Source organism: Sorex araneus, chromosome 1 (assembly GCF_027595985.1).
Source record: "Sorex araneus isolate mSorAra2 chromosome 1, mSorAra2.pri, whole genome shotgun sequence".
NCBI lineage: Eukaryota > Metazoa > Chordata > Mammalia > Eulipotyphla > Soricidae > Sorex > Sorex araneus.
In genome coordinates this window covers 358,445,734-358,517,822 of record NC_073302.1, presented here as the reverse complement: position 1 = coordinate 358,517,822, position 72,089 = coordinate 358,445,734, and the positions used below count along the sequence as shown (strand labels likewise).

General features: G+C 38.3%; 1 non-coding gene and 1 pseudogene across 1 annotated transcript; one reads left to right on the top strand and one right to left on the bottom strand.

Annotated features, from left to right (window-relative positions):
• Positions 1-14,904: 14,904 nt before the first annotated feature.
• Positions 14,905-15,609, top strand: LOC101537108 (14-3-3 protein theta-like; annotated as a pseudogene).
• A 23,372-nt stretch (positions 15,610-38,981) lies between these two features.
• LOC129401225 (U6 spliceosomal RNA) lies at positions 38,982-39,088 on the bottom strand. The gene has a single exon (XR_008628157.1). It is a non-coding gene; the product is annotated as a U6 spliceosomal RNA (small nuclear RNA).
• Positions 39,089-72,089: the final 33,001 nt, after the last annotated feature.

The following is a 72,089-nucleotide window of genomic DNA, read 5'->3' as shown; positions in this document are numbered from 1 at the left end:
ACCACCAGATATATTAGGACCTGTGGACTCAAACTGGAGTGAGGAATTGCTCTTTTTAAAAAAGAAATGTCAGTCCGAATCTTACCCTGGTCTTGTACACATTCTCTCACAGGAAAGAATTTCAGGAGGAAAATAATGAAGTTCACTGGGAGAAGTAAAGGGAGGAAAGGAGAGAGATAGATTAAGATACATGGTAAAGAAAGAACACAGGCTTCTTTAAAACAGAGAGAGCCAGAACACATGCCACAGTTAAAGGATGAAGTTGCACATCTCAGTGCACCTCTTCCACTTCCCAGTGAGTTTGCATACAGTTTTCCTAAACTGCACCATCCGTACCAGTCAGACAGACAGGCATACAGACATTAACCACCCCCCCCCCACACACACACTCACAATTCTGGCTGCTAGAATGTTGCCCAAGGAGAGCTTGGAACAGCTGATGGTGCTCCCAGGGGTTCCAGCTACCTCCCTAGTCCGCATCCACCCCTACTTGGGCCCAGAACTCTGCATTTCAGTCCTTTCAGGGCACCTGAGATAGGTCCTTTGTCTCACAGGCCTTCATGTCTTGGTTTTAGTTTTCAATTTCCATGTTTCAGTCTTAGACACAGTTTTCACCAACTTACATTACCAGGTTCTAGGTTCAACCATCTGTAACAAGAGTCTTGAAGTCAGGCTGATTGGTAAACAGTGTATTGAGGGTGTAGGAAATTCACTTGCCACTCGTTGAAATAGGGTTGACTGGTACAAATTTAGGCATTTATCCTGACTACTTAAATTGTTCTTAAACAACAATGCATAAGACTCTCCTGAGGGCAATTGTTGCAAGCATTCTGCCTAACCCGGGGACAAGTATGCTTCCACAATCACCTCTTGTTACCCAAGTGGTTCATATTTTGTTAAGATATTCTAATGTTGAAATAGACTCCTTTGATAAAGTGCAGAGATTTTCTTCAGATAGTTTAGAACAAAATTAAGTAAAATGTATTTTTATTTATTTATTTCACATTTATTTATGAATATTTATTTACATATTTATTTTATTTCTATTCATGCCATCCTGAGAAAAAACTTTATGTATCTCTCCTGTGGACTCAGAACACAGGAAAGAGGTTCACTCTCTTTCTTGAAGTCTATTATGGGCTACAAAAATTCAGCATGTGTTAGGAACTTAAGAACAAAATTCTATATTACGAGCTATCCAATTGGTTTAACTTCTTCGTGATCTGAATGCAACTTTTCTAAGTGATGATATACAGGGCTAAGTTCTTAGCTACTTTGATAAAAATAAATAATAAAAGGCACATCAGCCTTTACAGAATCTAAGAAAGATGCCCTTTTGATTAAAAAGAAAGTTAAGATGTTTATAAGAAGCTATGTAAATCTGGATACTATTAACATTAAACATCAATAAAAAAGGCATTACACATTCTAGTTTTCAACAAAATATTTAACTTTGTACTGGAGTGATAGCGGTAGACGTTCCTGGTGCCCGCTCGAGCAAACCAATGAACAGTGGGATGACAGTGCTACAGTGCTACTTATCATGTTCTTCACTGGCACTTAAGATTAAAGGGACCATAACTGAGTAATTGAAATGAAAGTTGTCAGCATAAAAGAAGGCATTGTGGAAAGAAACAGAGTGGGGGATTCCTGGGAAGGTTGTGGACTCAAGCTGCTCAGTCAGGAGTTTAGGGATTTTAGGAAATAGCCTTAGCAACAAAGAACCAGGGCCTCTGAAAATATTTTATGTTTTAAAAAGATAAAAGAAGAATAAGCAAGTAGATAAAATTTATGTGTATATCTTATATTTATTTGCTTCAGTTCTAATATTTATTTAAAAAATCATATTTTGACAGGAGAAAATGCCTCAACTCTAGAAGCCAATGGACAAATTGTTATAATAAGCAAATAAGAAAATGCCACCACACTCCAAGATGCTTTTCCAGATGTTCGGGCCGAGCCTCACGCATAAGTGAAGTTCCACAGAACCAGGTAATATGGAACTTTGTGACCTTGGACTCTAGGCTCAAAAGGTGTAGTAGAAATGAAAACTACACTTGTATGTTCATTGCAGCACAGTTTACAATAGCCCAAATCCGGAAAAAAACGGAGTGCTCAAAAACAGATGACTGGTTAAAGAAACTATGGTACATCTGCACAATGGAATATTATGCAGCTGTTAGAAAAGATGAATTCGTGAAATTTGCATATAAGTGGGTCAACATGGAAAGTATCATGTTGAATGAAATGAGTCAGAAAGAAAGAGACAGACATAGATAGATTGTACTCATCTGCGGAATATAAAGCTGCAGAATGGGAGACTAACACCCAAGAGTAGTAGCGATAAATACCAGGAGATCTGCTCCACAGCTTGGAAATTGGCCTCACATGCTGGGGGAAAAGGCAGCTGAGATAGAGAAGGGAACACCTAGTAGAGAATGTTGGGAGGATCCACTCGGGTTGAAAGCTGTGTGCCAAAAGTAGACTAAAGACCGAACATGATGGCCACTCAATACCTCTATTGGAAACTACAACATCCACAGGAGAGAGAACAAAAGAGAATGCCTGCTGCAGAGGCAGGGTTGGGTGGTGGGGATTGGGGTGGAAGTGGTGGGAGGGATACTGGGAACATTGGTGGAGGAAAATGGGCACTGGTGGAGGGATGTAAATGAAATGCAAACATGAAAGGTCATAAGTTTGTAACTGTACCTCATGGTGATTCACTCATAAAAATTAAATTAAAAAAAAAAAGAACCTGGAAACAGAGATCCTCTGCCTCCTTCCACCAATCTCTGGTGACCCAGGGGTCAAAGACATAAGATCCACCCTGCAGGTGCCAGATAAATTCCTCTGGGGTCAACCTCCAAAACACAACTGCCACTATGCTCCAGGATGCTTTTCCAGGCAGGGCAGCCACACAACACATTATAAACACTTCCTACCCATTTTCCATCATTACCGCACCATATTTGACTGGGTTTAAATATGGTGTGAATCATCAGAACACCTATAATGGTGATTGGAGGCCGCTGTAAAATCTTTCATCCATCCTGGAGAGCCCAGCAAGCTACTGAGAGTATCCCGACCATGCGGCAGAGCCTGGCAAGTTATCCATGGAGTATTATATATGCCAAAAACAGTAACAACAGTGGATCTCATCCCCCTGACCCTGGGAGAGCCCCTAATACGTCAGCATTGAGAAGGATGAATAAGGAGAGGCTGATAAAATCTCATGGCCAAAATAGCCTGCCAAAATGAAGGACTAAAATGACATTTGCATTTTAATGCACGTATGCTGGCATTGGAAGCATCCATTGAGGACCTGATGGTCCAAGTCAGAAGATCAAATACGGCATCATTCAATTGACCGAGACAAGATGGCATCAAATACATCATGCTGTTTTCGACACTGGAGAACTCTTCCTTGGAACATGTGACAGTAGAGGCATCAGTGGTGTTGGTGTCCTTGTCAACACGAACTTACATGAGCATTGATTCATTCAAATGCCTAACAACCCGAATCTGGTGCTTACAGTTCAATAGATATGGCTTGTTGCCAGAAGTTTCTATCTTCATCAACTATGCACCAACACCCATCTACGATGAACAAAAAATTGAGAAGTTCTACATTGAGCTGGAGAAGTTCTATAAAGAACACCACACATTCTACAAGTCATTGTGGGTAATTTTAACACCAAGGTAGGACCTCGAAGGTCACCCGAAGAACTACATTGGGACCCAGGAACAGGGTGAGAGACTGAATTCATCATGTTGACCAAGACCATCCATGGTAACTCGCAGTTCCAGAAGTTCGAATTTAAATGCTGGACATGGAAGTCCCCCGGTGGACAGTTCCACAATGAAATTGACCACTTCATATTCAATCGATGATTTTGCCTGAGCGATGTCGCTGTTGTCCCAAAATTCCAAATGGGATCAGACAACCGTCTCCTTCCTGCGAAATTCTACTTCACGGAACAGGGAGAAAGGGCTGTAAAGTTTAAGAAGAGAACTCCCAGAATGACCACAAACTGGGAGCTCTTTGACACTACTACAGTAATATGGGAAGATGCCATCATTGACAACATCAATGAGGAATAAGATTGATTGTTTCAGCACCTCCATAATTGTGCAAGGGATGCAGAGAGAAAGAAATCCACAGAGTCGCCTGTCTTAGGAACTTCTTGAGCTCATTCACCAACGTGGTCTGGCACAAGCCTCCTCAGGCAATCACAAGCTAATGTACAAGCTCGCAAAGCTGTAGAGATGTGATAAAGGAAGACCTCAAAGAGAGAAGAGCAGCAGTGTTGGCCAAAGCGGCAAAAGCAAATCGATGAGCAATGGAATGACAGTGACAGTGACAGAGACATTTTTCCTATACATGTCTGTATAATCTCCGAGGTGGCCAGGGGAGGCCCCTAAGGCTCTCCCCCTCACCACCGGGGGTTCAGGTGGTCTCAGGCTGCTCACCCAGCCGGGGTGGCCCATGATACATGGGGCAGACGAAGGAGAAAATGAGATCCAAGCCGGTTGGTTGATCAGTTGCCTTTTATTCCATTCTCCGCACGCACCTGTTCCAGTCTCTCTGAGCCCCCCATTCTAGTCTCACACTGCCCCTCATTCCCATCTCCTCCTGTCTCTCCCGCTCATCTCTTCATGCTACATCTTGCTCCCTGCTCTCTCTACCAATTTCTCCAACTCTCTCGTCTCTCCCCAACTCGTCTCTCCACCCCTAGCACTCTGGGATGATCCTACACCCAGTCTGGTAGGGTAGCAAAATCAACATAAGAAAGCCCTTCCTGACTGCCCATCAGGCTCAAGGGTGGAAATACCACCTAGGGGTGTTCCTCTTCTCAGTAGTCCAATAACTTAATTAACATCTTAATTAACATCTTAGTATTAGTTATTTTTGTATGAACACAGCAAGAGATAATTTAGGCTTGTAGGGCAGCTCTCCTGGAAACATCTTGCCACAGACTTAGACTACAGTGCTCAGGCCAGACTAATCATTCCTAAACCCTAGCAGGTTTAGGAATTGCTTAAACTTTTTGGATCATGACAGAATTTGTCTATGACCATGCTCTTAACTTATAGTTAAGCATTATGGCACTTTAGCCAGGCCCATCTCGATGCCAGGGTAACACATAGCTCCCTGCTTGCTCTCGGTCCATCCAGCCCCCCGTTTTTTTTGGACCCTGCTTTTGGAGGTGCTAGGGAGCTACAGAAATTGAGGCCCAAATGGAGATAACAGATTGCCAAAAGGAATATATCATTTGGAGCCATATAAGTTTCATGTTACAAAAGCATATCATTAACTGTCTTCTTGTGCCCATACAAAGAGGACATTGCTCTGAATTAACAATGCAGAGGACTTAAGGAGAAGAGAAAAACAATATTTACAAGTTAACAGAGCACAAAGAAAGAAGTTACAAATAAACATAGAGGAATGGGAGCACTGTGATGGGAGTAGCCCAATAAACCTAAGCTTCCTGTGGCAAGACAGAAAGGACAAAACTGTGTTATCCTACACATGTCTCTGTGATTCTCAAAACAACAGCACTTCAAAAGCTCAGAACTTCAAATACCACATTTCTTCTGATTCTAGTATTCAGCATCTTTCAGTTTCTTTCCAGACTTTCATCTCTCCAGAGACTCTAATCTCAAAATCTCCAACTCTGCATCAATTTTAAACATGCTATCTCCACTTTTGCCTTGGAACTCAGCACAATTGTTCAGTCTAGCACAAGTAGTGTGCTGAGGTTGCAGTCATGGTTGTAATGTATTTCTCATGAAACTGTGAACAAAATTCCTTGATCACCCAATATCCACCCTTTCAAGAAAATAACAGAAAAGGAACAGAAAAGGTATCATCATCTGTTGCCTTTCCATGTTGAAATTTGTATGTAATCACATCAATCCTTAATCCTGCCTGAATCTAATAGGATGAAGTAGCTTCCTTCACCTTTGATTTTAATTAATTCTCTTCAAGTCCCTTGGTTTATGATATTTAATGACTGTAAAATGTAACATGTTCAATCTTCCTCAGATTCTGTTAGAGATCTTTAAATCTGCAATGGATCTGTAAAATTCTATTAGTGCCTATAGGTGCCTTATTTTCTACACTGCTCCAGAATTCCTTCATGTTTATCTGCCTCCTGTCTGAATCTTCAACTACATGCTCTCGCTATTCAGTTGTTCATTATGCATACTTTTAGTTGATGCATTTTTAGACAAATTGTCATTGATCTTACCTTGTATTTCACCTAGAGACTCTTTATAGAACTTATTCTACTTATAGCAACCTCAGAAATCTGTCAATTGTCTGACCTCTTGAGAACTGACCTAACTAGAAGCTTACTTGAAGTTAAGAAAGAATGCAAGAAGACCTCTCTTTGAAGACTATACCATTGTGTAAAAATTTTAGAACAGATGATTAAACTCATTTCACTATTTAATAAAATTTACATCTAGAATATGTACACTTTGCATGTGAATATAACAAAATTTTCTTATTGGTATAGATAGGTGATGAATAAAGATATGAATACAAAAATAACAAAGAAATAGCAATTTTAGAAATAATAGTCAGATTCAAAGACTTGATGTAGAGACTCTTATTTACCACTCCTACCTTATAAGTACATAAGGTAGAATAAAAAAGGGAAATTTCAGAAAAAAAACATTTACCAATTATATCTTATAAGGTAATGAGATAAGACAAGCATGTATTTATCTCCTGGAGAAATAAACTTGACAAATAAAAGAAAATGTATACTTTGCTTAAAGGACATTTAGAGTAAAATTCCCATCTTGTGCATTGGACATATGATTTATTATATAACTTTTAAATGCAACCATCTTTCATCTTATAAGAAAAACCCTGGGTTGCTTCATCTCCAACATATCTTCAATACCCAAATCTTTATTATCTTTATTATCTGTGTTACTCTTGGCAAACATAGGAGCAGCAATTTAGAAATATTTGCCTATTTAGTGGTGGCTAAACACTCCCAAACACCTCCAACATAAAAATTCCTAGTCACTTAAATTGAGTACAACTACTATTGAACAGTGAAAGAAATACACTGACTATTATTCAGAATCACTCTAGTCTGGCACACAGTATCCCCCAGTACTTGTCACAGAAACTCCTGTTTATAACAAGATCTATGTTACACTGGCACATGGCCAGGTAGACTCTCTATTATAATCCAGCAATCCCATTCTAGTTATCTATACAAGTCACACAAAAACATCAAATTAAAATGTATGCAGACTTATGTTCATGGTGGCACTATTTACTGAACATACAAACAGTTCATGTGCCCAATAACAGATGAGCAGATAAAAATATGCAGTATACTTAGTACACTACTCAACCATAGGACAAAATAAAATTCTGCTTTTGCAAAAGTCTGGAACTTGAGGGGGTCATGCTAAATGAAATATGTCAAAAGGAGAAATACCAGTAACTGATGTTTTCACTCATCAAAAGGATAAAGAGAGTCATGGTTCTGGACAGACAAAGCCAATGGAAACAAACCTGTGAACTTGTGTTGCCAGAACTGTTATTACTGAAGAGAACGAGAAGGTGACAGCAAATAGAAAGCCAATGGGATGTGGAGGAGAGATAATGGTATTCTGGTGGTTATTTGGTGGTTATGATAGACATATACTGTGAAGAGGTATCCATTACAATTACATACACAAATGTTATCTCAATGAAAGTAAACCAACAGAAGGTATAAAAATATTTTGTGTATATTTTTGCTTTGGTGCTATAAGAAAGTAGTTAGTACACAGATATGACTGTGTTTATGCTGATACATTTATTAAGATATAATCTGGTATAAAAATCATGACCAAGATAAAAAATTTAAAATATAAAAATAGCAATTTTAATCAAGAATATCTAAGTTTTAAAATAAAATATCACTTATTATTTTGAGTATGAAACAGACAATAAATTATATTTATTTTATGCCTGTTTTCAAATATCTAAGAACAGAGAGATCACTCAATGGGCTGGAGCACAAGCTTTGATTGTGTGGAAATCTGGGTTAAGTCCTGCTTCCTTTAGGCTTGTTGATAGTTGTTTTAGGTATTTTGATGATCCATCATTTGGTGCATAAACCAAGGTTCCTGGTACAGAATTGAGACAGTAAGTGGGCGAGAACATGACAATTCAACAATACAGTTCTTACCCTCTGCGAGTATAGTCTATAGAACTTTCTGACTCAGAATAGTCAATTTTTTTCAAGTATGTTAAAATACCATACAATTTATTTTGCACAGCGGTAGGGCGTTCGCCTTTCACACGGCCGACCTGTGTTGGATTCCTTCACTCCTCTCGGAGAGCCCGGCAAGCTACCGAGATTATCATGCCTGCATGGCAGAGCCTGGCAAGCTACCCGTGGTATGCCAAAAACAGTAACAATAAGTTTCTCAATGAGAGACGTTACTGGTGCCTGCTCGAACTAATTGATGAGCAATGGGATGACAGTGACAGTGATGTTGTTAAAATATTCTGATTGTTTTACATTATCTTCTCTCTATATATCTACTTCCCTTGGAATATGGAAATATGGTGTGGTGAATGAAACCTCTGAGGTAAAGATAATAAAAAGTCTGAGTTCAGTAGTTCAGGAGACTTGCTGATTCCATGTCTGTTGGGAGTCCTTGTTGTCTTAGACTCTTGATCTTGTGGGAGAGATGGGTATAATCAACAGCCTTTCTCATAGCTCTTCTGATGCATTACTTTTGGAAACTGTGTGTGTATTTTTGTGTGTGCGTGTGTTTTAATTTAGTGGAATTAGGCCAAAAAGACAGTACAGGGCTCGAGGCCTTGCATGCAGCTGACCACTGTTTGATTCCCATCATGACATGATCCTCTGAGCACCATTGTGAGTGACACTTATGTAGGCCCAAGTCCCTATTATTTCCGTAAAAGCTTTTAATGAACTGATAATTCTGATCTTTTCATGTTTTATTTATTTATTTTTCACAATACCTCAAATATGTCTCCAGAGAACTAAGTCCAGGTTCTCTACTTTTCTAAAGATTTTTTTTCCATTTGAGGGTATAGCTTGTACTAATGTCATCATTTTCATCTTATATCACAGAACAATATCCACAACTGAATTGGGAAACCCAACATAAACTCTGCATCATACTTATTTTTATCACTGAGCCTTAAAAAAAGTCACACATTGGCATAAGTGTATGAAACATTTTGGATCGAATGGTTTGGAAAAGACACCAAGGTAAAGAATATACATTCATTTGTTCAAATTTTTACCATTGCTCTTCTATTAGTGAACTCCACAAACAGATAAGATCACTATTTTAAAACCTTTGCATGTTTCACATATCCTGCCATGTCACATTTTTTGTGTCTTTTTGTTTTATACTTATTAGGAGTACATGACACTTTCAGGGTCTCTTCACTTCTGTGAAGTGGTGTCAACTTATTTTCTGCCTTTTTTTTTTAAATGCAGGAGTAATGCTATTTATTCAGCCATTGATTAAGCTGATTGAATTGGGCATGAGCTCCACATTATGTATTTTAATCATCGTGAGAAACAGTTACAAAGCTTTTTATAAAGGTTTTCACAATAACTGATTACATTCAATTTTCAGCACCAATCCCACCACCATTACATCTTCCCATCACCATTATTTTGAAGTTCCACATCACTGCTCAAGTCTGCCCACATGCAGATGCTAGATAATTTATTCTGTATTGCTTATTATGAATAGTATAAGATGTCTGTAAGGGTCTATCTTATAGTGATTCAACAGAAAAGCAAAACAATCATGATCACGATCATGAAATTCCGTTGATCATCGAGTTGCTCGAGTGGTCTCAGTAACCTCTACATTCCTCCTATCCCTGAGATTTTAGAAGCCTCTATCTACTCGGCCTTCCAAACAATGCCCCATTGGAGGCTCTTTCAGGGTCAGAGGAATGAGATTCAGCTGGTTACAGGCTTTTTGGCATATGGATACACCAAGAAAAGCTTGCGAGGCTGTCCCATATGGGCAGGAAGCTCTCAGTTGCTTGCTACTTTCTCCCAGAGAGAAAAGTAGGTTATAAGATATTGCTTCTGGAGCTTGCTTTTAAGTCTCTGGATGTTGGCTGTTGATGGGATTACACACACCTGGTTTCCTTCATGCGTGAGGTTTGTTGAAGGTGTGAAGAGGGGCCTTGAGCATTGCTGTGGCTAGGTTCTGGTGGTCTTCAGTTGCCGGGAGCACTGCTTGGGGCGGGGAGGGAAGCTGGAGCTCATATCCTCTGAGGGGCCCCGGGAAAGACAGCCAGGCGTGAGGGCAAGAAACTCTCTGCCAAGCAAAGAGTGTTTTGTTTTGAAAAGCAAAACAATAGTAATAATAATAATAATAATAATAATAATAATAATAATAATAATAATTTGAGATATCGTACAGCCACAAAAATGGCTGCACGCTCATGGGATCATAAAAATTTAAATAATTGGTGTCCAGAGTCATCCCTGCAGCAAACACCTCAGTTCCAAGATTCATTTGTGAGTCTCTGGATTATGTCTATTAATGCATTTAAATAGTAGCCTGAGTCAGTTCGTGGGTGTGACAGCCAGGACCTTGGAAGGGTGGGCCTAGTAGACCTATAAAGGGCTTTACACCACACAAAAAAAGAGTACACATTCTTTTCAGTGAACATGGAACATTTTCCAAAATAGACCATGTACTGGACCACAAAACAAACCTCGATAGAATCGAAAAAAAAGAAATTGTATCAACTACCTTCTCAGACCATGATGCACTGAAGATAGAAGCTAACCACACACAGACACAGAGAGTCAAAGCAAACACCTGGAAATTAAACAGCTAAGTGTTGAACAGTGAGTGAGTCAGGAAGGAAATCAAGGAAGAAATAAAGAGATACCTCGAAAAGAAATGAAAATGAAGACACGAGCTACCAAAACCTATGGGACGCAGCTAAAGCTATGTTAAGGGGAAAATTTATACCTCTGCAAGCATTCCTTAGGAAGGAAGAAAGGCCCTACTCAGATAGCTTGACTTCACAGCTCAAGGCCTTAGAAAAGGACCAGAAAAAGGAACCCAAACCAGACTGAAGGAAGGAAATAACAAAAATTAGAGCAGAAATTAACGACCTGGAATCCCAGAAAACAATCCATAAGGTCAATGAAAGCAAGAGCTGGTTCTTTGAAAAAATAAACAAGATTGATAAACCGCTAGCAAGACTCACAAAGAAAGAGAGAGAGAGACCCCTAATTGAATCAGGAATGAAAAGGGGGACATCACAACAGTAACCAATGAAATTCAAAAGATCATCAGAGACTATTTTGAAAGTCTATATGCCATGAAACAAGAGAACCTAAAATAAATGGATGAATTCCTGACTCCTACAATCTCCCAAGACTGAACCAAGAAGACTTGAAATACCTGAATAGACCCATTAATATCAAGGAAATTGAAACTGCAATCAAAAGTCTCCTCGTAAACAAAAGTCCAGGTCCAGATGGATTCACTGGCGAATTCTTCCAAACATTTAAAGAAGATCTGTTGCCAGTTCTCCTCAAGCTTTTCCAGGAAATTGTAAAAAACAGGAACTCTCGCAAATAGTTGCTATGAGGCACATATCTCCCTAATACCAAAAGCAAACAAAGCCACCACTAAGAAAGAAAACTACAGGCCAATATCCCTGATGAACACCGATGTGAAGATCCTCAAAAAAATATTAGTAAATAGGATCCAACAACTCATCAAAAAGATCATACACCATGACCAAGTGGGATTCATCCCGGGGATGCAAGAATGGTTTAAAATTCAGAAATCAATCAACATCATATCGACAAAATTAAAGATAAAAACCATATGATCATAGAAATTGATGCAGAGAAAGTATTTGACAATATCCAACATTCGTTCATGATGAAAACCCTCACCAAAATCGGTTTGGGAGGAACTTTCCTCAACATAGTCGAAGCCATCTACCACAAACCTATGGCAAGCATTATCCTCAATGGGGAAAAACTAAGGATCTTTCCTCTAAGATCAGGCACAAGACAAGGATGCCCACTCTCACCACTTATGTTCAATATAGTACTGGAAGTACTTGCGATAGCTGTTAGGCAAGAAAAAGATATCAAGGGCATCCAGAGAGGAAAGGAAGAAATCAAACTCTCACTATTTGCAGATGATATGTTACTATATCTAGAGAAGCCTACATCCTCTACTAAGAAACTCTTAGAAACAATAGACTTGTACAGTAAAGTTGCAGGCTATAAAATCAATACCCAAAAATCCATGGCTTTCCTATATGCAAACAATGAGACAGAGGAAAGGGACATGAAAAAAGCACTCCTATTCACAATTGTGCCCCAGAAAATCAAGTACCTCGAAATCAGCTTAACTAAAGAAGTAAAAGACCTCTACAAAGAAAACTACAAGATGCTACTCCATGAAATAAAAGAGGACATGAGGAAATGGAAACATATCCCCTGCTCATGGACAGGGAGAATCAATATTGTCAAAATGGCAATACTCCCCAAAGCATTATACAGATTCAATGCGATCCCTATAAGGATACCCATGACATTCTTCAAAGAAATGGATCAAGCAATCCTGAAATTCATATGATACAACAAACGCCCATGGATTGCTAAAGCAATTCTTGGGAAAAAGACGATGTGAGACATCACCCTCCCCAACCTCAAACTTTACTACAAGGCGGTAATAATCAAAACAGCATGGAACTGGAACAAAGGCAGAGCCTCAGACCAATGGAACTGGGTGGAATATCCCTACACACAACCCTAAATGTATGACCATCTAATCTTTGATAAGGTAATAAGAAATGTGAAGTGAAGCAAGGAAAGCCTCTTTAACAAATGGTGCTGGCACAACTCGACCTGACAACATGCAGAAAAATCAGATCAAAATTGATTAAAGACCTCAATATCAGACCACAAACCATAAGGTACATTGAAGACAAGGTCGGCAAAACCTCCCACGATATTGCAACTAATGGTTTCTTCAAGGATTAAGAACTGACCAGCTGACATGCAACTGACATGCAACTGATCAACCAAGAGGAACAGAGATAAACAAATGGGACTATGTTAAACTAAGAAGCTTCTGCACTGCAAAAGATACAGTGACCAGAATACAAAGACAGTCTATGGAGTTGGAAAGGATATTAACCCAATACCCATCAGATAAGGGATTGATATCTAGAGTATATAAGGCACTGGTTGAACTCTACAAGAAGAAAACATCCAACCCCATAAGAAAATGGGCCGAAGAAATGAACAGAAACATTCCCAAGGAAGAGATACAAATGGTCAAAAGGCACATGGAAAAGTGCTCTACATCACTAGTCATCAGGGAGATGCAGATCAAAACAACCATGAAATACCACCTCACACCACAGAGACTGGCACACATCCAAAAGAACTAAAGCAACCGCTGTTGGAAAGGATGTGGGGAGAAAGGGATCCTTCTACACTCCTGGTCAGAATGCCGACTGGTTCAGCCCTTCTGGAAAACAATATGGATGCTTCTCAAAAAATTAGAAATTGAGCTCCCATTTGACCCAGCATTACCACTACTGGGAAATGACATCTGCACTTATATGTTCATTGCAACACTGTTTACAATAGCCAGAATCTGGAAAAAACCCAAGTGCCCGAGAACAGATGACTGGTTAAAGAAACTCTGGTACATCTATACAATGGAATACTATGCAGCTGTTAGAAAAAATGAAGTCATGAACTTTGCATATAAGTGCATCAACATGGAAAGTATCATGCTAAGTGAAATGAGTCAGAAAGAGATAGATAGACATAGAAAGATCGCACTCATCTGTGGAATATAAAATAACAGAATAGGAGACTAATATCCAAGAATAGTAGAAATAAGTACCAGTATGTTGGCTCCATGGCTTAGAAGCTGGTCTCACATGCTGGGGAAAGTGGCAGCTCAGATAGAGAAGGGAATACCAAGTAAAATGTGGTTGGAGATCCCGAGAGGGAAGGGAGAATCTTGCTGAAAGTAGACTAGAGACTGAACACAATGGTCACTCAGTACCCCTATTGCAAGCCACAACACCCAATTGGAGATAGAGAGATCAAAAGGGAATGCTCTGCCACAGATGCAGGGTGGGGTATGGGGAGATGGGATTGGTTGTTGGGAGGGATACTGGGTTTATTGGTGGTGGAGAATGGGCACTGGAGGAGGGATGTGCTTGCGAACATTGTATGAGGGAAAATCAAGCTCAAAAATATATGAATTTGTATCTGTACCTGCATGATGATTCAGTAATTAAAGAATAAAATAAATTAAACAAAAACAAAAAATTACAACTCTATTTTGGTTAGACCAGAAACCATAAAACACATTGAATAAAATATGATCATACCTCTCTAGTATACAGACCTCAGAGTTGTCTTTATTTTTTTTTTATCTTTTTTTAAATTTTTTAAAGAAATTTAATCTTTTTCTTAGAAGTGTCTTTAAAGATTCACCTACATTGGCAAAAGCAACAATAATAAACAAATGGAATGCCATCCAATGAAAATATTTCTGTATGGCAAAATCAATTCCAGACAAAATAAAAAGACATGCAACTTTAAAGCAGAAAATATTTATATACATCAGATAAAGGGCTGATATCCAAGATATGTAAAGTTCCCAGAAAGCTCGACAACAAAATAATCATATAAAAATGGGGAGAAAACTGGAGCCCTGCCCGTGGAGATGTGAAGGCCTCGTGCACGCTGCCCTAGCATGCCCCCCACCACCGACCTGGGTTGCTCCGCTGCTGCTGCCACAGCCGCAGCTGCTGCTGCTCGCCCTCTTTCCCCGCACCCCCTGCCCCCTCCCCACCCCTGGTCTTCCCTCATGGAGAAGACGGAGCTGATTCAGAAGGTCAAGCTGGCCGAGCAGGCCGAGCGCTACGGCGACATGGCCACGTGCATGAAGGCCTTGACGGATCAGGGTGCCGAGCTGTCCAACGAGGAGCGCAACCTGCTCTCGGTGGCCTACAAGAACGAGGTGGCGGCCGCCGCTCCACCTGAAGAGTCATCTCCAGCATTGAGCAGCAGACAGACAGCTCGGACAAAAAGCTGCAGCTCATCAAGCACTACCGGAAGAAAGTGGAGTTAGAGCTGCGCTCCATCTGCACCACGGTCCTGGAATTGTTGGATAAGTATTTAATAGCCAATCAACTAATCCAGAACTAATCCAGAGAGTAAGGTGTTCTACCTGAAAATGAAGGGGGATTATGTCCGGTACCTTGCTGAAGTTGCAAGTGGTGATGATCAAAAACAAACGATAGATAATTAACAAGGAGCTTATCAGGAAGCTTTTGATATAAGCAAGAAAGAGATGCAACCTACACATCCTATCCGACTGGGGCTTGCTCTTAACTTTTCTGTATTTTATTATGAGATTCTTAATAACCCAGAGCTGGCCTGCACACTGGCTAAAGCGGCTTTTGATGAGACCATTGCAGAACTTGATACACTGAATGAAGACTCATACAAAGACAGCAACCTCATCATGCAATTGCTTAGAGATAACCTAGCATTATGGAAACTCCAGATTCCTTCTCTCACTTGAGTGAAATGTGATACTCCAAGCATAGCTCTTTCAATTCTTCTTTGGGAGACCCAAATAGCATTCTTATCCTGTTTCCATAGGGCTCAGGTCTCTGAGGCATATATTAGTACAGGAATAACAGTGGAGTCGAAAAGATGTGCCCAGAGCTAGATGTTCTTTCTCTTAACCACTTCTACAAGGATCTTGAAGACGTTCTACTCCACTCTCTTCCTCCTACGCAACTCAGGTGCCAGGTCGTTTGTCATGTTTAGTTCTCGACCTAAGTACACATAATTGCTGTATTCAGAAATGTTCATTCCATTGAGAGAAAATGGAATGTCAGGAACTAGTTCATTTCTCATGAACATTTTCTTCATGAGATTCAGCTGTAGTCTGACCTTCCCACACTCACGGTCAAAGTCAGCCAGCATTCATGCCACTTGGCTAATGTTTGGTGTTATTAGAACGATGTCATCAGCAAATCGGAGATGGTGTGGTTGCCAACTGTCTATCTTCACTCCCATTCCTTCCCATTCCAGTCGTCATATGAAGTCCTCGAAGGTGGCACTGAAGAGTTTCGGTGAAATGGTATCGCCCTGTCAATGATCACTTCCTTGTAGAATGGTGAGATCCTGGTGGTGAATCCATAATACAGCTCATGGAGGATTCTAACGTACGGAGTTTGAATACCCTGTTTGGCTATGGCTTTGATGACCGCTTCAGTCTCAATAGAATCAAAGGCCTTCTTTAAATCAATGAACAGAATGGCATCTTGAGCTCTCGTAAAACCTCAATGAGCTTTGTCACCACGTGGATATGTGTCAACATGTGACATATAGGAAAATAAAATAAGAATTGCACTGTCGCACTCTCGTCCCATTGTTCATCGATTTGCTCGAGTGGGTACAGTAACGTGTCCATTGTGAGACTTGTTGTTACTGTTTTTGGCATATTGAATATGCCATGGGTAACTTGCCAGGCTCTGCCGTGCAGGTGGGATACTCTTGGTAGCTTGCCTAGCTCTCCGAGAGGGTCGGCCACATGCAAGGCAAATGCCGTACCCACTGTGCTATCGCTCTAGTCCAAAATAAGAATAAACAAAATAAAATGGAAAATCATTATCCATTGACTGCAAACCTAAGATTACAAAGCAGTGAGTGAAATAAGAGATCAAATATGTGAACTAAATGTGACAATAGGAGGGTGGGGGAAAGTCTTGCATCACTTTAGTGGTGGTGAATTTCAGTTACTTGTTCATCAAAAGCAGTTAATTACTTCCATATATTGATTTCTGTTCTATTGACAATACCAAAAAAGTTATTACATGTATAACGATAAAGTTTCTGCATTATGAAAGAAATCATTGAAAAAACTCACATTTTACTGGATGAGAAAATATTTATATGTCACACATTTAACAAAAGATAATATTCCAGTTACAAAAATCATTGACATAATTCAATAACCATATATCAGAGAGATCAGTCTGTATCTATCCCTTTCTTTTAACTTCACTTAGGATGATATATCCTCTATTTCTACTCATATAGCATTGTAAACCACAAAATCTCAAAAAGAAAAATAATAATCAAAGAAGGAAAACCTGCCCCCAAACAAATAAATAATATATTCAATTATGCCTGGCAAGCTACCCATGGCATATTCGACATGCCAAAAGCAGTAACAAGTCTCAAAATGGAAACCTTACTGGTGCTCGCTCGAGCAAATTGATGAACAATGGGCCGACAGTGCTACAGTGCTATGAAAAAAATAAAAATCATTCTAGAATTAAAGAAAATAAAACTGAACACACAAAAGAGTCCGATTAAAGAATGAGAGGATTTGAATATATTTCCTTATAGACAGAAAACAGGTACACAAAAGAAGTGGTCATCATTACTTAAGTAATTGCAAAGAAAAATAACAATGACATGTCTTCTCACACCAGTGAAGATTGTCCATCAAAAATTCCAGTACCAACCAATGCTGCCTGGATTTGTGTTGAGTTATCCCCTTTTACTGTTTGTGGGAATGTAAATGGTTCAACTACTAAGTGGTTATCCCCCCCCCAAAAAAATGAAATCATGCAACGTGCTACTGTGTGGATGGATCTGGAGAATATCATTCATACTGAGTGAAGTTAGTCAATAGGAAAAGAACAGATACAGAATGATCTCTCACATATATGGCATGTAAAGTAACATAACAAGGGATTAACAAATGCCCCAAAGCAACATAATCTGAGAATTATTCTACAGAACTGAGTTCACCACAGTGGGACACTAGGAGAAGGGGGAATATGGGTAGTGGGGAGAAAAGCCTGTCAGAAGGAGAAGCACAGATAAACATGTGGCACATAAAGAAAACAGCCAAAAGCCACATAATCTGAGAACAAGTCTATAGCACTGAGTTTAATATAGTTGGGGAATGGTTAGGTCCACTGAGAAGACTCTGGTGAAAGGTATGACCTACTGGGACATTTTATACATGAAATGCTTTGTAATCTCAGTGCCTAAATTGTTAAAACATTCTAGAAACACATATCTATTTACACTAGTGTAAGTCATGTTACTTCAATATAAAAAAGATGGTCTTAGTTAAGTAATAAGTTGAGAGACAAAATTCTTCATGTTTTTGACACTTCGCTAGATATGAAATAGGAAGAATAAGCAGATGCGAGAGATGATAATCTAAGTGAAACAAATAATTGGACAGAAGAAAGCTAAAATGAGAGTAGCTATGAGAATTTGAAAATCTAAGATATTCTTGAGAAATAATGTGTGCTAATGGGCAGATGAGTAATTCACTGTTCCTAATTTTAATATTTAAGAGAATTGCATTCCTATTTCAGTATTTCTATTCAACATTTTATTTCATTATTAAAGATAATGATACTCTTTTAAGATGGAAGATTCAGAAGCACCTACATGGCTACATATATATGGCATATAAAGTAACATAACAAGTTTTTCTAAGTAATTGTTCTTTCTGATTCTTTTACAGATGAGTTTCTGAGCAGTTGGGCAATGACATGTAATTGACTTGTAATCAGTTACAACAGACTTGTAATGAAACAATGAAACAGACTTGTAATCCTACTCACTACATCCAATATATTCACGTCCTGGAAGAATTGTTCTTGAACTCTTTTCATTGTCCAGAATTTTTAAAGTAAAATGATTATAATCTTAAGAGTTAAAAATAAGCTGGTTTTTGTGTTAGTGCTCATAAACTTACATTATATAGGATATCTGACCTCCCCTCCCCCCAGCAAATCATACTTTTGTCTTTTGAGGAAGCAAACAGAAATTTCTAAGATTGAAAATAGCAAATAAATAAATTATTCATCCGGCTGAAATTCACTTAAAGAGCTGTTTCCACAGTTGTGAGATTTTTAAAATGTACCAGAGGACTTGCCTGATACTGCTTGAAAACAGTCAGGGTTGGAATCAGAAAGATCCTTGGAGGACGATGGAAGGCATTAGGAAAGGCTGACTTAGACGCCCCATAAACATGCAGCCTGGTGCTAATTCTCCACAGTACTAGGTGTTTTTTTTAACCTCTGTATCCATACTTGACATGGTCCAAAGATGACTTTGAGGGTGACCATTTCCTTCAAGGACACCGGGAGAGAGCATGTTCCTTGGAGAATGCATCCAAGTGCCTACTCATCTCAGCTAGACTAAAGGTTGAAAGGAGGTGAGATTGGGACTATTCCCCTTAAGGAGTGGTGAAACTGTTAATACTAACACGTTCTCCTCTCTTCCTCTCTTTCCTCTTTCTCCCTTCTTCTCTCTCTCCTCTCTTTTTCTTCTCTCTTTCCCCTCTCCCCTGTCTTCCCCCACTCCCCCCTCTCTCACCACTCTCCTCTCTCTTTCTTCTCTTTCCTCTCTTTTCTTCTCTCTCTCCCCTCTCTCTCTTCTCTATCCCCTCTCTTTTCCCTCTCTCTCCCTTCTCTTCTCTCTCTACCCTCTTTCTCCTCTCTCTCTTTCTTCTCTCTATCGTTTCACAGTGAGAGTAGTAAACTGAAAGTAGCAAAACATTTTATACCGAAATAGCAAACACCCAACTTTTCCTGTTACCATTTAGTGATTTTATGTGCATAAGCCTGCCGCACCACTGAATCATTTGTCAAGGAATTGCACAGACAGGATTCAAGGCTGTCTCTGCGTCCTCACTCGCGGAAGATGGCAGTGGCAGTCCACCCCAAGGGAGGCGGAGAAGGAGGACAGTCCCTGAGGGAGGGTGAGCTGGAGCCCGTATGTGGAGAACAGACACGCTTGGGGAGTCCCAGCAGAGAAGACTCACTGGGTTGCAACAGGCTTAGGTTTACAGGCCTTAAGGAGAAAGGGAGACGATAGATGGACACCTCAGGGGAGAAATTCCCGCACAGACCCGCAGGCAGTCGAGCAGGGAGCTCTGGTTCCTCACCTTCCCTGGCTGGTTGGCAATTAGCTTGCTCAGTGGTCCCTGACGTTTTGTTTTAGACATAGTGGCTGGACATTGTATTCGGCCATCTGAGGAGGGAGGGGGGAGTCGCTACTGGGAAGCCAAGGGGCCCTGCCCAGGAGGGGCCACCTAGCACTCATCCTCTTGGACCAAGGCTCAGGGGCTCATCCTCCACCCCAGCTGTTCCCCTATCATTCCTTGCAGCGCCCCAAACCACTGGAAAAGAGGTGTAATTCTAGCACTTACCTTCTCGAATACCTTATACTATTGTCTTAGCAAGAGCACAAAACCTTTCATATCTTGTCAGAGAATTTCAGCGCCCAAACTTGTCAGACATTTTTTCTCCTCAAAGTACACATGGGGTAGATATTTAGACCAAGTATCAAGATTTCTGCTTTGGATATTTTTATTTCCCATGTTTTATTTTTAAAAAATGCTTTTCTGTTGCCCTACACAAACTTTTCAATATGAGCAGGTACATACAATACAGACACATACTATATACAATAAGATATCACCAGGACTTACTTGGATATCCAGTACTCTGTCAAAGACCTCAAACTAAGGTCAAGATTTGAAGAGAATCCCATATTTTACAAGTGATTATAAAAGGATGGTCATTGTAAGCTTCAGTACAAGTATGGTAGCTCAATACTAAAGTGACGGATACTTATAAAGACAGAAAGTAAGAAACTTGAAGAGAGATTGACATATTTGGGAGGTTTATGTAGTTACAATACTGAACTGTGACTGAATGGGAAGTGCTAAATTTTTTTTCTCCCATTAGCCAAGTGAGAGGGACTTCTAAAAAAAATCCTTGTGTGAAAATCAAATCAATGCACCCTCTTTGAGAAAAAAAATCCACCTCTTTCTTCCTCTTTGAGGAAAATTGTGAGATTAGTATTTCCCCATTTGACACATTGTGTGCTAAGGTCTAATTCTGGCAAAATGTCAAAAACATGGCAAGGTTCCCCAAGTTTCTCCAGATACCTAGACATGGATGAACATAGCTATTTCAATAATTGATTTTAATATTTAATTGTACTACTATATGAAGAGAAATATCATAAGGTCTTAAACTAACTGTATGTCACCTGTTGAGGTGTACTTATAGAGACAGAGATTTGGGGATGAGCAAGAGGAGAGAACTGAGGGTAGAATATGCCATTAGGGAACTGAATGGTGCTGAATCTGTTAGGACTTTGAGAGTGGTTGCTCTTCTGTGAAAAACAACATTAGGTTAGCACATATTGACTGACAGCATCAGCAGGAGTCATTAGTAAAATAATTCATTATATCCCATTCTATTTTGATAGGGATTGTATAATCTGGCTCTCTGATTCTACAATCAAAAAGAGGAATGTATTAGAAATGTATTAGTAGGTTGACTATTTTTTCTTTTTTTCCAATGAATATATAAAATAAATACTTAATTTTCACATAATGTACTGTGTTTTTATTTAAAAATTGATTAAATAGTCACTTTGTAGTTCTCAGCAAGATGTGTTCCACTAGTGATATAAAAATAATGAAATTCTTCCATAAAAACTCCATATAAAATGTAAATATAAGCTTTTAAAAATATACAGTAATAATTCAATTTCTTTGTACAGAAATAGTCTCTAAAGCATACTTAAACATAGCATGGTGAGACTAAATAAGAAAGAGAATCCAATAGATATTTTATGACTATTTGGACTCAACTGAACTGATACATTTAATTTATATTAGGCTTAAAAGTCTATTTTGGTGTTTCCCAGATCAAAACTTAATGCTTCTTTCTCTCTTTGACTTACTGATTTATTTCTATCTAAACACCATACTTCACAGTCTCTGGATATAAATAGCTACTTATCTTTAAGTTTTAGTTCAAGTTCTGCTTCCTTCTCTGTCACTTCTCCATAAGGTTCAGGCATTTTTATTTCTTATCCATGCTTTATCATAGTCTGTCTTATTGTATTGCTTGACTGTTATTTAACTTTAAACTATGAACTCTTTTTACTCATCAACAACCACTCTTCACTTTAAGGGTCAAATACACAGTTGTCTAGTTCTCCTTTCACTAGTCATTAGCAAGTGCAAAATAATTGTAAGTCTGACACAGGTATCACACATATAAAAGTGTCCCTCTTCATCTTTCTTTAGATGTGATTTCCGCTGGTGGTATTATTTGAAACATAGCCACTTTTTCACTCCCAAGGGGACATACAACCATGCAGTAGGCATCTCACAATTTTTATTTCAACCAATTTTATTGAAGTACCAGGATTTGGAATACTGTTACTTATCCTTTCTTTACATACATCATTCCAACACTATGCTTATAACCAAAGTGCCTGCTTCCTTCCAGCCAACTCAGTTCAATAGACAAACTCTCCAAGTTAATGGCTACTTATTATTCTCTTACTATGTTTCTTCTTTTTTTAATCTAAAAACAAGAGAGGGGGCTTGAGCGATAGCACAGCGGGTAGGACGTTTGCCTTGCACGCGGCCAACCCGGGTTCGAATCCCAGCATCCCATATGGTCCCCTGAGCACTGCCAGGGGTAATTCCTGAGTGCATGAGCCAGGAATGACCCCTGTGCATTGCCGGGTGTGACCCAAAAGACAAAAAATAAATAAAATAAAAACAAGAGAGAAATCTTGGGTTCATTTTTAAATTGTTGAGGTGGTGACACCTTTACACATAGAGATGAATAGAGCTAAGGTCATAAAATTCCATAAAATTTTAAATCAATAGTAAACTAATAAAACATTCTTCAAAAGCTGTATAATTTTCCTTTTACATTACTTACAGGTATATAAGTTTTAAAATAACATGAATGATTCTGTATTAATACATGTTAAAATCTACATGAAATAGATAATTCCTACAAAATAAATAATTCCTACAAATACAAAATTTAGAAATAAACAGGAGAATTAAGAGATGCTTAAGGGTAATATATGATTAGGACTACTTAAAAGTATATTTTATCCTAGGAAAAGAAATATTCTTTTAAGAAATATTTCCCTTTAAAAAAGCATTAATAAACATTAATGTTTATCCCGATAAACTAATGTCCTTGTATAGTCTAATCCTGATACATCAAGATTGCTAGGTGCCTGATCAAAGAATGTTATTTTCCTCCTTTTAATTATTATTGGTCCTAAGCAATAAATGCTGTTCTATCTTCAGTAGCAAATACTATACTATACTTCTTAAGTATCACTATATCACTGTCATCCCGATGTTCGTCAATTTACTCAAGTGGGCTCCAAATAACATCTCTATTCCTCCCAGCCCTGAGATTTTAGCAACCTCTCCTTACTTGTCTTTCCCAATGATTGGAGGCTCTTCCAGGGTCAGGGGAATGAGACCTGTTGTTACTGTTTTTGGCATATCGAATACGCCATGGGTAGCTTGCCAGGCTCTGCCTGAGTGGGCGGGATACTCTCGGTAGCTTGCTGGGCTCTCCGAGAGGTATGTGTGTGTATGTATATATATATATATATATATATATATATATGTATAACATATATATTACTCTATGATTTGTTGCCTACTGTCTGAACTCAGTCCAATATGGTGTGGTAATTATAATTATAATTATAATTGTGGAAAATGTGTAGGAAGTGTCACAAAGCAGAAGTGTGGTCCGGAAAGCAGCCTGGAGCATGGTGGCAATTGGGTAGTGGAGGTCCGCTGCCAGGGCTGGGACCCTTTGGGTGGGGAGGATTCTCACCCACACCCCTCTGGGGCGCCCCAAGTGAAAACAGCCTGGCGTAGAGTCCTATACTGAATAAGAGCTTGTTTTTGTTGTTTGGAAAACTATGCTTAGGAGTTACTTTTGTGTCTGCACTCAGGAATTATTCTTGGCAGTGTGTAGAGGACCATATGGAATGTCAGACTGAGCCTGGGTTGATGGTGTGCAAGGCAATGCCCTGCTTGCTGCACTGACTCTCCAGTCCTGTGATGTTGGTCTCATCTCTTGAAGAAACTCCTTAACAATTCTTGCAAAACTGTTTTCAAGGCTATGATTTTTTTAAGATGTTGCCTGTCCCTGAAGATTTCTTTTGATATTTTGAATCTGAACGATAATCTAGCTGGATAGAATATTCTTTCCATCCACTGGTTGCATGTTCACTTTATTGAGTTTTTGTTCCATATTTCTCCATTTTCTTCAGACTTCTAGGGTATTATTTAATAGATATGCTATGAATCTTATGGGTTTTTTGTTTAAATAATATTTTATTTTGTGTGATTATAGTGATGTTGCTTTTCCCATTATTGAAATCATTTTCTTTCATACTCCTTTTTTATATATATAATGTAGGAGTACTGCTATTTATTCAGCCATTGATTAAGCTAATTGGGCTTGAACTCCAAATTACATTTTCTTGTTTTATTCAGAATGTTAATTTTGTTTTATTATTTTATTATTATTTCCCCCCACCCCTTCTTTTTGATTCACCGTGAGATACAGTTACAAAGCTTTCATGTTTGAGTTTCGGTCATACAATTATCAAACACCCATCCTTTCACCAGTGCACATTTTCCACCACCAAAATCCTCAGTATTCCCCCACCCCCACCTCCGTTCCAACCCTGCCCCTGCTTGTGTAGCAGACAATTTCCTCCATACTCTCTCTCTACTTTGGTTACATTAGATATTTTGACACCCGTCTCACCACAACTCAAACCTGCCGAAAAGGTAATGCTAGACAATTTGTTCTGTATTGCTTGTTATGGATAGAATATAATGCCCAGGAAATTCTGTGTCTTTCTCTTCTGGGAGCTTTAGCTTATAGTCTCTGAGCTTGGACATTGATGAGACTACATGTCACCAGGGGCAGTTCATGGAAAACTGGTGACCTGGGGGGAGGAGGCCCAGTCCCAATCTAAGAGGGCTTGGAGATCTCAGTCACCGGTTCCTGAATACCTGGGTTTTCCTGCCTGTCCACTCTTTGGTGAGGTTCATCCTGTCTTGGGTGAGTCTTGACCACTCTTGGGTGAGGCTCATCCGAGCATGTGGAGAGTGGCCTTATGCATGGTGGCGGTTGGGTTCTGGAGGTTTTCAGCTGCTGAAGCTCTCCTTGGGGCAAACACGGTGACTCAACCCACTCCCCTCTGAGGTGCCCAGGTGAGGACAGGCTGGTGGGGGTCAGGAGATTCTGAGGCACTCTCTTCTGGGTGCTTTAATTTATAGTCTCTGGGTCTTGATCATTGATGAGTATTACATGGTGCCAGGGGCAGTCTGTGGGTGTGACTGCCAAGCTACTGGAAAATTTGGGACCTGGGAAAGGAGGCCCAGTCCCAATCCAATTGGGCCTGGAGATCTCAGTCACAGATTCCTGCCTACCTCCGCACTACAGGTTCTAACTTCGTGTTTTGATCTCTTTCAAGATTTATGGGTCTCTGAAATACGGCCAATAAGTGAGCTTATATAGCTGAGCATATATCAGCCCATGTCAGGGCTCCTTCCCACACTGCTTTTTTAATTTAAAAAAATTGAATTTTATTGAATCACCGTGAGATAGTTATAAGCTTTCATGTTTGGGTTACAATCTCACAATGATCAAACACCCATCCCTCCACCAGTGCACTTTCCCCACTACCAATATCCCAGTATACCCCCACTTTCCCACCCTCCGCTGCCTCTATGGCAGACAATATTCCCCATACTCGCTCTCTACTTTTGGCATTATAGCTTGCAACACAGACACGGAAAGGTCATCATGTTTGGTCCAGTATCTACTTTCAGCACGCATCTCCCATCCCGACTGGTTCCTCCAGCCATCATTTTCATAGTGATCCCTTCTCTATTCCATCTGCCTTCCCCCCTCTGTTCATGAAGAAGTCTTCCAGCTATGGGGCAATCCCCCTGGCCCTTGTATCTACTGTCCTTGGGTGACAGCCTCATGTGATGCTACCCTACACTCCACAGATGAGTGCAGTCCTTCTATGTCTGTTCCTCTCTTTCTGACTCATTTCACTTAGCATGATACTCTCCATGTCTATCCATTTATAAGCAAATTTTATGACTTCATCTCTCCTAAGAGTTGCTTAGTATTCCAGTCCACCGGAAAGCCGGTTTTCAGCCTTGGTCTGCAAGGGATGGGAATTGAGGCACACTGCACATGCACCCCAAGCTAGAATGTTCCACACATCCTCTGCTCATTCCATCCAGTTATCGGCCCATGTCAGGGCTCCTTCCTGGAGCTGTGGCCATGCTAGCGGCCGCTAGTTATTCTCTCCCCACCATATCCCACAAGAACCATAAGTCACCCTCTTAGTTGGAACTTTCACCAAGTTAGCTTAACCACCAGAAACACATTAGCCAATAACTTATTAAGCCCATCTCAATTAATATTGCATCATAAGCAGAATAGTAACAGTGAGTGTGAAGGGCTAAGCCACATAGGTCACAATGGTAAAACAATGCAGATCCCCACCAAGCTTAATGAAGAGGCTAGTCCAGAAGACCCCAACAACAATGAAGTGCTATATAACCTCCCTGACAAAGAATTTAGAAGGGAGCTACTGAGGATGCTTAGGGAGCAAAAAGAAACAATGGAAAGCAATGCCAATAAAATACAAGAGGATTAGAAGGTAGAAATGCAGAAAATGCAAACAAAATTACAAAAGGAAATATCAGACCTGAAAAATCTGGTAGGTGAATTAAAAACACTCAGTGGGGGGCTGGAGCGATAGCATATCGGGTAGGGCAAATTTATATTTAAAGGGAAAACACTTATCCAAAAAAGGTGTTTATATAAGAAAGTAAGAAAAGGCCCAAATAAATAATCACAGCTTAAACAGTTAGAAAAGTCCAACAAAGGAAATCCAAGGAAAGTTAAAGGAAGGAAATAATAAAAATTATATCAAAAAGTATAAATTAAATAAATCAAAAATCAAAAGAACCAGGAACTGGTTGATTTTTAATTAATAAGGAATTAACAGGACCTGAGGACTTTCTCCTCACCAACCCCAGCCACTAGATCAGAGATTTGCACTCTCTGATGACAGATCTACTTTCCTAAACCCAAAACTGTGTGAGATCACTACTTAACACACTTCATATTGAAGCCAGTGGATGCAACAACCATGCTTTACTGACCTTATACAGTCATATATCTCAGCCAACTAAATGGAGTTACTAGTCAAAAGCTCCTGGTCATAGTCTAATAGCATTACATGGTTCAGGAAATAATCTGAACAACAGTGGTATCATCAGTAGCTCTCTGATATAAACAATTGAACATATCAGTTTTTAAGTAACTGACAATCTAAACCTCAAAATTTAATCCACATGAAACTCAGAGAACAATGGGGTTAATTCCCCCAACTGCTGTGTCAGACAGAGGTATAAATCCAGTCAAATCATCAGACCATTAAGAACTCTGGAGCACTGGCCAGTGAAATTATGCAAGTACTGGCCACTGAACTTTAACAATCACTAGATGAGAAATTCTACAAACGTAAAGTAGAACTGATTTAGAAGATGACACATTCTATATAAAATGAACTGAAGTAACTAAAGAACACAGTAGCAAGCCATAGTAGAAGAAAATGCATAGATAGAGCAACATGTAGATGAACTCGGAGACAAAATACAAGCCAGCATTGATAGATAACTGTCAAAAGAAAAGAGAACTATAATGTAAGAGACTGTAAGGTACTTGATAACAAAAAAAGGAGCAACCTCTGAATTATAGGAATACCAGAAGAAAAGGAATCAGGAAATGGAAAGAAGTGTGAGAGACATCATGGCTGAGAAACTCCCACTCTCTGGAGGGAGGCTGATGTGCATATCCAAAGAGTAGCAAACAAATGATAATAATAATAATATATTACTATATTATTAATTCTTAATTAATTATTAGGAAAAACAACCCATCTATTAGTTGGTTACAGGAAACACATCTAAAAATCACAGGATAGACACAGGCTCAGAGTGGAAGGACTAAAAACAATTTAAAAACCTTTTCCAATAGTAAACAGAACAAAGCGGGGATAGTCATATGTAGGGGCTGGACTGAGCTAATAGGCTGAGCCCAGTGGTTTGGATGAGGTTGAACATATTCTTTTGGCTGCCTTAGTAAATAATTTCCTAAATTATAACAATTGTCAGTCTTTTCTCACAGATCCCTGGTTCTGCTTAAGCCTGATGTCAGTATGCAGATCCTAAGTACTAAGCCTGTTTGTTGTCAGTATGTAGATCCTACATTGTTTGTTTTCCCATGTGCAGAAGAACTTTGCATGATCTTCCCGTAACTCCTTTGGTGCCTGTATTGCACCCTTAATTGGTGACTGTATTGCACCCTTAATTGGGGACTGTATTGCACCCTTAATTGGGGACTGTATTGCACCCTTAAGAGTTTCCATGATCAATAAAAGAAGATTATGGGGCTCTCACCTTTGTCTAAGTGTCAGAGAGAACCTAGACCCTCCATGAAATACATTTCTTCCGAGTTCCTTGTTTCAGCACCTCTGACCGCACAAACGTTCATGCAACAGTCATACTTATATCAGACCAGATAAACAGCACTTATTGATCTTTTGGATATTTTTTTAATTCCAGTTCATTGAATTCTGCTCAAAGGTTTGTTTTCTTCCTTTTGCCTGCTTTGAACTCCTTTTATTTATCATTTTCAGTTTCATTATGTGTGCAGTCCAGTTATTTTTGTGAGCTCTTTATTTCTTTCCGATGGATGCTTGCATAGCTATGAATTTTCCTCATAACACCACCTCTGCAGTACCCCACAAGTTTTGGTAGATAGTACCCTCATTCTTATTTGTTTCCATACTTTTTTATCTGAAGTTTTATTTTATTTTATTTTTATTGAATCACAGTGATATATACGATTACAAAGTTTTTTGTGATGGGATTTCAGTCATAAGTGTTTCAGTACTCGTTCCTTCACCAGTGTTCATATCTCAACACCAACTGTCCCCAGTTTCCCTTCTTCCTCCCCTTTCCTCTATGGCAGGGTCTTTTCTTCTCTCTCTATCTTTAAACATTTATACATATATATACATATATATATTTATCTCTCTCTTTACTTTTGGCCTTGTGATTTGCTATATTGCAATATACTGAAAAGTTCTCAGGTTTATCCCTTGTTCCCATGAATATTTTGATTTCCTTGCTGACCAGCAGTGAACTGGTTAATTTTATTTAATTTTCAGGTTTTTTTTATTTCTTTATCCATTTCTGTTTGTAATTAACTTCTATTTTCAGTGACTCATGGTATGAGAAAATAGTTGATGTTATTTCTATGCTCTTGACTTTGTAGAGTATGTTTGTGTTTTGTGTACCAGCCTGTGGTCTATCTTGAACATGTGAATTGAAGAAAGTGTATCTATCTTCTTTGAGGATTAAAAGCCTTGTATTTATCTACTAAATTCCTGTCCTCTCTTTACTCCTTCAAAGAAAATATTTCTTTTTTTTATACTGAACTTTATTCTCGTTGATATAATGAGAGGTGACAGAGCAGTGTAAAGTCTCCAACTGCTATTGTATTGCTATCAATGTCTTTAAGTCTTTTAGCAGTTGCATTAAGTATTTTGCTGATCCCTCAACAGTTGCCTATGCTTAAGAAGTGTGAATTCTTCCTGGTGTACATACCCCTTGATCATTAAGAAATGACCCTTGTTCTTTCTTATAACCTCTTCCAGCATAAATTCTATGTTGTCTAATAGTAATATGGCCACTGACCTTTTTGAGGAGTTGTTTGCTAGGAACATTTGTCTTCCAACCTTTGACTTTAAATTTGTGTTTCCTTTGACTATTCAAATGTATTTCTTGCCAGCAGCAGAAAGTTAGATTCATTTTTCTAATTCAGTCTGCCACTTTGAGTCTCTTAATTGGTACATTTAGCCCATTGACATTGAGAGAGATTATTGTGATGGAGCTTTTAGTCATCAATGTCTGCAGGAAGTAAACTTGGTTGTCAGCACATCTGGTCATATACAAACCCCTATAGTTCTTATAAAGATGGTTTTGATCTATGAAATTTCTGAGCTGATTTTAATGCATAAAATTATGTATTCTTCTTTAAAATTTGAATAAGAATCTGGCTGGGTAAAGTATTTTTGTGAGACCTTCATTTCATTGAGTTTTTTTTTTTTTCACTGTATTCTACCATTGATGTAAGGCTTGTAGGATCTCTTTCTAGAGGTCTGCTGTAAATGTAAGGGGTGCTCCTTTATAATAATGTGGTTTCCATTATTCTGTCTTGGAGTCTTTGATTGGGGTCTCTTTTAGCTGGTGCCCTATGGGCTTTCTGGAACAGGATTCCTGTGTTCTCCTGCTCTGCGAACTGCTCAGCAATGAAGTAAGTCTTTTTTAAAAAAAAATATTTTGGGGTCATACTGGTGAATGGGTTATTCCTAACTCTGCACTCAAGAATCACCCCTTGCAGTGCTCAAGGGACAATATGGGATGCCACGGATTGAATCCTGGTCTGCTGTGTGCAAGGCAAACGCCCTACTTGCTGTACTTAAGTAAGTCATTGACTGTTACTTCATAGCATCTTGTCCCTGTGGGACTCCAGTAATTTTTATATGTTACTCTTTAATTCATCCCAAAGTTTTTTTGTCTGCCATTGATTTATTTTGAGTTTTTTTCCCATTTCTGCTATTGCCTGAAAGTTTTCTACATCTCACCTTTGAGCTCACCTATTCTGCCTTCAGCTGCTGTTAACAACTTTTATTGAGTTTTTCTATTTCAAATGCCAAATTTTTTAATTATGACATTTCATCTTGTAGTTTTCCCATTTCTAATCTCATATCCTCCTGTGTTTTACATACTTTCCATTCTATTGTTTATTTTTAGTTATTAAACATCCTCACCATTTTCTCTTTTGAAATCTTTATTAGAGAGATTATACAGGTGGGCATTCTTGTTTTGACTTCATGGCTCCTATCATCATCCATTCCTGTGGTGCGTTTCTGCAATGTTTCCTCATGGTGCCCATGGGAGTCTGTAGATGATTTTTTGAAATACAGTGGTATCCCCTGCCCCCCCCCACACACACCGTACTGCCAGGGACTCTAGGGGAACTTTGCGGGTGGTGGTCTCTTCTTTCCCAGTGAAAGATACTCCCTCCCAATTTGGTGTGCCTGTGTAAGTGTAGAGTGTCTTGCATTGATTTAAAGAATGTGTTCCTTGGCTTTAATTTACTGTTGCTCTCTGATTAGGATTCTATTATTTCTTGTGCTCATCTATACTTTTGGTGGGGCTTTGGGAATGTTGGTTGGAGTAGGGGTGAATAGACAATAGGCCTAGTGTGTTTGGGGTAGCCAGGCTGACCTGGTGAAATTTCAGTATAAGAGGCCAACATGTGGCTCTTATGGGATTTGAAGGGAGAGATTTACTGGCAGCTATAGTGGCCACCTGCTCAGGAAACCACACCTACTGCTGGTCTGTTCTGTAAGAGGAGCTGAACATTAGTGGTGTTCTTGCAGCAATACACACATAGGATGTATTTAATGCCTGCAAGATCTTATGGGCATCGTTAGCTATAATTTGTGTGCACTGAATGACAACAGGGGATGTGTGTTCTGTGTTCTGTAGTTGCTCCGTAACTGCTGTAGCAACAAGGTCTAGTTGGCCTTAAAAAGCTTTGACTCAGGAATCATAGTTCCTTGGTGTCTTGCTCTTAGTATGATGTAATTCTTGGGACTTGAGCAGTGACTGAAGAATTTGGTCATTAAATTCTCTATATTGTTTCATTGTTTGCATACAGAAAAACCATGGACTTAGTGTGTTGGTTTTGTAACCCGTCACTCTACTCTTTCTAGGAGACTTTTTTCGGGAGGTAAAGACTTTAGGGCTTTTTAAGTATAGTATCACATCATCCACAAATAGAGAAAGCAGTGTGCCTTCTTTTCTTATCTAAATGCCCTTATATCTTTTACTTTACTAATTGTGATAACAAGGGCTTTCAATATATATTGAATAGAAGTGGTGAGAGTTGACATCCTTGTCTTCTGCCTGGTCTTAGAGGGAAAACTCAGCTTTTCAACACGGAATATTTTTTGCTGAGGGCTAGCAATAAATGGTTTTAACTATGTTGAGGAAAGTTTCATCAACTCACACCTCATTGGGACTTTGTATTATGAAAGGGTGCAGGATTTTTTGGTCACACCCAGCAATGCTCAGGGGTTACTCCTGGCTCTGTCCTCAGAATTTACTGTCAGTGTTTGGGGGACCATATGGGGTGCCGGGGATCATACCCAGACTGACTGCGTGCAAAGCAAATGCCCTCCCTGCTGTACTACCACTCCTGTCTGGGTGCAGGATCTTTATAAGCATTTTCTCTACATCTTTTGACAGAATCATGTGATCTTTGTTTTCCCATTTTCCTTTTTTGACATTGTTGTTAATCTACACATGATAGTGCCTAGTGGTTACTTCTGGCTTTGCACTCAGGAATCAGTCCTGGAAAGCTTGGGGGACTATGTGGGATGCTGTGCAAAGCAAATGCCATATCTGTTATGCCATTTCACCAGCTCCTGATTTACCTTTTAGCAATATGGTGTATAATGTAATGGACTTGCATATATCACAATATCCTTGGATCCCCAAGATGAATCCCATGTGGTCTTAGTGTATGATTTTTGTGATGTGTTGTTTGGTACAAGGACCCACCTATCTGGAAGGACTGCCAACTTCAACAGTTGGGGGACCAATAGGGGGAAAGAAGGAAATAACTGAAAGAAGAGACCCAGGAAAAGGCAGCTAATCCTGAGCCAGGAAGTCCTTAACCATTCCCAGGTCCACCAATCAGGAACAGGCTGGTTGACAGTTGGGGTTTGAGGTATAAAAGGAGCTCAGAGATGGAGGTCACGCTTGCTCTCGGGTAGACGGCCCTGATCAATCAGTATCTGGGCTCTGTGCTTGGTGCAAAATAAAGCTCTGCGGGACTTTTGCATTTATGTTTCTCTTGCTCCTTAGATCACAGACCCTAACATTGTTGAAATCACTTTGCTAGTATTTTGTGAGATCTTTATATCTATATTCATCACGGAAATTTCCTTTTTTGTGCTGTCTCCTGTTTTGGTATCAGGGTGATGTTTGCCTCATAGAAACTGGGAGTGTTTCTGTTTCTTTAATTTCCTCAAAGAACCTGAAAAGTATTGGCAGTAGATCTAAAACTTTGGAATAACTCAGTAGAGAATCCTTATGGGCCTGGACTTTTGTTTGGGGGGGGGATGTTTTGATTTCCTTGATAGTAATTGGTCTATTCAAATGCTCTGTATCTTCTTGGTTCAACCTTGGTAAATTCTGGAAACCCAAAATTCATTAATTTCATCTAGGTTTTCTTATTTCATGACAGAAAAAAATATCAAATAATCTCTGATTATCCTTTGAATTTCTGTGGTCTCTGTTATGACTCACACCTTTCATTTCTCACACCTTTGATTTGTTTAATTAGAGCCCTCTCTCTTTTTTCTTTGTGAATCTTGCTGGTGGTTTATTGATATCAATTTTTTCAAACTTTTGTTTTGATTTTGTCTTGGGACCACTCCTGGGGTCCTCAGGCTTACTCTTGGCTCTGAACTCAGTAATTACTCCTGGCAGTGAGATAGGGACCATTTGGGATGCAAGGAAAGCCCCCCCCCCCTTTACAATTGCTCCAGACCCTCTGTTCTAAAATTTTTTTAAATTTCCTTCCTCCTGCCTTAGGATTCTTTTGTTCATCCTTTTCAAGTATCTTAAGCTGTGTGGTTAGGCCCTTTTTAACTTCCTAATGTACGCTTGTAATTCTATAAACTTTCTTCTTAACATCACGTTTGTTGTGCCCCATATGTTCTAGCAGCTTGTATATTTATTGTTGTTTGTCTCTTAGAATCTTTTGATTCTGCTCTGATTTCATATATTACCCACTGATTGTTCAGCATTAACTTGTTTGATGCCAAAGTGTTTGTGTTTTTTCCTTATTTCTACTTGTGATTAAATTACATTCTTAAAGCATTATTATCTGAGAGAATTGTTGATACAATTTGTATTTTCTTGATTCTATGGAGATATGTTTTATGACCAATATGTGATGTCTCAGAGAATGTCCCATGTGCAGTGTAGAAGAATACTTATTCAACCTTTTGGGGATGTAGTGCTCTGTTTATGTCTGCTAATCTCCCTCCTCCATTTGTCTGTCAGTGTTTCCTCGATGAGTTCTAATCTAGTTGCTCTGTCCAGAGGCTATAAAGCAGTGTTTACGTCTCCCACGACTATTTTATTACCATCAATATCTTCAGGTCTATTGATGTTGTCTTAGGTATCTTGATGGTCCATCATTAGGTGCACACATACTTAAGAGTGTGAGTTCTTCCTGATGCACATTTCTTTTTATCATTAGGAAATGACCATCTCTGACCCTTATGATTTTGGAAAAACAATTTTTCCCAAAGCACTTTTACCTGCCACTTTATAGTAAAGTGCCAGGTGTAAAAGGAAAAAAGTTCTTCTTTTTTCTTTTTTTTTAATTTTTTTTATTTTTTTTATTTTTATTTATTTATTTTTTTAAATTTATTTATTTTTAATTAGAGAATCACCGTGAGGGTACAGTTACAGATTTATACACTTTTGTGCTTATACTTCCCTCATACAAAGTTCGGGAACCCATCCCTTCACCAGTGCCCATTCTCCACCACCCGTAAACCCAGCGTCCCTCCCACCCTCCCCAATCCCATCTCCCCCGCAACCCACCCTGCCACTGTGGCAGGGCATTCCCTTCTGTTCTCTCTCTCTAATTAGCTGTTGTGGTTTGCAACAAAGGTGTTGAGTGGCCGCTGTGCTCAGTCTCTAGCCCTCATTCAGCCCGCAACTCCCTTCCCCCACATGGCCTTCGACTACAATGTAGTTGGTGATCGCTTCTCTGAGTTGCCCTTTCCCTGGAACGTGAGGCCAGCCTCGAAGCCATGGGGTCAACCTCCTGGTACTTATTTCTACAGTTCTTGGGTATTAGTCTCCCACTCTGATATTCTATATACCATAGATGAGTGCAGTCTTTCTATGTCTGTCTCTCTCTTTCTGACTCATTTCACTCAGCATGAAACTTTTCATGCCCATCCACTTAACTACAAAATTCTTGACTTCCTTTTTTCTAACAGCTGCATAGTATTCCATTGTATAGATGTACCAAAGTTTCCTCAACCAGTCATCCGTTTTGGGGCATTCGGGTTTTTTCCAGATTCTGGCTATTGTAAACAGTGCTGCGATGAACATACATGTGCAGATGTTGTTTCGATTGTATTTTTTTGCTTCTCTGGGATATATTCCAGGCAGTGGTATTGCTGGGTCAAATGGGAATTCAATATCTAATTTTTTGAGAATCGTCCAAATTGTTTTCCAGAAGGGCTGAACCAGTCGGCATTTTCCCACCAGCAGTGAAGAAGGGTCCCTTTCTCCCCACATCCTCTCCAACAGCGGTTGCTTTTGTTCTTTTGGATGTGTGCTAGTCTCTGTGGTGTGAGGTGGTATCTCATGGTTGTTTTGATCTGCATCTCTCTGATGATTAGTGATGCAGAGCACTTTTTCATGTGCCTTTTGGCCATTCGTATTTCTTCCTTGGTAAAGTTTCTGTTCATTTCTTCGCCCCATTTTTTGATGGGGTTGGATGTTTTCTTCTTGTAGAGTTCAACCAGTGCTTTATATACCATTGATATCAACCCCTTATCTGATGGGTATTGTGTGAATATCCTTTCCCATTCTGTAGATAGTCTTTGTATTCTGGTCACTGTATCTCTTGCGGTGCAGAAGCTTTTTAGTTTAATGTAGTCCCATTTGTTGATCTCTGTTTTTACTAGATTGCTTAGTTCCGTGTCACCTTTGAAGATACCTTTATCTTCAATATCGTGGAGGGTTTTGCCGACCTTGTCTTCAATGTACCTTATGGTTTGTGGTCTAATGTTGAGGTCTTTAATCCATTTTGATCTGACTTTTGTGCATGGTGTCAGGTCAAGGTCTAAGGCCATTTTTTTGCATGTGGTTGTCCAGTTTTTCCAGCACCATTTGTTGAAGAGACTTTCCTTGTTCCACTTCACATCTCTTGCTCCATTATCAAAGATTAGATGATCATACATTTGGGGTTGTGTGTAGGGATATTCCAGCCTGTTCCATTGGTCTACGGCTCTGCCTTTGTTCCAGTACCATGCTGTTTTAATTGTTACTGCTTTGTAGTAGAGTTTGAGGTTGGGGAGGGTGATGCCTCCCATCATCTTTTTCCCAAGAATTGTTTTAGCTATCCGTGGGCGTTTGTTATTCCATATGAATTTTAGGATTGCTTGATCCATTTCTTTGAAGAATGTCATGGGTATACTTTAGGGATCGCGTTGAATCTGTATAATGCTTTGGGGAGTATTGTCATTTTGATAATATTGATTCTCCCTATCCATGAGCAAGGTATATGTTTCCATTTTCTCATGTCTTCTTTTATTTCATGGAGTAGCGTTTTATAGTTTTCTTTGTAGAGGTCTTTTACATCCTTGGTTAAGCTGATTCCGAGGTACTTGATTTTCTGGGGCACGATTGTGAATGGGATTGCTTTTTTCATGTCCCTTTCCTCTGCCTCATTGTTTGCATATATGAAGGCCATGGATTTTTGGGTATTGATTTTGTAGCCTGCAACTTTACTGTATAAGTCTATTGTTTCTAAGAGTTTCTTAGTAGAGGTTTTAGGCTTCTCTAGATATAGTATCATGTCGTCTGCAAATAGTGAGAGTTTGATTTCTTCCTTTCCTATCTGGATGCCCTTAATCTCTTTTTCTTGTCTAATAGCTATCGCAAGTACTTCCAGTACTATATTGAAGAGGAGTGGTGAGAGTGGGCATCCTTGTTTTGTGCCCGATCTCAGAGGAAAGGCCCTTAGTTTTTCCCCGTTGAGGATAATGCTTGCCGTAGGCTTGTGATAGATGGCTTCGAGTATCTTGAGGAAAGTTCCTCCAAACCCCATTTTGGCGAGGGTTTTCATCACGAAAGGATGTTGGATCTTGTCAAATGCTTTCTCTGCATCTATTCATATGATCATATGGTTTTTATCTTTACTTTTGTTGATATGCTGGATTATGTTGATTGATTTCCGAATGTTAAACCATCCTTGCATCCCTGGGATGAATCCCACTTGGTCGTGATGTATGATCTTTTTGATGAGTTGTTGGATCCTATTTGCTAGTATTTTGTTGAGGATCTTCGCATCGGTGTTTATCAGGGAAATTGGTCTGTAATTTTCTTTCTTAGTGGTGTCTTTGTTTGCATTTGGTATTAGGGAGATATGTGCTTCATAGAAACTGTTTGGGAGAGTTCCTGTTTTTTCAATTTCCTGGAAAAGTTTGAGGAAAACAGGCAATAGGTCTTCTTTAAATGTTTGGAAGAATTCGCCAGTGAAACCATCTGGGCCTGGGCTTTTGTTTTGGGGGAGGTTTTTGATCACAATTTCAATTTCCTTAACATTGATGGGTCTATTCAGGCATTCCAGGTCTTCTTTCTTCAGTGTTGGGAGATTGTAGGAATCAAGGAATCCATCCATTTCTTTTAGGTTCTCCTTTTTTGTGGCGTAAAGACCTTTAAAGTAGTCTCTAATGATCTTTTGAATCTCACTGGTTTCTGTTATGATGTCCCCCTTTTCATTTCTGATTCGATTTATTAGAGTTTTCTCTCTTTCTTTCTTTGTGAGTCTTGCTAGCGGTTTATCAATCTTATTTATTTTCTCAAAGAACCAACTCTTTGTTTCATTGATCTTTCGGATTGTTTTTTTGGTTTTGATGTCATTAATTTCTGCTTTAATTTTTATTATTTCTTTCCTTCGGTCTGGTTTGGGGTCCTTTTTCTGGTCCTTTTCTAGGGTCTTGAGTCGTGAAGTCAAGCTATCTATGTGGGTCCTTTCTTCCTTCCTGAGGAATGCTTGGAGAGCTATAAATTTTCCCCTTAACACGGCTTTAGCTGCGTCCCATAGGTTTTGGTAGCTCGTGTCTTCATTCTCATTTGTTTCTAAGTATCTTTTGATTTCTTCCTTGATTTCCTTCCTGACCCACTCATTGTTCAACATTGAATTGTTTAATTTCCAGGTGTTTGATTTGATTTTCCGTGTTTGTGAGTGATTAGCTTCTATCTTCAGCGCATCGTGGTCTGAAAAGATGGTTGATACAATTTCTATTTTTCCGATTCTATTGAGGTATGTTCTGGGGCCCAGTACATGGTCTATTTTAGAAAATGTTCCATGTGCACTGGAAAAGAATGTGTATTCTTTCTTTTTGGGGGGTAAGGCCCTGTATAGGTCTATTAGGCCTCTCTCTTCAATTTCTTCTTTCAGAGTCAGTGTTTCCTTGTTGAGTTTTGTTCTTGTGGATCTATCTAGAGGCGATAAGGCCGTATTGAAGTCTCCGACTACAATTGTGCTGTTAGTGATGTCCTCTTTGAAGTCTGTTAGGAGTTGTTTTAAATATTTAGCCGGTCGTTCGTTTGGAGCATATACGTTTAAGAGTGTGATTTCTTCCTGTTGTACATATCCCTTGATAAACAGAAAATGACCTTCGCTGTCCCTTTTGATCTTTTTCATCCTGAAATCTATGTTGTCGGATACCAGGATGGCCACTCCAGCTTTTTTAAGGGGGTTGTTTGCTTGGAGGATTGTTTTCCATCCTTTGACTTTGAGTCTATGTTTACTCTGTTTGTTCAGGTGTGTTTCTTGCAGGCAACAGAATGTTGGGTTTAATTTCCGTATCCATTTAGCCACTCTGTGTCTCTTGATAGGTGCATTTAGGCCATTGACATTGAGAGAGATTATTGTGATGTGGTTTTGTGTCATCTTTCTGTGGGATTTGTTGTTCTTATGGGGCTCCTCCTTGTCTTACAGTAGCCCCTTTAGACCTTCTTTCAAGATTGGTTTTGAGTCTATGAAGGACCTGAGCTGTTGTTTATCCGAGAAGTAGTGTATGGTTCCTAAAAATATGGAACGCTTCACGAATTTGCGTGTCATCCTTGCGCAGGGGCCATGCTAATCTTCTCTGTATCGTTCCAATTTTAGTATATGTGCTGCCGAAGCGAGCACAAAAAAAAAAGTTCTTCTTTTATTGAATCACCATTAGATACAGAGTTACTAAGTTGTTCATGATTCAGTTTCAGTCCTATTATTGTTTCAACACTCAATGCAACTCTTCACCTCTATAAATTTCCTACTAGCAGTGTCCCCAGTTTCCCTCCCATAACTCTCCACCCTGCCTCTATGGCTCACGGTTTTATTCTCTCTCTGTCTCTGTCTCTGTCTCTGTCTCTGTCACTGTCTCTGTCTCTGTCTCTCTCTCTCTCTCTTTCTCTCTTCCCCCTGTTCTTTCTCTTTACTTTTGGGAATTATGGTTTTCAATATGGGAATTGAAAGGTTATCATTTATATCCTTTTACCTTTGTTCAATCTTGGCTCATGTCGAGAGTGATCATTTTCAACTATCGTTATCACGGTGGTCCTATCTTTGTCTTAACTGTCTTCCCCTCCCCCACTCCTGGCAAGCTTCCAGCCATGCATCAGTCCTCCTGGCCCTCATTTATACTGTCCTTGGGTAATAGTCTTATACTCTGTGTGTGTGTGTTTATACTGCACAATAAGTGCAATCATTCTATATCTGCCCTTCTCTTTCTGACTCATTTCACTCAGCATGATACACTCTATGTCCATCCATTTATAAGCAAATTTTAAAACTTTATTTTTCCTGGTGACTGTGTAATATCCCACTGTGTAGATAATGTCTCTATCCTTTATCCAGTATCTGTTCTTGGACACTCAGACAGTTTACAGATTCAAGCTGCAGTGAATATAAAAGTGAAGATGACTTTTCTTCATTCCATTTTTGGGTGCCAATAGTATATTTCTAGGAGTGGTATTGCTGGGCCATATAGAAGCTCAATTTGTAAGGAAAGTCTGTACCGTTTTCCAAAAAGGCAGTCCAGTCAGTATTCCTACCAGCAATGAATAAGAGTCCCTTTCTCCCCACATCCCTGCTAGCACTAGCTATTCTAGTTCTTTTTTTGTTGCATGACAATCTTGTTGGTGTGAGATACCTTATTGTTGCTTTGACTTGCATCTCCCTGATGATTAGGTATGTAGGGCACTTTTTCAGCACCTTTTGATCATTTCTATTTCTTCCTTGAGGAAATTTCTGTTCATTTCTTCTCTCTTTTTTTTGATGGGTTTGGGTTTTTCTCCTGTAAAGTTTTACCAATGCCTTATATATCTTGGATATTAATTTCTTTTCAGGTAATTGGGGAAAATAATATTTTTCCCATTCCATGGACTGTCTTTGCATCTTGGTTACTGTTTCCCTTGAGGTATAGAGACTTATTAGTTTTATATAGTTACATTTGTTTATCTGTGCTTTCTCTAGCTTGGTCAGTGGTGTTTCACCTTTGAAGTAATTCTTGTTTAAATGTTGTGGAGATTTTTGTCAATATTTTCTTCCACTTACCTTATGAAGTCAGGTCTGATACTGAGGTCTTTAATTCATGTTGATCTGACATTTGTGCCTGGTGTTAGAAAGAGGTCTGAGTTCTTTTATTTATTTTTGCATGTAGCTGCCCGGTTTTGCCAGCACCACTTGTTGTAGAGGCTTTCCTTGCTCTGCTTAATATTTCTTGCCCCTCAATCAAAAATTAAATAATACACTAAAAAGTTTGTGTCAGAATATTCAATGCTATTCCATTGATCTACAAATCTTTATTCCATGCTGCTTTAATTACTACTGCTTTGTAGTACAGTTTGAATTTGGGAAATTGATGCCTCCCATCTTTTCCCCAAGGATTGCGTTAGCTATTGGGGGGGGGTATTTTTACATATGAATTTCAAGAGTGTTTTATCTATTTCTAAGAAACAATAGATTTGTATAGTAAAGTGGTAGGTTATAAAATCAACATGTAAAAGTTCATTGCTTTCTTGCACATCCCCTGCTCATGGATTGAGGGGATTGACATCATCAAAATGATACTACACAAAGCATTATTCAGATTTTATGCTATCTCTATAAGGAAGCCCACAATATTTTTCAATGAAACAGATCAAACATGACTTTTTTAACTAAATCTTTGTTGACAAAACATAATCTTCTTTGAAAGTTTCTGACATTTTTACATTGTTTATAATTCTTTTTCTTACACATTCTGGTTAGTTTTTTCCTTACACATTCTTTTCCTGCAGGTGGTGCTGTAACTTTTATATTGGGATTCTAGTGTTGGAATATGAATTAGGTGATGGTAATGAGGGGAAACCAAAACAAAACAATTGTCCCGGGTTATTGTGCAGCGCTCAGAATAAGCCCTGAGCATAGTCAGGTGTGCTCCAAACAAAATAACCAAGAAAACAAGCAAGAAAAACAATTGTTCTAACACAGTGTTGTCAGATTGGAGCCATAGCACAGCAGGTAGGGTGTTTGCTTTGCATGCGGCCAACCCGGGTTTGATTCCTCCATCCCTTTCAGAGAACTCAGCAAGCTACCGAGAGTATCTTGCCCACATGGCAGAGCCTGGCAAGTTACCCATGGCTTGTTATGCCAAAAACAGTAACAACAAGTCTCAGTCTCACAATGGAGATGTTACTGGTGCCCTCTCGAGCAAATCGACGAACAAAGGGATGACAGTGCTACAGTGCTACAGTGTTGTCAGTGGTGGTGGGGAGGAAAATAGTCCTGAAGGTTGTCCATCAGCTTCTGTGGTCACTCATATCCCTCTTTCAGCTAATAGTGTACCTCAAATTCTCAGCCAATGGGGCAATACTCCAGGGATGTACTATTCTCTGAGATGGAATTCAACCAGTTCAGCAGCTGCTAGCCTGAAACACTGGGACTAAAGTGATTTTGTTTTGCTCTTTCTTATTTTGATCCATAGTCAAATTCTGACAGCAGCTGTCTTTCATCTCTGATATAAAGGTGGAGGCTGGGTGATAGTACAGCTGGTAGAGCATGCATTCTCCGTATTGGAATCTTGTATTCCAATACAAGGCTGGACAGAAAAGCTACCTGAATGCAGAGTAAAGAGGGAGCACTGAGTCCAGCCAGTGTGCCCCCCCCCCAAACCCAAACCCAACCAAACAAAAGCAAACTAAAACATATAAAAAAGCCTGAATTGCCTTTATCTGTTGTCTTTTCAATTCTTTGCTGTGTCTATTCTGCCCTCCGTGACTTCTGTGTACTCTGTGACTTCTGTGTACTCTGTCTTCATGAATGAATGTCTGTATTGCAAGCCATAATGCTCCAAAGTAGAGAGAGAATATTGTCTGCCATGGAGGCAGGGGAGAGGGTGGGAAAGGGGGGGGTTTACCGGAGATATTGGTGGTGGGGAATGTGCACTGGCGGAGGGATGGTTGCTTGATTATTGTGTGATTGTAACCCAAACATGAAAGCTTGTACCTATCTCACTGTGATGCAATAAAATTAAAAAAAAATTGTTTTCTTCTATTCAGCTCCATGGTATAAATACAAGCCTTTAAATATTATATCTCTCTCAAACAAATCAGACTGGGAGTGGTCATGCCTAATTCTGTGCTATGCATTTTATTTCTGATTTACTTTAGTTGAGAGCTGTGTTGGTTAATTTCTATTTTGTCATTTACTGTCCTTAGAAGTTTGAAAATGTATCTTAAGTATCTTTCAGTTTCTGTAGGATGTACTTTACAATATAACTTTCAATTTGTATATTGTTTTAAAAGCATATTTTTAAATTTTCATATGAACACATTTTTATTAGTATTTTATGGTTGATTTAAATTTCAAATTAAATATTGTGATATATAATATTGGTTAAGATACATTCTAGGCATACTAGTTTATTATCTGCAGGTTTATTCTCTGGCACCACAGGACCTTCTAAGCAACACTGGATACAGGATTCAAAAACTCCAAGCATCATGGTGCCCAGCCACTGTTTGGGAGCACCCTGACAAATTCAGAACTTCCTTGTTGTCAAATAATATAGTCAATTTCCTTGTTATCAAATGATATAGTCCACAATTAGTTCACATTTTTTTTGCTTATCATGTGATATTTTAGCAAATGCCCCAATTTATGTATAATTCATAGAAAAGACAAGTTATTAGGCATTTGAACAATAAATTAGCCAAGTAGTTGTTGAATATTTGTTTTTCTGCTTACCTATTTTAGTACTATACATTTTGTTATTTGGGTAGTAAGTTTTACTTAAATAATATGTGTTAAATTTTCCCTGTGATGATAATAAAATTTTCAGTACTTTTGTGCTATACATTTTTATTTGTTTATGGGGGTCTCCCAAGAAGTGTTCAGGATTGTTGGAAGCAATACTCAGCCTGACTATGCAGGCCTGACAATTAAGTGGTTGGGGGGACAATGTGTTGCTACTCAAACTAATTGGTGCTTGAGGTCATGAGAGTCATAGCTGATGATGCTCAGGGCCACGTGCTGCAAGGCACCTAAGCATGCACTCTCTTGCTCCCTTATTTCTATTTTAAAAATAATTTTAATTTAAATATATTAAATATTAGATGGCAATTTTGGTGCAATAAAATTTTAATCATTGAATCACTTTGAGTTTCTTTTTTTTAAATATGTCTCTTTTTTATTTTTTAATGAATCACCGTAAGGTACAGTTACAGACTTACAAACTTTCTTGCTTATGTTTCAGTAATACAATGACAACAGTGCTACAGTGCTACACATCTGATAAGGGCTTGATATCAAGGACATATAAGGCACTGGTTGAACTGTTTCTTTTGAGGTACAGAAACTTCTTGATTTAATATAGACCCAGTTGTTTATCTCTGTTTCCACTTCCTTGGTCATTGGCTTGTCATCTTTGTAGATACCTTTAGCTTCAGTGTCGTGGCCAAGCGCTGGACAAGTGGCCTTGGCTGAGTTTCTTTTTCAAAATTTTTTAATTTTGTAAAGTAGCAAGGGGTAGGGCATTCGCCTTGCATGTGGCTGACCCAGGTTTGATTCCAGTATCCTTCTCGGAGAGCCCGGCAAGCTACTGAGAGTATCCTGCCCACAAGGCAGAGCCTGGCAAGCTACCTGTGGCATATTTGATATGCCAAAAACAGTAACAAGTCTCACATTGGAGACTTTACTGGTGCCTGCTCAAGCAAATCAATGGGATGACAGTGACAGTGATACAGTGAATATTCAAACACCAATCCCACCACCATTACACTTTCCCACCACCATATTTTGGATGTTTCCATCCTGAATCCCAATCCCTACCCCAAAGCAGAACTGAAATAACATATTTTATATTATTTGTTATGAAAAACTGCTGAAAATGCTGCCACAAAGATCTTGAGAGGAAAGAGTGTGAAGGTTGTTGTATTTCACTGAGGGGCCATTAAGCCTTTCTATAAGAGACCACTAACATGTTGCTAAAGGTTGAGCCTTGTGTGCTTTTATATATATATATATATATATATATATATGTATGTATATATATATACATGTATACACATATATATATGTAAAAAATATTTCCTCTTAGAGTATGGGTATGGTTTTTGGTATGAAGTGTCATGCAGCCAGGAATGTGGCCGCATGGTCCAGGAATAGGTTCACGCATGGGTGAGGCTTGGCCCAAGCGTGTGGAGAGCGGCTGTTGAGTTCTGAAGATTTTTGACTGCTGAGGCTGGGTCTCTTAGGGTGGAGAGGGGTCTCACCCACCCCCTTCTGGGACACCACTGAATGAAATAGCTTGGCTCAGGGTCTGATTCCATGGTTATGCTGAGTGCTATTTTATGATCCCTTCCAGGAGAGAAGGACATGCCAGCACTTTTTGTTTCATTAACCTTATATGCTTTTTCTAAAGTTAAGATAACTACATTAACTTGATTTGTTCAGTACCTGCTTCTTATCCTATTTCATTTGATAATGTAGCACATGATTATTTTTCTGCTATATTTTCCCTTGAAGACAATAATTATGTTTCCTTTCTTTAGTGTAATAGAATACATTGTTAACACACATCCTAACTCTCTGGATAAACTAAGCAATTTATAAAAAATAAAAATACACCATCATCATCTATTTTGGAGATCTCTCATCTATTCTTGTATGTGAAGATTATTCACCATGCTTACTTTAATGATCTTAAAACTAAATGTATCCTTTCAGTAGTAATGATTCTTGAGAAACTCTGATCTTTGTTCTTCAATTCGCAAATTTTTATAAACAACTATTTTATTGAGTACATAGAAATATTTCACTATGTGATAGAGTTGAATTCGAATAGTGGAACGTTAATGAATATTTTATTCATAAACTATGCAATTTTTTGAGTGAACAAGAAAGCTGTTAACATTTGCAAGGTTTTGGACTTAAGTTTCCCTCAACGCAGGTAGTATATTTTTGAATGCTAGACCTGCCAGTTATCATTACAAATTCTTAGTGAGAATCATAATTATTTTTTTCTTTATTGGAGTAGGAGAAAAAAGATGCTTCTTGCACCAAACAATAACATATCAGACAATAAACTGATGTGTTTGGGTAACCAAAAACTTGAATTGATTTATTCCAGTTCTAAATATTTACATTATAAGGGTTTATATCCTGTGAAAAATATAATGGAATTGAAAAATGTTTCAATCTTTATTTATAAGCTATGTTATTAATTTTAGTTTGTTACCACTTAATCTGATGTATCAGGATTTATCAAAGCAGAGAAATAGTCCTTTTAGAATTAAACACCAAATCTTAAATTATTTAGATTATTGGTTAAAAATAATCTAGACATTTAGATTGTTTTAGCTTTTTGATTATTGGTTAAAACTCTTTATACACATGCAAGAGGTCTAGAAGTATTTGTGAGCACTAGGATAATTTGCTGCAAATCATTTGAATGAAATTTTATTATTTGTTCCATTTCTTCTGAATGTTGTAGCTTAATACAGCAGTAGGAAGAGCAGAAGGAGTAAGGCGAGGAAGAGGAGAAGGATGAGGAGGGGAAGAGGAGAAGGAGAAGGTGAAGGAGGATAAGGAGAAAGAGAAGAAGACGTAAAAGAAGGAGGAGGAGGAGGAGGAGGAGGAGGATTTTCAAAAGGACATTTGTGCTACTATGTTCATTGTAGCACTTTCACTTTCAAAAGGACATTTGTGATTCTATGTTTATTGTAGCACTTTTGCTGTGGTCAAGATCTAGAAGCAACTCAAATTTCCAAGAAAAGATGAGTGGATAAAAATGTGATATACACACACATATATATCAGGGAATATCATTCAGCTATAAGAAGAGATAAAATTATACTATGTGGATAGAAATAGAGGATTTCATGCTAAGTGATATTTGTCAGAAGGGGATGGGAAAATATAGAATGATCTCGCTCCTGTGTGGGATACAAAAGACGTATTAGGAAAATAAAAATAGAAAAAAGGAACAGAAGAATTGGCAGAGATCCATGGAACACAGTTTCCCATGGGCAGAAGTTGTGTGGGAAGGGACCAAAGGACATTGGTGAAGGGAACTGGGCAAGCTGCTGGAGTGAATGGTGTCAGAAGATCACATCCATGAAGTGCTCAGCTGTGATAATGAAGATCACAGTGCTTATTCACAACAATCAGAAATTGGAAGCAACCAGAATGCCTGAGAACAATTGACAGGACAAAGAAATTATGGTAAATAAATACTTTATTTGAGGGAAGAAATGAAAAAGATGGTGTTAGTGCATATATATGCATATGTGTGTGTATATATATATATATATATACATATATATGTAGGACTTTTCAACTACAAAAAGCTGAGCACACACTCTTCTCCAGTGTACCTGGGACATTCTCCAAGATCACATGCTGGGCCTCAAAACATACCAACATAAAATTAAGAGGATAGAAATTGTATCAACTTTGTTTTCAGACCATTCACGAATCATGAATCACAAAATTCCATTGGTTGTCGATTTCTAAGCGGGCTCAGTAACCTCTGCTTTAATAATTAAAACAGCATGATACTGGAACAAAGGCAGAGCTGCAGAACAATGGAACCGGGTTGAATATTCTAACACACCACCCCATATATATGATCATCTGGTCTTTGACAAGGGAGCAAGAAATATGAAGTGGAGCAAGGAAAGCATGTTTAACAAATTCTGCTGGCAAAACTGGACAGCTATATGCAAAAAAAATGGACTCAGATCTCCAACTATCACCATGTACAAAAGTCAGGTCAAAATGGATTAAAGACCTCAATATCGGACCAGAATTCATAAGGTACATTGAAGGCAAGGCCGGCAAAACCCTCCACGACATTGTAGCCAATGGTATCTTCAAAGCTGATACGCCACTGGCCAAGCAAGTGAAAACAGAGATAAGTAAATGGGACTACCTTAAACTGAGAAGCTTCTGCACCTCACAGGAAACAGTAACCAAAATACAAAGCCAGCCTACAAAATGGGAAAGGATATTTACCCAATACCCATCCAATAAGGAGTTGATATCAAGGATATACAAAGCATTGGTTGAACTCCACAAGAAGAAAACTGCTGACCGGATAAAAAAATGGGGTGATGAAATGAACAGAAACTTCCCCAAAGAAGAAATCCAAATGGCTGAGAGGCACATGAGAAAATGCTTGACATCACTAATCATCAGGGAGATGCAGATCAAAACAACAATGAGATACCATCTTACACCCCAAAGAGACCCACATCCAAAAAAACAAAAGCGACCATTATTGCCCGGATGTGGTGGAGAAAGGGACTCTTCTTCACTGCTGGTGGGAATTCTGACTTGTTCAGCCCTTTTGGAAAACAATATGGACGATTCTCAAAAAATCAGAAATTGAGCTTTTATTTGACCCAGCAATACCACTCCTGGTAATATACCCCAGAGAGGCAAAAAGGTATAGTAGAAATGACATTTGCATTTATATGTTCATTGTAGCACTGTTTACAATAACCACAATCTGGAAAAAACCGTAGTGTCCAAAAACAGATGAGTGGTTAAAGAAACTCTGGTACATCTACACAATGGAATACTATGTGGCTGTTAGAAAACATGAAGTCATGAAATTTGCATATAAATGGATCAACAGGGAAAGTATCATGTTGAGTGAAATGAGTCAGAAAGAAAGAGACAGACATAAAGATTGCACTTATATATGGAATATATATTAGGAAAGAGGTACGACGAGCTAGCAATGATGCAACTTCTGGCAGAAATTCCTCTGAACTTAGTTACTAAAATACTACAATACAGAAATCTGAAATCTTGCAGCTGCTATTGTGGCCACACAACCTCATATCTCTTCATTCTCAGCAATGGAAAACAAATTATCAAATGCTTCCTTTCCAGTGGATCCGACTCTGGAGAGGGAAGCTTCAAACAGTAATAGTGAGTTTTTTTGTTTGAACGTAATCAAAGTAAATAGAAAGTAAAGTGAAATTTATCAGCTGTGTAGGCGGGATGGGGGGCTGCGGACGTAGGGCGTGGGGAGGAGGTTTACTGTGGTTCTTGGTGGTGTAATATGTGCACTGGTGAAGGGATGGGTGTTCGAGTTGTGTGAGTCTTAAGCCTGAAAACTTTGTAACTTTCCACATGGTGATTCAATAAAAAAAAAAAAAGCTTTTATTCATTGGGATGCTCCTTTGATTTTTTTATTTATTTTGTTTTCATGTTTGAGTGTTTAACCATTCTTGCATCATGAGAATAAATTCTACTTAATCATGCTGGAATTCCATTGTTTCAGTTCAATTCAGTTTGAAAACTGTTGATGATTTTCACATTTCACAAGGAATCTTGATCCTCAATTTTCTTTCATTTCTTGTGACTTTTTTCTGACCTTGATCCTGGCATAAAGAAGGCCTAATAAACACATTATATGTTACCTTGTCTTAAAATTTTTGGAAAAGTAATTTATTTTAGTTTATGGTAGACATACCAGTAAGGCAATAAAGTTAAGAACCTTTTTACCATCAGTAGGTTACTTATTTGATATCCTTTTAGTCATAGGCATGCTTAGAATTTATATTTCTTTCTGTTGATAGGAATTTATAATTTTTATCTGTGTAAACCGATTTGTTGTCATTTAAATTTTCAAGCAGTTTTGCAAAACATTTCTGGAAATTAGTAACTTCTGTTTTCTATTTTAGTGATATGAGTTTTCTCTCCTTTTCATAAATCTATAAAGTTAAAAGCTTACTAAATTTGTTTACTTTGTAAAATGAACCAACATTTGGTTTTATCATTTCTCTTTATTGCCTTACTATTCTTCATTCAATGTATCTCTGTGCTACTTTGTATTGTGTTTGTGCTTTTCATTAATATAACTTTGGACTTCATTTTTCTTTTAAGCTTAGTTATAAAATTTTGTATATTACTTGAATTATTTTTTTGTATTTTAAAATGTGTTTACATATAATTTTCTCTCTTATTTATTTCATAAGCTATGGTATATTGCAGTTTAAAAGTTTTCTCTATCTTATAGTTTCCATTGTTATTCCTCATGGAGAATTTATTTGTAGTCATGTTTATCAACTACATTGGTGTTTCATTATTATTTTGTTTATTATTACATTGTAGGTAATATGGCTTCAGTAGTAATATCGTTTATGGTTTTGAAGTACACAGTTATTGAATCTCCCCACCTCCAAAGTGCTTAAGACATGCCACCACATTATCAGTCCACATCTTTATTTTCCCTACCACCACCTCAAAAACGATATTGATCATCTCCGTTTCATAAGCTTAGTTCAATAGTTTGCCATTATTGCATGCTATTATCTTGCTTTGTTTCTCTATATACCATAGAAATTCTCGAGTTCTCAATTGAGAACTCTTGAAATTCGTGAGGATTCTCCATCTGACTTCCTTTCAGCTAACAGTTTCCCCGGGCTTGTCCGTATTGCCACGAATAGCAGGATTTCCGCTGTGCTTAGGTGGAATGTGAATCACTTTTCATCCCCTGGTGCCCCTGAGGTTGTTTTCACATGACTTAAGGCCACAAACCTGGGGCTTTAGTGGCATTTTGAGATTCTGGATCTTTTTCCTTTAGATCTGTTCCCCAAAGGGACACTGCAGTGTCTGCCCCATTGCTGTGATTGCTGCCGTGACCCAGCTTGCTGCCGCATATCCCGCTCAGGTGGGGCCACACGCGTCAGTAGCAGGACCTGCACACTGTGAAAACATACTCGCTGTGTAATTTACTTTGCTGCCAACAGTTCACCAGGGTTCCCTGGCCTCCTAAGCCCCCTGCTGTTCTTAGCTAATAGCCATCCCCACAGTTGTGACGGTGCTTCACTGCTGGGCCCTTGGTGAATCTCCTTGGGAACACAGTCTATCCAGGTCACTTCCAGTTTTAAAATCAGATTGTTTTGTTTGACTTGTCTGTTCACTCGTGTGGATTTCTTACACATGTGGGGCACTTATCCTTATAGATGGTTTGCAGAAACACGTATTATCTCAGTCTGTAGGCTGCCTTTTTCTTTTTATCTCTTTGTATTGGGTATATATATATTTATTTATAATGGGTTTGTATAAAACAGGGCGGCATCCCTCTGAGAGCATCCCTCTGAGAAAGTCCCTTGAGACTGTCCCTCCAAGCCCCAGCAGTAGAGCAGAAATTTTGTATTATTATTATTATTATTATTACAGAGCAAGGACACCTAGACTGGAGCAATAGCACAGTGGGTAGGGCGTTTGCCTTGCACGCGGCCGACCCAGGTTCGATTCCTCTGTCCCTCTTGGAGAGCCTGGCAAGCTACCGAGAGTATCCCGCCTGCATGGCAGTGCCTGGCAAGCTACCCGTAGTGTATTCGATATGCCAAAAACAGTAACAACAAGTCTCACAATGAAGATGTTACTGCTGCCCGCTTGAGCAAATCGATGAACAACAGGACGACAGTGCTACAGACAGTGCTACCATAGAAATTATCTGGCATTTATTCTTCTCACTATGATTTAATCACATAAATGATTTATTTTTGACTTTTTTTGCCATTCAAACCTCAGCAAACTGCAAGTTCTCAGGCTTTCTTATATCTGCATTATATTCCATTCTGCAAAAATGCCACAATGCCTTAATACATTCGTCTGCCATTGGTTCTTTTTTGGTCCCATGTCCTGGGTATTGTAAGTGTGAATATATTTTTCAATCAATATTTTTGAAGAATTTTTTTGAGACATGTCAAGAAGTATAAGAGCAGAATATACAAGGGAGTACCCTGTCACAGAGGCAGGGTGGGGTGGGGGGGAGATGGTATGGGGGGGAGGGGTACTGGGTTTATTGGTGATGGAGAACGGGCACTGGTGGAGGGATGTGTTTGTGAACATTGTATGAGGGAAAAACAAGTCCTAACATGTGTGAATCTGTATCTGTACCCTCATGGTGATTCACTAATTAAAGAATAAAATTTTTAAAAATTCTATTTATTTTTTAGAAATCTCCATGCTATTTTTCATAGGTGCTGAAATTGCCAACATCCATCCACAATCCCAGGTACTGGATGTTTCTCATTTTTTTGACTTATGGCATAAAATGATCTCTGTTGCTATTTTGATTAAATTCTCCCAATAATAGGCAATTACAATACTTTTTCATATGCCTTCCTGTCATTAGGAGAAGTGTCTGCTCATTGCCTCTCGCCATTTTTTTTGATGGGTTATTGGCTTTTGGTGCTGAGTTTTGTGAGTGCTTTATATATTATGCAATATTAGTATATCTATTGTGCAGTTAAAATTTTAAAATTTTAAAGTTAAAATTTTTAGAAATGCTTATTTTTATTTTAAATTATTTTATTTTTTATTAAAAACTTTTTAAATTTTTTAAAATTTTATTGAATCACCATGAGATAGTTACAAGCTTTCATGTTTGGGTTACAATCTCACAATGACCAAACACCTATCCTTCCACCAGTGCATATTCCCCACCACTAATATCTCAGGTATACTCCCCCTTTCCCACCCTCCCCCTGCCTCTATGGCAGACAATATTCCCCATACTCACTCTCTGCTTTTGGGCATTAAAAACTTTTAAATTTAAGGTAGCCCCATTTGTCTGCTTTTGGTTTTCTTATATTGCAAACCATGAAAACACCTCTGAAGTGTTATCATGGAGAATTCTGTGTAAGTTTTTCTCAAAAAATGTTGGCGCACCCTAGTCTAAGTTCAGGGTTTTGAATACACTTTGAATTAATTTTTGTGCCCAGTTCTAGTCTATCTTTTATTTTGTATATTTATTCTTTTTATACATATGACTATCCAGTTTTCCTAGAACCTCTTGTTTAAGAGACTTTCCTTGCTTTAATTCAGTTGGTTCCTAGGCATATGGTGTTTTTACACCATATTTTAAAAGAGAAAACATTTTGGTTTATGTTCCAAATCAGTTTTTTTTCGTTTTCTTTCTTTTTTATTAAATTTCTTTATTTTTTAATTAGTGAATCACTGTGAGGGTACAGTTACAGATTTACACATTTTTGTGCTTGTGTTTCCCTCATACAATGTTCAAGCACCCATCCCTCCACCAGTGTCTATTCTCCACCACAAATAAATCCAGTATCCCTCTCACCCCCCAAACCCATTCCCCCTCCCAGCCCCATCCCGCCTCTGTGGCAGGGCATTTCCTTTCCCTGGACAGGAGTGTGAGCATGTGCCCGACCGCATGACAATTCCCGCTAAATCAGTTTTAAGACAAAAAAATGCAACATAGTTTTGAAGATGGATTGTCTATTAAATTGCTGAATTGATCTATTATTTCTAAGATTTTTATTTATTTATTTATTATTTTTTTCTAAGATTTTTAAAATAAAGTTTTTCAGGGTTTCTATGTACATTATTACATCATCTAAAATGATAATAGTATAACTTATTATTTTTTATCTTGGTGACTTTCATTTTTTTCTTGCTTTATTGCTGTGGCAGAACTTCCACTGTAGATGTAGATGAACATCTCTGGGGCTTGATCTTAGATGGAAGACTTTCAGTTGTTTCTCCTGGCTATATGTTTGTTGTATGTGGGCATTACTATCTTAAGGTAGATTCTCACTCTTTGGCTATTAAGGTACATTCTCACTATTTTTGAGAGCTTTATCATGAATAAATATTGAATATAGGAAAAAATGTATCTGCATAAATTAATATGATCATATTTTATCTTTTCTTTCGTTGATATTAATCAATTTGTTAATATTTTCAATTACTTTATTATCAAAATTATATTTATTTTGAAATGATTTAATTGCTTATTGGAATTAATTTGCATATAATAAACATTCATTGGAAAGAATCCTGCTTGGTTATGATATATATGATCATGGTATTTATATATGTTTATGGTACATATAATAGCTGAATCTCAGGAAGACAATGTTCATGAGAAACGGATTAGTTCCTGATGTTTCATTTGTTCTCAATGTTCCCTTCCTTCCTTTCTTCCTTCCTTCCTTCCCTCCCTCCCTCCCTCCCTCCCTCCCTCCCTCCCTTCCTCCCTTCCTTCCTTCCTTCCTTCCTTCCTTCCTTCCTTCCTTCCTTCCTTCCTTCCTTCCTTCCTTCCTTCCTCTCCTTCCTTCCTTCCTTCCTTCCTTCCTTCCTTCCTTCCTTCCTTCCTTCCTTCCTTCCTTCCTTCCTTCCTTCCTTCCTTCCTTCCTTCCTTCCTTCCTTTCTTCCTTCCTCCCGTAACTGAATCACCATGATTTACAACATTGCAAAGTCATTCATAATTAACTTTCAGGTGTACAATACTCCAACAGCAACTTCTCCACCAGTAACCACTTCCCTCCATCAATGTTGTTCCCCTCCCTCCACCTGACCATGGGCCCACCCAGCCTGCTTTATCCCTCCTCCGTATCTTAGTGATCCCATCCCTGATCTATTTATCCCACCACCACCTTAGTGGCAAGCTTCCTACTTAATAACAGTTCTCATGCTCTTCTTTTATATTGCCTTTGGGCATTTGTTATTTCACTACTGTTTTTATCACACACATGAGAGATATCTGCCTGTCTCTCTTTCTAACTTCACTCAGCATGATACTTTATAGATCTATCCATGTAGCAATGACTACATCTTTTCTTATGGTTTACTTATATTCAATTGTGCATATATATATAATAGTTTCTTTATTCAGTCATCTGTATTTTGTTGTTGTGTCCTTTTGTCTTTTGCACCACATCTGATGATGCTCAGGGGTAATTCCTGGCTCTCCACTCAGAAATTATTCCTGATGGTGATCAAGGGACTGTATGGGATTCTGAGGATCTAACTCAGCTTGGCCGCATATAAGACTAGTGCCCTACCCACTGTACTATCTCTCCAGTCTCTTAACAAGGGATATATTTCGGGGCATTTAGGTTGCTTCCAGATTTTGGCTATTGTGAATTGTGCTGCAAGGAACATAGGAGTGAAGATGTCTTCTCTATATCATGTTATTGAGCCCTTGGGGTAAATTTCCAGGAGTGGAATTAGTGGGTGTTATGGAAGTTCAATTCATAGAGTTTTGAGGAATGTTCATATCGGTTTCTAAAAGGCTAGACCAGTTGATATTCCCACTATAGGTGGATGAGGTTCCCTTTTTCTATATATTGTGGCCAACACTGGTTCTTGTTCTTTTTGATTTGTGCCAGACTCTGTGATGTGAGGTAATACTGTATTATCTTGATCTGAATTTTCCTGATGATTTATGATGCAGAATATTTTTCGTGTGCCTTTTGAGCATTTCTATTTCTTTCTATGGAAGATTTTATTGGTATTTTCTCCTATCTTTTGATAAGATTGATGTTTTCGTTTTATTAAGTACTTTATATATCTGGGATATTAATATTTTATCAGATGAATAGTGGGCAAATAATTGCTCCTACTCTCTGGGGTGTCTTCCTATTTTGGTCACCACTTTTTCTGAGGTTCAGAAGCTTCTTAATTTAATGGAATTCTATTTTTAATCTTTATTGATCTTTCATATACAAGTCTTTTGTTTATAGGAGTTTTTTTTGTTGAGTCTTTAGAGTTTTCTAAGTAATAATGCTATTCACAAATAGTGAGAGCTTGACTTCTTTTCCTACCTGCATGCCCTTAATATCCTTTTTTGGCATAGTTTCTATAGTAAGCATTGTATCTTTAAAGATGCCTCTAGTTTCATGGAGAGTTTTACCTGTTTTCCTTTACATACATATTCATCTATGATATTGATTTATTTAGTATATTTTGACTTGACATTTGTGCATGGTAATAGAAAAAAGTTTGAATTAATTTATTTGCATGTGGTTGACCAGTTTTCCCAACAACACTGGTTGAAGTCTTTCCTTTCTCCACCTTACACTTTATGATCCATTATCAAAAATTTACTGGCCATGTACTGAGGATCTTTATCTGGATTTTCAATTATATTCCATTGATCTGAGAGTCTGTTCTTATTCTCTACCACACTGTTTTAATTACTACTGCTTAGTAATAAAATTTGAAGCTAGGGAAAGTGATATCTCCCATCTTCTTTTTCCAAGGATTGCTTTGGCTATTCAGTAAGGGTGGTTATTGATCCATATAAATTTGAGGAGTATTTCATCTATTTTTTTGAAAAATATTTATAGGGGCTGCATTGAATCCATATAATGCTTTGGGATGTATTGCCATTCTGATGAAGTAAATCCTCCCAATATATGAAAAGGAGATGTGTCTCCATTTTCTTGTATTTTTTAAATTTATTTTATTTAGTAGTGCCTTATAGTGTTCTTTGTATAAATATTTTATCTATTTTTAACCTGATTCCTAGATACTTGATTTTATCAGAAACAATTGTGAGTGGAATTGTATCTTTAACTTCTCTCATATATTAAATTATTTATTTCTTTTGTAGGAAAGCCATGGAGTTTCACGTATTGCTTCTGTAGACTGCCACTTTCATATACAAGTCTTTTGTTTATAGGAGTTTTTTTTGTTGAGTCTTTAGAGTTTTCTAAGTAATAATGCTATTCACAAATAGTGAGAGCTTGACTTCTTTTCCTACCTGCATGCCCTTAATATCCTTTTTTGGCATAGTTTCTATAGTAAGTACTTTCAATACTATATTGAATAGAAATGGCAAGAATTGGCAAACATATTCTGTGCCTGGTCTTAGAATGAAGGCTTTAATTTTTCACCATTGATTATGTTTGCCCTGGGTTTGTGATAGACGGCTTGGAGTATGTGTATGAAAGTTTCTTCAACTCCAATTTTATTGAAAGTTTATATCATGAATGCATACTGGATATTGTTCATGGTTTCTCTTCATCTTTTGATATTATCTGTTGTTTTTTTGTATTTCTATAGTGTATTATGTTAATTGACTTGTGTGTGTAAAACCATCCTTGCATTTCTGGAATGAATCTTACTTGGTCATGATGTATGATCCCTTTTATGTGTTATTGGATTCAAGCTGATATTATTTTGTTTAGGATCTTTGCATCTATGTTCACAGGTATATCAGTCTGCAATTTTCTCTTTTTTGTCCTGTCACTCTTTGCTTTGGATATCAGGGTGATGTTTACCTCGTAGAAACTGCTTGAGACTGTTTCTGTTTCTTTGACTTTCTCAATGTACCTGAAAAGAGTTGTCAATAATTTCTCTTTAAAGTTTTGGAAAAATTCACTAGTGGACACATCTGGGCTTAGCCTTTTCATATTGGGTAGACTTCTGATTACCATTTCAATTTTTTCAGTACTATGGTCTGTTCCTTCATTCCATATCTTGTTTTAACCTTGGGAGATTATAGGAGTGAAAGCATTCTTGGTTCTCTCATTTAGTGGTATAAATGTTTTTAATGAAGTCTGCAAGGACCCTTTGAATTTTTGTGTTATCTGTTGTAACATCACCTCTTTTATTTCTCATTTAGTTTATTAGAATTTTCTCTGTTTGTGAGTCTTGCTTCTAGTGGTTTGTTGTTCTGTCTCTATTGGTCTTATTTTTTCAAAGAACCAGTCCTTGGTTTCACTAATATTTTGAATTTTTTAATTTCAAATTTGTTCATTTATAAGTTTTGCTATTTTATTTTTCTACTGCTCTGTGTACCTTTAGCTGATACCTTACCAGATTATTAAGTTTCTTGGTTTATTTATGTCATTCTTTTCTTCCTTCCTGATGAATACTTGCATTGCTAAGAACTTTCCTCCTAACACTGCCTTTGCTGTGTCCCATAAATTCTAGTAACTTGTAATTTCATTTTTATTTGCTTTCATGAATCTTTTGATTTGTTTCTGATTTTCTCTTTGACCCACTTGCTGTTCAGTGATGAGCTGTTTAATTTCCATGCGTTTGAATTATTTTTTAATTTCTGCTTACAATTCACTTCTATTTTCGGTGCCTAATGGTCTGAAAAGCTAGCTGAGATAATTTTTAGCTCTTGACTTTTTGAAACTATTGGTTTGTGGCCCAACATGTGGCCTATCTTTGAGAATGATCTATGTGCATTGAGAAGAATGTGTATTCATCTTTTATGGAAATACAAAGCCATATATATCTATGTATACATATGTATATACATGTAAACACAGATACATATTAATTGCAGTTCATCCATTTATCTCTTAGGTCTCCTTTTGCTTTACTATGTTCTGTCTAGTTGATCATTCAATGATCAGAATGGGTATGAAAGTTTCCAGTGCTACTGTGCTGCTGTTTTTTTAATTGTATAAATCTATATATGTATTGTTGAATCACTGTGAGGTACACTGTTACAAAATATTTTGTGATTGGGTTTCAGTCATGAAATGTAATTTCACCATCCCTTCACCAGTGTACATTTTCCACCACTAATCCTGTTTCCTCCCATCTGTGACCCGTAGTCTACCTTATGACAAGCACTTTTCTTCTTTCTCTCTTTCTCACTTACTCTCTTTCCTTTTAGGCACTGTGGTTTGCAATGCAGGTGCTGAAAGCTTATTATGATTGTCATATAACCTACTTTCAGACTTAGTTCTTATCCAAAGTGATCATTTCTGACAATATTTGGCGTAGTGATTCCTTCTCTATCCTAACTGTTCTCGACCTACTGTCACTTGTGGCAAGCTTCCAACCTTGGACCAGTTCTCCTGGTCCTGGATTCCACTATCTTTCAGTACTAGTCTCATACTATGTTTTTTTATAACCCATAAATGTATGCAATCATCCTGGGTCTGTGTCTCTCCCTCTAGGAAATTTCAATAAGTATGATACTCTCCATGCTTATCCATGTATAAGCGAATTTCATTACTTCATTTTTCCTAACAGCTGTATAGTATTCCATTCGGCTAAGGGCGGAAAATATCCTTCTCCCTTGGTTTTTCTTCCCTCTGAGAAGAAGCAGTATGGCATCCGCCATTTTATGGAACTTTTAAACAGGTATGAACTTGGTGGCGTGGGAGAAAAAAAATGTGGTTTGAACTTGAAACAGCGGGATGCTTGGGCAGTCTCGGGCCGGGGCCGGTGCTGGCTTGAGCTCCGCTGAGATTCGACCCGGGTGGCCATGCCTTTGCACAGCCGCTTTGCTGCTGAACTACCAGGATCCAAATCCAGCTATATTACTTGGGGTCCCAGCGAGTGCTTGCAGCCATGTCTCCAGACTGTGAACAAAGCTTTTGCTCCATGCTGCTCCAGGAAGGGAAATGATGCAATTTCCAACTTAAATCTCCCTGGACTTAATTACTAAAATACAGAAATCCTAAAGAGACTTTATATCTCTTCATTCTCATTAGTGGAAAACTAATTATCAAATGTTTCCTTGTCAATAGGGCTGTATTCTTGGGGGATAACCCCAACAAGAATAGTGAGTTCTGTGTTGAAAATACAACAACAATAGTGAGTTTTGCGTTGAAATATGGAATGTAATCAAGGTAAAGGGAAAAGGAAGTGAAATTTATCAGTTATTCAGGGAAGGGGTGGGGGCTTGGGGGTGGGGAGGTGGGAGATATATATTTTTTTTGTGGTGGAATATGGGCACCGGTGAAAGGATGGGTGTTTGAGCATTGTATAACTGAGACATAAGCCTGAGAACTTTGTAACTTTTCACATGGTGATTCAATAAAATAAATTTAAAAAAAAAGAAAATGTTGGCCAATGGAAATCTTTTTGTTAATTATTAACTTGCGTTTGACTTTTAAGTAGATATGGAGATATTGTAGTTTCATAAATAGATTTGGTTTTGGGGAGATAATTGTGATAAGAATTTTTATTGCAAACTTTCACAAATGAAAATCCAACAGAAGATAATCAGATCAAAATTTTTATTCAGGTGAATATTTTCAACATTTTATCAATCAAGATTCATAAAAAACATATCAACAAGAACAAACTTTATTCTTGGAAATACTATAGGTATCCTATACCTCCACAAAGGCACTACTCTTATGCGACAAAACTTTCTTCAATAATAGAAATGTTCTCTGCATGCATTATTTATTGTGGAAATTTTAGCTACATGTAACTTGGAATATGGCTAATGTAATGATTAATCTAAAATTTAAATTTTCTTCTATTCAAAATTAAATAACACAAATGACTAATAGTTATCTAGTCTTTATTGTAAGGACTTTGTGAGACATAGTGTCTCTGTTGCATATTCTTTTTAACTTGCTTGCTTCATTTTATTTTTGTTTGTTTATCTTTCTGTTTACATATCTTTATAACACAAAACTTTCGAACCAGATGTCCCTAAGCAGTGTAAAAAGGGGGAACTACCATCCCAGAGATGACAGTATTGAACAACTCTATAGCTGGGCTATGAAGCAATTTCACAAAGAAGTAACACTCAATCCAGGAGACACAGGGAACAATTTTCGCTAGTCTAGTGCCATTTCTAGAAGCTAGCTAAATGTTTTTATCACTCTGAGGCAACAGAGTGAATGTGAAGTTTTCTTACAAAAATTATCTTTTTTTTTTTTGACAGAAAAATGTGTCCTGCACAATGCTTCCTCTGGAAATTCTCCAAGGTGGAGCTATTACTCTCTGGGCATCTGACTTCATCTATTTTTCTCCTGCTAAAGATATTTCCATGTCTTCTTCTTTTGGGAGAATGATATTTTAGTTATATTTTAGGTTTAGTGATGCTACACTTCTCTTTTGATGACTTTTAATAATATTTGAGGGAAATAAACGGTGTGTACAACTTCTCTTTCTTGGTCCAACACAAAGCAAAGTGCATAACTAAGCTCTCCTGTAGTTCAGCAATCCTTCTGTGACTGCCCGTTCTGAGAACATGGACTCTACCTCAGATGGCTCACTAGTCTCACTAGTTGAGAGTGTAGGTTGTACATATTTGACCAGGAGTTGGATTGGATATAGTCTGCAATGATATTGGTATACTAGCACACTTACTGTCTGTTGTAGAACACTCTCCAATCATTTCCCCAAATAATTACATTTGAAGAAGTTTTATGAAACTAGAAATGTCTTCAATATATAATGAAAATAGAAATGTCTTCAATATATATGAATTTATGAAGGTGAAATTTTATATTTACTTTTATTGGACACTCATCAGAGGCTATCCTAGATTTCGCTACCATGTCTATGGACACTGAAAGCCAAGGAGAAAGTAGACAGACACAAGTGTTAGGACCAAAATGGGTTTCTCAGCTGGAAGCAGCAATGACAAATGAGCAGGATAGACTGCACATTAGTCAGAGCCCATAATGAGGGTAGTCAGTGAGAACACTAAGCTTAAACAAAGAACACAGAATGGTGTGTTGATGGCAATAAAATTCACACTTCAACATCAAGACAATCTTCTTCCTGTTGCTGAATTTTATGACTGTGATATCATTGAATTTAACTGTCAACAGAACTGTTATTCACAAATAGGAGTGTCTTAAAACTAACTAGGGAACCCATTATGTAAAGAATGGAGCTTTTCATATAAAATCATCATTAATGTCTCTGAGCTACTGAGGTGGATCTTGAGGGGAAAGACCTATGAGAGGTGGGTTTAATTTTTTACTTTTGATTTGGACTTCTTTATAAGTAGAAATAATTAAGTTGGTCATAATTGGGATTCATTCTGGGGTTGCAAGAGTAGTTTAACATTTGGAAATCAATCAACATCATCAATCATATCAACAAAAAAGATAAAAACCATATAATCATATTAATAGATGCAGATAAAGCATTTGACAAGATCAGACACCAGTTTAAGATGAAAACTCTCGCCAAAATGGGTATAGAAGGGACTTTCCACAGTATAGTCAAGGCCATCTACCACAAGCCTATGGCAAGTATAATCCTCAATGGGGGAAAAACTAAGAGCTTTTCCTCTAAGATCAGGGAAGATGCTCACTCTCACTACTTCTGTTCAATATTGAGTCAGAAAAAGAGGGATAGATATAGAAATATTGCACTCATTTGTGCCATATAAAGTAATAGAATGGGAGACTAACACCCAAGAACAGTAGAGATAAATACCAAGAGCTTTACTCCACAGCTTAGAAGCCGGCCTCCCATGATGGGGGAATAGGCAGCTCAGATAGAGAAGGGACCACTATGTAAAGGGTGCTAGGAAGGCCCGTTTGGGATGGGAGATGTGGGCTCAAAGTAGACTATAGACCGAACATGATGACCACTTAATACCTCTACTCAAACCACAACACCCAAAAGGAGAGAGAGAGAAAAAGAAAATGCCCTGCCATAAAAGTGTGGTACCATGGGGGGAGGGAGGGGTGGGAGTGGTGGGAGGGATCCTGGGACTATTGGTGGTGGAAAATTGGCACTGGTGGGGGGATGGGAACTCGATCATTGTATGACTGAAATGCCAGCACGAAAGTTTCTCAGTCTGTAACTGTACATCACGGTGATTTGCTAGTAAAAAAATTAAAAAAAAGAATTAAGTTGGTTATGTGTGACATTGGAGTTCAAAGAAATCAAATCGTTCATACAAGGTAATTTATCCTCTTGACTAAAAATGTCTTTTTCTATTCAATGCCAAGAAAATGTATTGGGTGTCTGCCTTACTATATTTGACTAGAGCTTAGAGAATTATAATAGTTGACTTTTTCTTCTGGTAACCTTCCCAACCCTTTCCCTTCACCCCTGCTATTGCATTGTACTCTTCGCCAAAATCTTTCCCTTAATGGGACAAAGGAATTAAACTAAACATCACAAACATCATGCATAAACACCAAGCATAAATAATAGTGTAAATAATTATCTCAGCCTCCATTTAGTGTTCTTTTATCTGACAGATATTCATAGAGTATCAACTATGTGCTAGTAAATTGCCCTAGTTAGTGGAAGTAAATTGAATTTTAGAAATAAGCTTAATTCCTGTCCTCCAAATCCATTCAGTTTGGATTGCTGCTGATAAATATGATATTTTTATTTTCTTCATTCATTAATTTTTGGGTTCTGTGCCATCCCCAGGGGTGCTTATGGTTTCCTCCTGACTGTTCACAGATCACTCCTGGTCATGCTTAGAGGGCATATACACTGTTAGGGTTTAAGCTTGAGTCAGTTGCATGCAAGGCGAGCAGCTTAATTCCTTTTATTTCTCCTTGAGACAAAACAAACAATAGTAAGGTCAATGCTCATAAAATTCTACATAGTAGCTTATAAATACACTTACACACAAACACACACACATATATGTTAATGTTCTTGTGTTCTCTGTCCACTCTGTGTGGGGATAGCGAGACCACTCAATCATAGATACTACTTTCCTCTGTGTAGGGAAAGCTCAGAGACAAAGTATTCACTGGGTTTCAGCAAGCTTTTAATATTAAATTTTTTAGCTGATGCTGGAAACACAGGTGTTTTATGTCCTTAATGCATGTATATTACATATACACATACATGCAATTATGTTATCTGCATGCTTGATAAATATGTACAAATTATACGTTTATACATTAAATATACATTATATATCATATAAACAAACACAATATGTAAACACTTATGGAAGCCAATATTTGTAACTGGAGTAAGAATAATCTATGGCTGATTGTCTTGTTCTTCAACCCTGTGTTCCTCTTGCATATGTATCTCATTGCTTTTCTCAGTTTCTGTCCTCGCTTATTTCTACCTTGGAGAAGCCTGTATCCTCTCTCAAAAATAAACACTCCTTTCTACCTTCTCTCACATCTTTCTAAATAAGTTTCTATTAATACTTTCTTGACTCATGTACACACACAGAGTATATGACTGGAGTACATCCAGAAAACCATGAGTGCTGGGAATCGAGGCACTTCTGTCCACAATGCTTGTCTCAACATGCATTCAAATACAGGGATATTTCTATGACGTTTCAATAATAGCCTCTGTGTCCTTTTCTATCCAGCTCTACATAGTTATATGCAAGCTTTAATTCAAAATCACCTTGAAATCACCTTGGAAGGTGTGAGAAATTTTCAAGGTGACAGCAAAGGATAAAATCAGCTTATATTGGCTAATTTAACTATTTAAATATAGGGTTTCAAGATGCTAGTTAACCTGAGCATTATTAAGTGCTAAGTTCCAAGAGCAAATATTTGGAAATGTTTTCAAATTTCTGAGAATTATGTAGAATTGGTAATGTGATGAAGAACAAAATGATATAAGATTGGTGAGAAAGTTTTTCTTTAAGATGTCTCTGCTGGAATATTGCAATAAAAATTTTCTGCTGGAGTACTAGTGGGACATTAAGTTATTTTAATTAGTGTTGCCATCTGACTTCACTGTATCATTGTATCACTGTCATACTGTTGATTATCAATTTACTCGAGCAGGTGACAATCTCCATCGTCCTAGCCCTGAGAATTTAGCAGACACTCTTTACTCATTCTTCCCAGTGGTGCCACATTGGAGACTCTTTCAGGGTAAGGGCAATGAGACCCATCATTGTTACTATATTTGACATATTGAATATGCCAGGGATAGCTAGCCAGACTCTGCTGTTCGGGCAGAATGCTCTTGGTACCTTGCCAGGTACTCTGAGAGGGAGAACAAGGCTATATGAACTAGGCTATAATGCTTCCGGGAGCATTGTTATATAGTCTCTGGATCTTGGCTGTTGATGGGATTACATGGTGCGGGGGGGGGGGGGAGTTTGTGGATGTAGCTGCCAAGCTACTGGAAAATGGCAGACAAAGACCTCTGGAATCCAGCCACAGCCATGCTCAAGACCCCTTTCCACACGTTCAGATGAGCCTCACGCATGAAGAAACCAGCAGAGGAGCCCAAGTGTGTGGGACCTGGGGCTGAGAGCTCCAAGCCTGCTCAGATTGGTAATGAGCCTCCTCCACCCAGACCCCCCATTTTCCAGTAGCTTGGCAGTCACATCTACAAACTGCCCCTGGTGCCATGTAATCCCATAAAGAGCCAAGATCCAGAGACTATAAAACAAATCTCCCAGAAGAGAGATACGCAGTCTTTCTCTTTTTTTTTTAAATTTTATTGAATCACCATGAGATAGTTATAAGTTTTCATTTTGGGGTTACAATCACACAATGATCAAACACCCATCCCTCCACCATTGCACATTCCCCACCACCAATATACCCCCGCTTTCCCACCCTCCCACTGCCTCCATGGCAGACAACACTCTCCATATTCTCTCTCTATTTTGGGGCATTATGGCTTGCAACATAGACACTGAGAGGTCATCATGTTTGGTCCATTATCTGCTTTCGGCACACATCTCCTATCCCAACTGATTGCTTCAGCCAGCCATCATTTTCTTAGTGATCCCTTCTCTACTCCATCTGCCTACTCTCCTCCACTCATGAAGCCATGGGGCAATCCTTCTGGCCCTTGTATCTACTGTCCTTGGGTGTCAGTCTCATATTATGTTATTCTATATTCCACAGATGAGTGCAGTCCTTCTATGTCTGTCCCTCTCTTTCTGACTCATTTAACTTAGCATGATACTCTCTATGTCTATCCATTTATAATCAGATTTCATGACTTCATCTCTCCTAACAGAAGCATAGTATTCAATTGTGTAGATGTACCAAAGTTTCTTTAACCAGTTATCTGTTCTAGGGCACTTGGGTTGTTTCCAGATTTTGGCTATTGTGAACAGTGCTGCAATAAACATATAGGCACTCCTATATGTTTATATTATTCCCTCCACCCACTCCGTACTGTCCCCCCTGCCCCCCATACCCCCGTGATAGGGAATTCGTTATTGTTCTCTCTCTCCTTTGGGGTATTATGGTTTGCAATGGGGATACTGGGTGGTATCATGTTCAATCTATAGTCTGCTTTCAACCCGTCTCTCCCATCATGAGTGGATCCTCCACTACACTTTAGTTGGTGTTTCCTTCTCTATCTGAGCTGCTCTCTCCCCCAGCATGTGAGGGCAGCTTCCAAGCCATGGAGCAGGCCTCCTGGTACTTATCGCTACTATTCTTGGGTGTTAGTCTCCCATTCTGTTGTTTTATATTCCGCAGATGAGCGCAATTTTTCTGTGTCTGTCTCTTTCTTTTTGAATCATTTCACTTAGCATGATACTTTCCATGTTGATCCTCTATATGCAAAGTTCATGACTTCATCCTTTCTGACAGCTGCATAGTATTCCATTGTGTAGATGTGCCAAAGTTTCTTTAACCAGTCATTATTTCACGGGCATTCAGTTTTTTTTTTTCCAAATTCTGGCTACTGTAAACAGTGCTGCAATGAACATACATAGATGTTATTTAGACTGTATTTTTTTGCCTCTCGGGATATATTTCCAGAAGTAGTATTACTGGGTCATATAGGAGCTAAATTTCTAATTTTTTGAGAAGTGACCATATTGTTTTCCAAAAGGGCTGAACCAGTTGGCATTCCTACCAGCAGTGTAAGAGGGTTCCTTTCTCTCCGCATCCACGCCAACAGCGGTTGTTTTTGTTCTTTTGAATGTGAGCCAGTCTCTGTGGTGTGAGGTGGTATCTCATAGTTGTTTTTACCTGCATCTCCCTGATGATTAGTGATGAAGAGAATTTTTTCATGTGCCTTTTAGCCATTCATATTTCCTCCTTGAGAAAGTTTTTGTTCATTTCTTCACCCCATTTTTTGATGGGGTTGGATGTTTTATTCTTATAGAGGTCAACCAATCCCTTGTATACTCTTGATATCAACCCCTTATCAGATGGGTATTGGGTGAATATCCTTTCCCATTCTGTAGATTGCCTTTGCATTCTGGTCACTGTATCTTTTGCAGTGCAGAAGCTTTTTAGTTTAATATAGTCCTATTTGTATATCTGTTTCCACTTGGTTGCTCAGTTGCGTGTCATCTTTGAAGATACTGTTAGCTTCAATATCATGAAGGGTTTTGCCGACCTTGTCTTCCATGTATCTTATGGATTGTGGTCTGATGCTGAGTTCTTTAATCCATTTTGATCTGACTTTTGTGCATAGTTTTAGGGTGAGCATACATCAGGACCAAGTAGGGTTCATCCTGGGGATACAAGGATGGTTTAACATTCGGAAATCAATCAACATAGTCCATAATATCAACAAAAGTAAAAATAAAAATCATATGATCATTTCAATAGATGCAGAGAAAGCATTTGACAAGATCCAGGACCCATTTATGATTAAAACTCACCAAGATGGGTATAGAAGAGACTTTCCTCAATATAGCCAAAGCCATTTGTCACAAGCTTACAGCAAGCATCATCCTCAATGGGGAAAAACTAAGAGCCTTCCCTCTAAGATCAGGGACGAGACAAGGATGCCCACTCTCACCACTTCTGTTCAATATAGTACTAGAAGTGCTTGCAATAGCAATTATGCAAGAAAAAGACAGTAAGTGTATTCAGATAGGAGAGGAAGAAATCAAGCTCTCACTATTTGCAGATGACATGATTCTATATCTAGACAATCCTAAAACTTTCACTAAGAAACTCATAGAAACAAAAGACTCGTACAGCAAAGTAACAGGCTATAAAATCAATACCCAAAAATCCATGGCCTTCCTATATGCAAATAGCGAGACAGAGGAAAGTGAAATTAGAAAAAAAATCCCATTCACAATTGTGCCCCAGAAAATCAAGTACCTCGGAATCAGCCTAACTAAGGAGGTGAAGGATCTCTACAAGGAAAACTACAAAACACTTCTCAACAAAATAAAAGAGGACACGAGGAAATGGAAGCATATTTCCTGCTCATGGATAGGAAGACTTAACATTGTCAAAATGGCAATACTCCGCAAAGCACTATATAGATTCACTGTGATCCCTATAAGGATACTCATGAAATTCTTCAAAGAAATGGATCAAACACTCCTGAAATTCATATGTAACAATAAATGCCCACGAATACCTAAAGCAATTCTTGGGAAAAAGATGACGGGAGGCATCACCCTCCCAAACTTCAAACTTTACTACAAAGCGGTAACAATTAAAACAGCACAGTACTGGAACAAAAGCAGTGCTGCTGATCAATGGAACAGGGTGGAATATCCCTACATTCAACCCAAATATATGATCATATGATCTTTGATAAGGGAGAAAGAACTGTGAAGTAGAGCAAGGAAAGTCTCTTCAAGAAATGGTGCTGGCATAACTGGACAACCACATGCAAAAAAATGGGCTTAGATCTGGGGAAGACTTTTGATTAATGTTTCAACTTCCTTGTTAATCATAGTTTTATTTACATATTCCAAATCTTTTCTTCAGTCTTGGGAGGTTGTAGAAGTCAGAAATTCATCCATTTATTCTAGATTCTCTTGTTTTATGCCATGCAGACTCGCAAAATAACCTCTGACTATCATCTTTTGAATTTCTGTGGATTCTGCTGTGATGTCCACCGTTTCATTTTTATTTGGTTTATTAGGGTTTTCTCTCCCCCTTTCTCTCTCTCTTTCTTTGTGAGCCTTGCTAGTGGTTTATCAAACATGTTTTTCAAAGATTCATGTCTTGGTTTCATTGATCTTTTGGATTTTTTCAAAATCCAGGTCATTGATTTCTGCTCTAACTTTTATTATTTCTTTCCTCTTTCCTGGTTAGGCTCATTATTTTGGAAATTTTCTAAAATCTTAAGGTGTGATGTCAAGTTTTTTTTTTAATGTGCACACTTTCTTCCATTCTGATAAATGCTTCTAGAGTTATAAACTCTCTTTTTAACAGTATTTTAGCTGTGTCCCACAAATTCTGGTAGCTCATGTCCTGATTCTCATTTGTTTCCAGGAACATTTTGATTTCTTCTTTGATTTCCCTTTAGACCATTGGTTGTTCAGCATTGAATTGTTTAATTTCCAGGTGTTTCAATTGATTCTCTGTTTGTATGATTAACTTATATCTTTAGTGCATCATGGTCTGAAAATATAGTTGATGCAATTTCTATCTTTTTGATTCTATTAACATATGTTTTGTGGTCAAGCATATGTTCAATCCTGGAAAATGTTTATGTGCATTGGAGAAGAATATTCGGCTTTGTGGGGATAAAAAGTCCTTTATATATCTACTAGCCCTCTACCTTCCATTTCTTCTTTCAGAGCAAGTACTTATTTGCTGAGTTCTAGTATTGTTATTCTACCAAAGGGTGACAAGGCAGTGTTGAAGTCTCTGATTACATGTGTGTTGCCACCACTGTTCTCCTTGAAGTCTATTGGCAGTTGTTTTAAATTTTTTGCTGGTCCAAAATTGGGTCTGTATAGAACTGTCTAGAACTGTCTAGAACTGTAATTTCTTCCTGATGTAAATATTCCTTCATTTTTAAAAATTGGCCTTTTGCTTTTACTTCTAATCTTTTTCAGCCTGAAATCTGTGTTGTTAGATACTAGTATGGCCATCCCGGCTTTTTTGATGGAGTTGTTTGCTTGAAGGATTGTTTTCCATTCTTTGATCTTGAGCCTGTGTTTTCTCTGACTATTCAAATGTGTTTCCTGTAGGCAGCAGAATGTTGGATTCAGTTTTTAAATAATTTTTTCCACACTGTGTTTCTTAATTTTTGCATTTAGAGTGAGAGAAATTATTGGAATGGGGTTTTGTGACGTCATTCTGTACTAGTTTGTTATGTTTGTGGGGTTTGTTTTGTCTTACACTAGTCCCTTCAGTCTTTATTTTATTTTATCTTATTTTTATTCTTTTATTGAATCACCATGTGGAAAGTTACAAAGCTTTCAGGTTTAAGTCTCAGTTATACAATGCTCAAACACCCATCCTTTCACCAGTGCACATATTCCACCACCAAGAATCACAGTATACCTCCCCCTTCCCCCACCTCCCCAGCCCCCCACCCCGCATGTGTAACTGGTAAATTTCACTTTAATTTCGCTTTACTTTGATTACATTCAATATTTCAACAAAAAATTCACTATTATTGATTTGGAGTTTCTCCCCCCTAAAGCCGACCTGCTGAAAAGAAAGCATTTGGTAATTTGTTTTCCATTGCTGAGAATAAAGAGATATGAGGTCAGGAGGCCGCACTAGCAGCAGCACAGTTTTGGATTCCTGTATTTTAGTATTTTAGTAACTAAGTCCAGAGAAATATATGCCAGAAATCGCAACATTGTAAACTTGTACCTCTCAGCTACTTTATATTCCACATATGAGTGCGATCTTTCTATATCTGTCTCTTTCTTTCTGACTCATTTCACTCAGCATGATACTTTCCATGTCGATCCACTTATATGCAAATTTCATGCCAGTCTTTATTTTAAACTTGGTTTTGAGTCTATGAAGTTCCTGAGCTGTTGTTCCTCTTGAATTCATCCCATGTTTTATACTCTACTTTGAGCTATTTTGATATCTTTTCCCATCTTCTATTGTTGACTGTATGCTTTCTGCAGCTCATCTTCATGATGAAATTAAAAACTTTCATCTACCAGATTTTTATTAGTGACATTTGTTTGTAGCTTTCTTATTTATGCTCTCATTTATTCCTGAATCATCTTGTATATTCCAGTGTTTATTTCATATCCTCCTGTATTTTATTAGATGTATATTCCACTGTTTATTTGAGCTCATTGACATACTGACCATTTCATACCTGATTTTTTTTATCAAAGAGAGTGCACATGTAGGTACTCCCTGTGTGGCTTTACGGCTCTTTTCTTCATCCACTCCTCATAGTGGGACTCTGCACTGTTTCCCCATGTTGCTGTATGAATATGCAGGTGGATCCCTCCAGTTCACTATCAGTACCCCTTCTCAATGCCAGGGTGAAATTAGTCAATTGTGGTCTCCTCTTTCCCTTTCAAGGATATTTTCTTCCTTTCGGTGTTTCTGTGTGACTTGTGGGGTTTCTAGCACAGATTCATGGGCTGTGTTCTTGTAGATTATGTTTAATTATAGATTCTTGTGTTCACCATAATTTTGATGAATATTGGGAATATTTTGATTGGAATTGGTTAGTGGATTATTTGCCTTATATGGATGGGGTAGCCAGGCTGCCCTCATGAGAGTTAGGTAAAGAAGGCTGAAATATGAGTCCAACACACTATGAAATGGCAAATTAACTGCATACAAGGTAAGCAGTCACTGCCCTGGAGGACAGTATCCCCTGCCAATGCTGTACCTTTAAAGGGAGGGGACCCATGTTGGTCAGATTCTGAATTACAGTTAGATTTCCGGTGTACTTCTTTGCATGGAGACAGATTTGTCTTTGAAGCAGCATCATGGCTGAAGTTGCCTTGCATCCACTTGTGGTCTTTCTGAAGAGAGTTTCTAGTATATAGAATTGAAAGAAATAAGGGTACAAAATTGTAATTATAAGTATAAAGAAGGAGAAGGTAACATGTCATTTATACATTTTAACTCAAGTGTTCTAGCATTGCATTAAAATGGAATTACTGTTATGTTGAGTTTTGTGAGTGCTTTATAGGTTTTGGATATCAACTCCTCATCTGATATATTGTGTTCAAATATTTTTTCTCATTCAGTACTGTGTTCTTTTATTAGAGTTTGATTTTCTTTCCCTGGTCATTGAGAGAGGAAAGAGTTACACAGTTGATGGGTATGGTATTGGAAATACGTATTGAGAGACCATTATTAACACCATTGTAAAGTGCAGAATATCAATAAAAAATCAAAATATATAAAATGGAATTTCTCATGTATGTATTAATTTTCTTTTAGACTTTGAAATATAGTTTTCTCAAAGTTATATAGACTGTCTTTAATACTATACTATTTTAGATTATAGGGGATTCAAAATAATTAATATAGGGAAATTAATTTTTTAATAATGTACTGCTATTTATTCAGCCATTGGTTAAGCTGATCGAATTGGGCATGAACTCCACATTACTTTTTTAAAATTCTATTCTGAATGTTTATTTTATTATTTTATTATTATTTTTTCCGCTTTTTTTTCATTTATCGTGAGATACAGCTACAAAGCTTTCATATTTGAGCTTCGGTCATATAATCATCAAACACCCATTCCTTCACAAATGCACACTTTCCACCACCAAAATCCCTAGTATCCCCCTCAACACCCCCGTTCCAAACCTTCCCCTACCTGTGTGGCAGACAATTTACCCCATACTCTCTTTCTACTTTGGTTGCATTCGAAATTTCAACACCAGTCTCACCACCACTAAAAGCTCGCTAAAAAGGCAATGTTAGATAATTTATTTTGTATTGCTTGTTATGGATAGAATATAATGTCTAGGAAATTCTGTGCCATTCTCTTTTGGGAGCTTTAGTCTATAGTCTCTGGGTCTTGGCCATTGATGAGATTACAGGGTGCCAAGGGTAGTTTGTGGTTGTGACTGCCAAGCTTCTGTAAAATGGGGGAGCTGGGGGGAGGAAGCCCAGTCCGATCCAAGTGGGCTTGGAGATCTCAATCAGGGGTTCCCGCATATCTGGGTTTTCCTGCTGGTCCACTCTCTGGTGAGGTTCACCCCATCTTGGGTGAGGCTTGTCCGAGCATGAGGAAAGTGGCCTTGCATGTGGCGGCAGTTGGGTTCTGGAAGTTTTTGGCTGCTGGGGTTCTGCTTGGGTCAGGGAAGGAAACTCAACACCACCCTCCCTCCTGAGGTGCCCAAGTGAAGACAGCCTGGCACGGGGCCAGGGCATTCTGCACTGTCTTCTAGGAGCTTTAGTTTATAGTCTCTGGGCCTTGGCCATTGATGAGATTATGTGGTGCCAGGGGCAGTTTGTGGGTATGACTGTACTGTTCAAGCTACTGGAAAACTGGGCACCTGGATGGAGGAGGCCCAGTCCCAATCCAAGTGTGCTTGAGCTCTCAATCATGGGTTCTCATCTACCTCTGTGCTACAGGC